This window comes from Prunus persica, chromosome G2, assembly GCF_000346465.2.
Source record: "Prunus persica cultivar Lovell chromosome G2, Prunus_persica_NCBIv2, whole genome shotgun sequence".
NCBI classification, from domain to species: Eukaryota; Viridiplantae; Streptophyta; class Magnoliopsida; order Rosales; family Rosaceae; genus Prunus; species Prunus persica.
The window spans coordinates 7745313-7815967 of NC_034010.1; the positions used below are offsets into that span (position 1 = coordinate 7745313).

Here is a 70655-nt window from a genome sequence, read left to right on the forward strand (position 1 = left end):
CGATGACATTTCCTCTATACAATATGAGCCAACCATTCAAGAGATAGAGTTTTATGAATCCATTGAGTCAGTATTTGTTTCTAGTTTTATGTGATTTAATGATGTATACTATAGAGTAAATTACTCAGACGATCCTCAAACTTATACCCGATTTACATTTTGGTCCCTTAATTAAATTATTCATTCAAATGGTCCATCAACTCTATATTAATTGCTCCATTGGTCCTACCGTTATATTATGTTAATGTTGCCGTCAAATGTAAGGTAAAACCGTCCATAACCGTCTTATGTTCTCCAAATAGGTGATAAAGTGGTGATACATAGGTGATAAAGTAGTGATACATAGGTGATAAAGTGGTGATAAAAGGGTGATACATAAGTCAAAAGTCTTATTTACCCCCACAAATGTAGCATGTGCTGCTCACATGACTAAATTTAACAGAAAATGTAACGGTAGGACCAAAGCGCCGATTAATAAAAAGTTGGTGGACCATTTGAATGAATAATTTAGTTTATGGACCAAAATGTAAATCGGGTACAAATTTGATGACCATTTGAGTAATTTACCCTACTATATATATATTTTGCATTCTTGCCTAATGTTTCAATGTGTTTATGTTTCTATTTGTAGATCTTACGAGTTTACCCGCACCTACCAACTCAAGTCCTGCTACTTTCCAATGATCACTTAATATGTGAAGCTTCCATTGGTTGTGCCATGTTTTAATTTTTGCCTTATGTTTAGAATTTCTAATTTGGTTTGTAATTTAATTATCAATTTTTACATTGGTATGTAATTCTTAATATTGTATATTTTGGTTGTATGTTTGGATGGGATGGCACATGGCAACATTCATGTTTTGTGTGTAGAAGTTAAAATGCATATGCATATATCATGTATATGTTGTTTGCTTTGTTGGATTGTATTGAATGTGAAAGATATGCTTTAATTAAAGTTTAGGCTCGATTGAAATGTGAAACTAGATTGAATTAGTTTGTATGGCATGTTGAAATTATTAAAGTTTAGGCCCAATTGTTATACAAATGTGAAACAAGGCCTTATATTGGAAAGAAAAATAATAATAATAATAAATAAATAAAAAAAATAAAAAATACCGATCCAAACTGGAAAACCGTAAAATCGCACCTAGAATAGGCAGCTTGACTTGGTGCGATTTTCCTCATATTTTTCTCAAAAACCAGACCAGACTGAATTGGTTGAACAATACCGATTTCGGTTCCAATGTGAGGTCCAAATCGGATCGCGCCCACCCCTACATACTACCAAGGTGTCATGGGGGTTTGAACTTGAGACCATGGTGCTAGACCCCTTTGGCTAGGTTAACATTTTAATTTAAGTACTAGTTGAAACATCAACAATATATAATAATGTGTTAATTATATAAAAGTACACAAACTTTAGGAGTCGTTTTAAATAGTACCTAACCTTAAAATTTTTGCACGTAGATACCTAAACTCTCGAAAAACCTACAAATAAATCACACCATTAGTTAGATTGTTAGTCAAATTGTTAAATGCCCCCTCCAACAATTCTTATTGCGATGATCATTTTTGGCCGATCGAGGTGGTTTTTGGGTAATTATCACCAAAATTTCAAAACACAACTATTTTAAATGGCCAAACAAGCAAAATAATAGTTTATATTAAAATGCAAATATCTATGCAGAACAAAAATTCTATATAAAAATAAATATTACCAAAAACATTTTAACATGCTCATGAAAGGCCAAAACACCATGCCAAAGTGTAACACATGTGAAACCTGAAGGATGCAAGGCAAGAAGGGGCAAGATAAAGGAGCAATCACACGTCACTCGAGGAGGGAAAAGTGAAGTACCTATTATGTGTGGCCACTTGAGTTCCTAGCAAGAGACCTTTGAGCAATATATCATAAGTTTGAGCCTAGGAACAAAAATGTGAGGGCCTAGGCCCAAAGCAGACACTATCTTGCTAGTGAAGCAATGTCGATCATGAGGGCCTGGGAAAGAAAAGGCTACAATGTGGGTTATGGTTGAGGGACTTGAGTGAATGGTTCAATCTAACCATTCAACTTCAACATTTTCGACTTACACATGGTTGAGTTGAACCCCTCACTTATACCCCCTCATTGTAGCATGTCCCTACCTAGGAATGAAACCAAAGACAAAAGGCTCATATATCATAAGGCGAAGCAAATTACATGTTCCAAAGTTTGTGGAGCAAAATAAGACATGATCCAAAGGTTAGGAAACATTAATAAAATTTACCATTAAAATTTATGTAATATATTTTTTAACGTAAATGATGAAAAGAAAAATTCACATGTCCTACTAATATGAAGAAGATATATAATATATTTCTTCAAGAAAAAATAGTTATTAGTGAAAAAATAGCCCAATTGACAACCATCGGAGAAATTGTAGAGTAATATGGTATCACCACATCAGCTAATGATACTTCCACTTAAAATATGCTATGTGTCATTTTAGGAAGAAAATAATTATTCTTTTTTATAGCTGAACTTTATTTATATCTATTGAAATAAAATTAGAAAAATAAAAAACTTAACAAAAAGGAAAAGAAAATGTCCCAGCAACCCAACCCAACGCCTCCCCCATGCCATAGCCAACACCACCTCTGTCTTCTTCTTTCTCTGGCTGCCATCAACAATCATTAGTCACAACAACTAAGCCAAATCCCCATAGCCCAATACATTGTTGCAACCAAGAAACTTCATCATCATTATCAATGAATTAAATAATAATCTAATCTTAATATCTTATGGGGCTTATTAGATCCACAACCAAGAGCCAGCATAATACCCAACACAATCAACCTTTTCAATATCTATATCTGATGTGGACACCCACCTCCCATTACAACCTTCTTAACATCGGATGGCAATCTGTAATTTAGAAGTCAACATTCATCAACGAGAAAATATAGCTGGGTCTTGGAGTAGCCACTGAACGGTTAAGAAGCATCTGGCTATGATTTAGCAGTTGAAGGGCAACACACACACACACACACACACACAGATAGAAGGCGACCAGGGCAAGCGATGCGGAGGTAGGTGACTGTTGGGGTCATCGATTGCTCATCTCATTTTATTTTCTTAATTTTGTTTTAAAGGGTGAAAATTAGGTTCCAATTCCAGCTATAAAATAAAGTGTGAGTTGTTTAAAAATATGCCACATGGCATATTTTAAATGAAAGTATCACTAGCTGACATGGTGATATAATTTCTCCAAGCATTGGCTTCACTCTTCTTCTTCCAATCCACTATCTCTTTGTTGTCTTGAAGCATACATTCAAAATGTATAAATGTCGAAATGGTGCATCTCAACTGTATAAACTACTCCAGTGGTAGTCTCCTCCCTCAGTACTGCCCCTGTGGATCTCCCGTAACCGACTGCTAAACAGTTTCCTGTGTCGGACCCAGAATAGGATAGTTCTCCAGCTTAGGAGGAGCATCTTGTCCATGAAGTCGGGACAACTGGTAAGTCCCCCTATGAGTACCACCATGCTTAGGGCCCATGATTCTGTTACAAGAAACATGAATTCATCAATACAGGAGTGCACACAAAGTGCGAAGTCTACAGGAATTTAACCTAATACTCTGATACCAAGTTGACAGGACCCGACCCAAATTCCACTTCGGAATCTTCGTTGAACCCTATGCGTATCCAACACCTGTCAGGTGTCAGGTACACTTGACCAAATTGCCCTTTAAACTAAAACTAAAAAAAATTCATTTAAGGTTTGACTTCTGCCAAAAAATCGGCAGAGTCTCCCCTGTAATTTACTCGTTTCTCAAAATTTACACCTGTACAAAATGCAACTCATATATCCACAATCGTTCAATATGCACAATGTTAGAAAACACACAATTCAACATCCAATCTGTGTGACCTCAGGCGTTATAGAAATCCTAGGGCAATATCAGAGTCTACTAATTAGTTTAATTTACAAAAATAGTACAGTTATAGTAGAATATTCTACATAATGGAAGTAGAGGGGTGGTGGGTGATGAATGCCCCGTGGTGGTGCTCCAGTACTCGATTACTGCCTGGAAGCTCAAAACATTAAAAATGTGAGTGGACAAAAGAAATGTTTGCAAAATATAATATCAACATACTAACCCCATTGTTAAAACAATTTGAAAATTCATTTAATACATGTTCTATATTCGTACAAAAATCAAGCATGCATATTTATATTTATATAAATGTTCATACATTCTAACAATTCATCAAAACTGTTTGAAAGCATTGAAAAATAATAATTAATTTCCACGTAGCACTACAAGGAAAAACCCTTCTGGCGACCACCAAATTGTTTCGTCGCTAAGGTCGTTGCCTTAGCCTCATGGCTGAAAGTACCAGGCGACCAAAGCTAATTTTCGTCGCCAAATTCTTTAAGCGACCAAATAGTTTCGTCGCCTAATAGACTTCAGTTGGTCGCCTATGAAGGTAGCTTCCTGTGAAAAGACCAAAAATTGGCTCGTACTTAAAAGGCATTGGGCGACCAAATTTTGGTTGGTTGCAGAGAATTTGGTCGCGAAAAAGGTTTTTCCTTGTAGTATAGGTGTACCCTTCATAAATCCGTCAATTCCATGATTTTTCTATTTATTTCCCACATTATACTGTCAATTCCAAGTGTCACATAAGCGACACCTCCTCGCAAAACTTGGATACACAAAGTTAACCCGAGCCGCATTCCTCGCAGAACTCAGGAGAGACTTAGTCAACCTGGGTCGCATTCCTCGCTCCTCAAGGTCCGGGTATCCCTAAGACTCGTGGGGCAACTGTCAAACGTGCGCTACTCAACCGAAAGCAACTAGAATGTTTGTGGACATCATTATCCAAAGGCAACAGTTTATTCGAATGCAACATTTTGGGTACCTATGGTAGTTTAAAAACCTTTCCTGAAAAATTATAATATCATTTCTCACTAAATCCTTAAATCCTATTACCATTTCCTTTTCTGCTTTCCAATCCATTCACATTTAATCATAAACAAAATTTTATAAAAGCATTTGAATTGAAACTGTATGGTTGGAAAGAAAAAACCATAAATAATTCATTTATAATCAATTAATAAAACTTTTATTGCATAAAATTTATTTATAAAATAGACGTCCACTCACTGTGCGTTCGAGCTTGCTTGACCCTTCGAGGTCCTTCCTGCAGGTTTGGTGTAGCCCGAGTACCTATTTAAGCGATTAAAAATATTTAATTAATAAAACAGCTCAACCACAAATATTTAATCAAAACTCTGAACCCGAAAGTTCTAATGGATTCAACAAAATTTACTAAACAAGACCTGCAAGTTTGGTCAAGATCTAGCAGTCGTCGCTCACGATCGCATGATCAGACGATCACCGTTTATATAATCTTTGAATTATTGAATCGAAGCATCCGGGACTCCAGTTCTCGGTCCGTGAGTTCCTACACGATCCTAGATGTTCCTAGATCAACATATTTGGAAATAGAGTTGATCCAATGGTCCGAACATATCGAACTTGGATATTGCCTAATATGTAAAAATATGTTTGATCGTCAAACGATAACCAAATTCGAATCCAAGCATACTGTCGTGCTCGTAACGACATGGGGATCATTTTAGGACCAAATGGAAAACCCAAACTTGGTCCCCGTGACGCCACACACTCCAACAACGCTTGGGTGGCTTGAGAAAATTCCGACGACAGGAAAATTCTCAAAATGCCAAACAATACATATACCTACATGATCAGGTCAATTAGTGAAGCAACTTTTGTTCTTGGGCCACGGCCAAAAAGTGGTCGGAACTTGCCATAAATTTGAGTCAAAAACCGGTCAAAACTTTAGATCGTAAATCGAACTTCAAAACTTCAAAATCGATCCTAACCAACCAAACCATCAGCTAAGTCACATTGAAAGGATGAGGAACCATACTTGGATCGATAAATTTGGTGGCCAGAATCGCCGAAAATGACGACAGAAAGTTTTGAGAAAGTCGGAACTTTATCAAGCTATCGCCAGCGAAATAGTGGCTGGGCTCGTCGGAGAAGGGGAGGAACATGTAGAGGAAGTCAAGCGAGTTCTAACGGAAGTGGTCCTCGTGGTCGAAGGTGGCTTAAACAGAGGAGAGAGGTGAGGTTGCGGGAGGGAGAGAGAGAGAGAGAGAGAGAGAGAGAGAGAGAAGAAAATCTGTTTGTTTTTTAAAAATCTAACTTTGAAATATTTACGGTTGTGTCACTGCAATTCCATTGGTCGTAACTTCTTTGTTATAACTCCGATTTGAGCCCACTACGTGTCTACGAACTGGTATCGACACGCTCTATGCAACTATACTACTCAAATCCCCAAATTCTTTCCAGAACAAAAAGTCAACTTTAAACCTATTAAAATACTCTCTAGGTAAAATTGTCTTTTACTTGAATAATTTAATGCTTAAATATTAATTTAGGAACAGGATATCACAACCAAAATTATATATAAAAATAACATTGTAATACACTCATGAAAGCTTGGGCCTGAGACTGGAATCGAAGGCAGAAGGCCCATGTATCATAACTTGAAGCAAATTACATGTTTCAAAAGTTTATGGACCAAAATTTGGCCCAAAAAAGAGAGTTGATGGAGCAATATAAGACATGATCCCAAGGTCAAGAAACATTAATAAAATTTACCATTTAAATTTTGTAGGTTACTTTTTAACGTAAATGATCAAAAGACAAATTTGCGTGTCCCACGAATCTAAAGAAGATATATGATATGTTTATTAACAACAACAAAAAAACGGTTGCTCAAATTTGGGGCTCTTTTAAAATATATATATATATATATATATTGAAAACTAGCGTGTAATGCTTCAGTTTAGTTTGGTGGAGGCTCATGGGCATACCTTCGGACCTTTATAATCGTGAAAAGGAGATAGATTGACCCGGGTGGTTATGGGGTAATTATCACCTTAATTTCAAAAATAATAAAAATAAATTTTATTTTTTTAACAAAAATTCATTTTAGCTCACCAACCCTCTCCCTTGTAGTTTAGATTATCGCTTGTATTAAACTTTTTTTTTGTATATATATAAAAAGGATTCATTTTACTTCCGGTTTGTGCATTGTTTAAAACAAAACGCTGGGCTCAAGTTGTATATAAAAAGTAGAGGTGGGCACGATCCGAACTAGATTAGTTTTACACCAAAGTCGAACAAGTTACAATAGAACAATTTGGTTTAGTTCTGGACAAAAACTACGAAGAAAATAAAACCAAACTAATTTTTGACGGTTTGGTATGGCCAGCTTAGGCCTAAGCCCAATCCTTTTTACTTTTAGTTTTTTTTTTCAACTTTGTAGTCCAGTTGCAAACAAACCATCCTAAAATTCAACATGACATAAAATTTTAAAGTTCAATAATTAATATAGATACAATTCAAAGATCAATAACTTTAAAACACTATAAAAACTTCAAATTAAGCATCTCTAGATAGTTTTTTTTAGGACCTTTCTTATTGAGAGAGGCAATAATATGTTAAACTCACACATACTACACGGATGCAAGGAATTGAACCTAGGGGGCCTGAGGGAGTAATTGCTCCAAACCACTACATTAGTGGGTCCTCTACCTTAGATAGTTATTATACAATGAAAGAACTACACATTTAAAAAAAAAAAAAAATTAATCTACAAAGTAGATAGTTTGATTCAATTAAGCCGATTTCAAAAAGCTCAAACCCACAACCAAACCATGACAGTTTGATTCGGTTTTTAACGGTTTGACTTTTTTTCACTCGTAAAAATCCTCCTACTACCTTGAAGTAGTAGTGTCAATATTCTAAAAAAGGGACCAAACTGTCACTCACTCCAAACTAGATGGACGCAAATGTAATTAACCCTATCCTTAATCTTTACACATAATGCCCAGAGACAACGCCAATAGATTTAGGGCGAAGCAGCTGTGTTGGCGTCGTGAGCTCCAGTAGGACACAGTAGAGTGAGTCTGGTTTTGAAGGGTCCAGAGAAAAATGGCAATAACACTGAACAATGGGTTCAAAATGCCAGCAGTCGGTCTTGGTGTTTGGCGCATGGAAGGAAAAGAAATCAGAGACCTCATTATCAATGCCATCAACATTGGTTACCGCCATTTTGATTGCGCTGGTATTTCATTTTCTCCTCAATCGTCAATCTTGATGATTTCTCTGATATGTTTCTTTGCTTATTTCATGTACAAGTTTACTCTTTGCTGTTCATATGGGCGGAGGAAGGGGAGTGGGGGTTTAATTTATTTTGTCATCTGAGTTTGTCGAAAATGGCTTAATTGGAGCATTTGAAGAGGGTTTTATAAATTATAGCATAAATTTATTTAGTTGCAAGCACACAGCACAACAATGTGACAATTTGAACCCAAAATATCGTCTCTTCTCCAGGGTGATTGCCAGTTACCAATTTGTGTCTGAAATGTATCACACCTCTTCTACTGGCATTTTGACACCACTGAATGCCATGAGTACGAAATAGCTTATTATCTGGTTTTTGGTTTGGTTTGGTTTGGTTTTTTTTTCCTGTTTACAACAACATTTGAATCTAGGTTCTACTCATTTGCCCGACCTCAGGGCCCTTGAGCTTGAGGTTGGTTAAAAAGGAAATTGTTTTGCATTCTAACCTTGTTTTGCATTCAACCGATCTATAGTATCCTCAAGTCCACTAGATTCCAAAGTTGACTTTGCACTTAAAAATGTGATGCATGTAGTTACTAGCTTAATCGCCCTCATCCCTCTATATTTTTCTTTTTCCTGTCTGGCCCTCTATGGTGGTAACTTAGTTGTAGGTAGTAGCACAAATTACCCATTGGGCTGTAACATACGTGAACAAGTTATTGTTGCTTTCAGCTGATTACAAAAATGAAGCAGAAGTAGGGGAGGCACTTGCAGGAGCATTTTCGACTGGGCTTGTTAAGCGAGAGGATCTCTTCATCACCACCAAGGCCAGTTTAATTTTCAATCAAGAGTTTTCTTTTTCTGCTCAAGTAGTGCATATTATGCATTCTAGACTATGACAAATTTTTTTCTCTCTCCCCATTTCTTCATCCTTTTTGCAGCTTTGGAATTCAGATCATGGACATGTCGTAGAGGCCTGTAAAGACAGTCTGAAGAAGCTTCGGTTGGATTATCTGGATCTATACCTTGTTCACTTTCCTGTTGCCACCAAGCATACTGGTGATTAATTCCTGCTTTTCTCATTATTCATACAATACTCTATATTCTGTTATGTAATCTAAACTCTACTACTTTATGTCCCTATAATGTTGGCTGTATAATTTTAAAATCTGTTTGACAATAGGAGTGTGTGATTAAAAACTATAGAGTACAAAAGAAAATGGTTAACTTGCTATCGATGTCTATCCTACAACATCGATGGTGCTGTCGCATGTCTAGGAAGGGGGCAAGGTCACCATGCAAGCTAATTGTTACAGGACACATCTCTCTGTAAAGTTTAATATTCTCCTTCTGTAAACATCAACATTTGCCATATCTTGATATCGCTATGAATAAAGCCAAGTGAGGTTTATACACCATGTAGAGTCATATATATTCCTAATTCGATACTTAATTACAAAGTAAACCCAAAAGTTACAGTTCATAAACAGCATTACACTAACACATAAAAAACAAAAAAATAGACGATATGCCTTCATATATTTTCATACTCTTGTTTGAACATTAACACATGCCATATCTTCATATATGAGTAAAACAGTTAAAGGAGTTACACCTTTGGGTTGAGTCATACTCTCATGTTTAATGTAGGAACGAAAGAGTTAAGTTCATAAGTATCTATTATCAACCTCTACAAAAGCCACAATTTACAATGTGTTAGAACAGTCATCAGCCATCTAATAGATCCGCATCTAGATAGTGTCACGGAGGAGAGTTCTCACCTATGCCTCCTTGTCAAGGATACTGAGAAAAATAATATTAACTGTGGCATAATCATGACTGTTTACATGTGTGGCTTTATGCTATTCTATCCTCATTAACTAGCAAAAACAGTCAATCCCGTGTATGATTAAGAAGAAATTTTATACCATACGGTAAAAATAAAAAAAAATAAAAAATAAAAAAAGGGAAAGCGACTTCATGGGGTTAAAGAACATTTGCTGAATGATCTAATCAAACTTATTACAGGCCAAATGAGCTCAATAAGAAATAGAAAGCAATTATATTCCAAACTCATGAAACCAAATCAAACTTAAGGTTCATTTGACACCTAAACAAAGATCCCAAAATTGAAGACTGACGGAGGAAAACAATACATTTGCAGAACACTTTCTCACAGGTTGAACAAGCTAGATGAGAACATTAAAATAAATAAAAAAGTTTCAAATGCATCAATGACGTTCCAATAAGTGGGTTGAGAGCGACTGTGAGTCGGGAGATTGGGGCTTGGAGAGATAAAAAGGGGGCTCTGCAACATACTGGACATCCAATTCCAGTGTACCAGACACAACCTTAGTTCTTTTATCATGTATGCTGGTTAGCTAATTACTCACAATTACTGTTATTGAGTACGAATGGTACCTTTAGATAATTAAAAATGATGAAAAATATAATCATCCTTCTATGAATTTGTTTATGAACTGTTTTCTTGTAGTCTTCAAATATATTGACCCTTATGTGGAATATATGTCAATTTATTTGCATGTATGCAGGAGTTGGTGCAACTGCAAGTGCTTTGGATGAGGATGGGGTGCTAGAAATAGACACAACCATATCTTTGGAAACTACCTGGCATGCTATGGAAGAATTGGTTTCTATGGGTTTAGTTCGTAGCATTGGGATTAGGTGATTATAATAATTTAGCACATTTCAGTGACAACTTGAATCAATAGTAATGATATTATGACTTTGTATTACCTTTTCCTACTGTTCCATGTGCAATATTATGGTTCTATACATACTATTGTGTAAGTTAGTTCATTTTGTGAATATTTGGGAGACCAAATTGGAAAAATATAAGTGAATGCGCTGAAGAAAATTGAAACCTTGCAGTAATGTGTGCATGCATGTGTATGTGAAAATGGTAATAAATTTCTACAAAAACAGCTTCAGTTGGAGGAGTTATTTTAGTCTTGTTCAGTAAATTTTGTGTCGTTTGCTTGTGGCTCTTTGTGCACATTTTGGAATACCGTTAGGTTTGATTTTGTGAGCTATCACATTATTGTATTATTTTTCTGCTACGATCATATTAGTCAGGAAGTATGAGTAACAAGTTTGTGTGCTTCTGAACATGTATAGAATGATATGGGTAAGCTCCTTTAAGTACCCGGTCATGTCACTTTGTTATTGCTCCATCACCCTGTTTGAAACTTGGAAGTTAGAACTGTTATTGTTGCTACTTGGAATTTTGATCTTTTTGATAAACATATAAATTGAACTTTCTATATGTCCTTCATCTAGCTTAGTCTAATATATGCCACCAGCCCTAGTAAAACATTCATATTCTATGTTTTGGCATTTTAATTTCATTCATTTGTGAATTCTCTATGAATTGGGATCTGATGGAACAATTACCTGCAGTAACTATGACATCTTTCTAACAAGAGATTGCTTAGCCTATTCCAAAGTGAAGCCTGCTGTGAATCAGATTGAAACTCACCCATACTTCCAACGTGATTCTCTTGTCAAATTCTGTCAGAAGCATGGCATCTGTGTCACAGCCCACACTCCTCTTGGAGGTGCTGCGGCCAACAGCGAATTGTTTGGTTCAGTTTCATGTCTGGATGATCCAGTTCTTAAGGTAAGCTAGTTCCCTTTCTGTCACTTGAATCGCTAGATTTATTTTCAAATTATTGGGAATATAAATCTCATCATTTTGTGTGCTAATTTTTGTAAAAAATCTGGCTTCTCAATCACATTCCTCTGTCAGAGTCTGGCTGAGAAATACAAAAAGACTGTAGCCCAGGTTGTCCTTTGCTGGGGCATCCAACGCAACACAGTTGTCATCCCAAAGACATCAAAACTTGAGAGATTGAACGAGAATTTCCAAGTTTTTGACTTTGAGCTTACGAAAGAGGAAATGGACCTGATTAAAAAGGTAGACAGGAAACACCGGACAAATCAGCCTGCCAAGTTTTGGGGCATTGATCTGTATGCATAGATTTGCCCGTAATTCTACCCATGAGAGCAAGGCCTTGTGTTGGCAAAGAATAATGGAGTGCAGGAGTCATGTGTCTTTGACTTGTAAACCTCAAACTGATCCGCCAAGTCATTCTTGAAAGCTCGATAGATGTGTTTGATAAAACGATCATGCACAAACTACATTCATTCTCTCAATGAACCTACTCTTTTTAATGTGATTGTCTTCCCTTGCATGCCCTCTGTTTGCTTTTGGATTTTTGAGTCCAAATTTTAAGCTCAACGTTTGTCTTGAACTAACTGAAGGAAGGTCTTTAAAAAAATTGAAATGGTATCTGGATGAGGATCTGCCTCATGAATGCAAGAAGAAGAGCGATGATTTATTGTTGAGTTTTTATCTTAATTTTTTTCAAGATCAGCAGATGTTTTCCAATTGATAAAATATTTTCAACAATAGCTAAAAGTTAATATGCTTAGCCAGAAAGTAGAAGCACTACTGAAATAATACAAGTCATGAATTTGTTTTGGAAGAAATAGATGTGCAGTTGGAGTTAGATTTGAAAATTGAATTGCATAAGTAGTTGTGCAGGAAACTTTCAGTCTCTGTTAGGCTACTTTTGTGCAGCAAATGAACACTAGAATACATGATCGTTAGCATCTGCAAAGCTATTTTTGTGAGTATATAATAGGCAATGTCACTCCAATCCAAGCTATGCTAATCAAATGAAGTTATAACTACAAATAGATCATCACCTGACAATAGAGTAGGTGTAAACTCAATCTACAAGATAGTTTTACTACTCTCTCTCTCTCTCTCTCTCTCTCTCTCTCTCTAAAAGATATATTGAGAGAGGGGAATCAAACCTAAGACCTCAGGTGCAAGAGTAAATGATTTTAACCACTTGAGCTACAAACCCCTTGCCTTTATTTTGTTTATTATTTGGGAACATTTATCCAATCCCTTTCCACTTGAGCTAAAGCCAAAGGATCACTTTTCCATTGTTATGGGAGATTCTAAACTTGCCTTTTAACTGTTTCATACTAAATGAATTTTTTTAGAGTGCTCATGTGACTTGCATGTGGCAGGTTTAATGTTAGAGGGGCGCTGCATACAACAGTAGTACACAAGACTTTTTCCCAAAAAATAAGAAAAACACCCCACAACAATAGAAATGTCACTAGACAAATATTTCCGCAGTAAATAATTTTTATCACAACGTTATATTGCTTACAAAGAGTGATTGCGAACAAGGAATAAAGAACAGGGCACAAAATAAAATGATATATCAGTATATAAAAATCACACTGCCTGATTGGCAGTGGAGAACAGTTACAGATGCTGTGAGTTTCTGGTAAGGCAAGAACTCTTTAATTTGTGAATAAGGTCTAACAAAACTGGATACTTGACAGGTTTGAGTTTATGTTTCAACTTCCCCCAATACATTTTTCGAAATCGAGGTTTCCCTCCTCTCTTTACTATCATTCAGTTTGCTGCTCACTTCCGTTGGCATCAGTTCTGTTTCAAGATCCTTTGACTCTTTGCTGCTGACTTCCATTGGCCCTAGTTTTGCTTCAAAATCCTTTGAGTGTTTGCTGATCACTTCATTTGGCCCTATTTTTGCTTCAACATCCTGTCGGGGCTTGCTGCTAACTTCCTTTGGCCCTAGTTTAGCATCAAGATCCATAGGGATTTCGCTATTCACTTCCTTTGACCCTAGTTTTGCTTCAAGATCTTCTGCAGGTTTGCCGCTCACTTCATTTGGCCCAAATTTTGCTTCAAGATCCTCTGAGAGTTTGCTGCTCGTTTTGTCTGGCCCTACTTTTGTTTCAAGCCCTTCTAGGGGTTTGCTGCCTACTTCTTTTGGCCCTAGTTTTGTTTCAACATCCTCTGGGGATTTGCTGCTCACTTCCTTTGGCCCAAGTTTTGCTTCAAGATCCTCTGAGAGTTTGCTGCTCGTTTTGTCTGGCACTACTTTTGTTTCAAGACCCTCTATGGGTTTGCTGCCTACTTCCTTTGGCCCTGGTTTTGTTTCAACATCCTCTGGGGATTTGCTGCTCACTTCCTTTGGCCTAAGTTTTGCTTCAAGATCCTCTGGGGACTTGCTGCTGACTTCCTTTGGGCCAAGTTTTGCTTGAAGATCCTCTGAGTGTTTGCTGCTTGCTTCCCTTGGCCCTAGATTTATTTCAAGATCCTCTGTGGATTTGTTGCTGCTTACTTCTTTTGGCACTAGTATTGTTTCAACATCCTCGAGTGGTTTGCTATTCACTTCCTTTGGTCCAAGTTTTGCTTCAAGATCTTCAGGGGTTTTGCTGCTCACTTCCTTTGGCCTTAGTTCTACTTCATGATCTTCTGGGGATTTTCCACTCACTTCCTTAGGCTCAAGTTTTCCTCCAAGATCCTCCTGGGGTTTGCTGCTTACTTCTTTTCTCCCTAGTTTTTCTTCAACATCCTCTGGGGTTTTGTTGCTCACTTCCTTAGGCCCTAATTTTTCTTCAAGATCCTCGGGAGGTTTGCTGCTCAAATCTATTGACTCTAGTTCTGCTTCAAGATCCTCTGGGTGCTTGCTGCTCACTTCCATTGGTCCTAGTTTTGCTCCAAGATCCTCTGGGTGCTTGCTGCTGCTCACTTCCATTGGCCCCATTTTTGCTTCAACATCCTCTTGGGTTTTGTTGCTCACTTCCTTAGGCCCTAATTTTGTTTCAAAATCCTCTGGCTGCTTGCTGCTCACTTCCATTGGCCCAAGTTTGGCTTCAATTTCCTTGACTGAATAAGTTAATGATCTCACATCTCGAGCATCTGCTAATTGACTGGATGATGATGCCTGTCATGTAACATGAAATGTGCTTGTCTTAGTTAGCAGAGGGACAAAGTATTTGGTATCATTCTAGACAAATACACAGCATCATAAATACATTGCTAATAAGAACTATAAAAAAAATTGCAGAGAAGCACTCAATTCCAGCATGCATATTCCCAAAAGGTAATCACACTCCTGTCCAAAAGCAATCAAGGAAAATAGTTTTCCTGTTACATTTCTCAATATCCTGAAGCATTAAAAGCTTTTATAAAATCTACATATGGGTGTACACTACCACAAATTGTACCGCATGTAAAATATCTTTTGGAAACACCCATATGTAAGAATTGTTTTCACAAAAACAAATTGAAAAGCTTTTGTTCAACTACATTTCTACATGGTTAAAAGAGAATTGCAATTACTGGATTGAAGAGTATAACTGAGTCTTAAAATGGCTAATCATAGCAGAGCACTCCCTCGAGCTGTTCTAATGAAGAAAGATGGAAGTATACAGATCCATAAAGATATTGGCAATCGGAATATTTAGTACTTAGCATGCCACTGTACAAGCAGATTTATTTTTCTTATTCAATGCTTTTAAGTATTTTATATATAAGTTTGCCTATAAGAAATTGCAGATTATTGTGGTAATTTGACCTTAAAATTATTAACATAAATGCAAGGAAAATACCATGAAACTCACTTTTTTTAGTCGCTCCAGCTGTTTTTCCAGATCCTCCGCCGATGCTTCCTTGTGAATACTTTGAAGAACAAAAAGCAAGTGAGAATGGAGATCATCTGAATTATGTTGCTCAACTTTACAGTGTGGAATAGGAGATTGACAACCCACTGCATAGAAAGGACAACTAACGAGCTTCATTGGACAGACAGTAATACAATGTCTGTCCATGTCGCGTCTCATGATGGTATTGGAGCAGTTTTGTTCACATGGAATAATCTTGACGGGGCAAATTGAGTCATGTTTCTCCTTGTGACTTGCACAAAATACGGTACTACACCCTTGATTTGTGCAAGTCATAGACCTAAAATTGCAGTTTGAAATATGCTCTGCAAGCTCCACTGGAGAGTTAAATTTCATATTGCAGTGGTGTTCATTCTTAAAGTCCACATTCTTAAGCAACGACTGAGCTATTGTTTCTCTTCTATCAAGCAACCAAAACCCATTTATTTCCATCTCTTGCACGAAATCATCTATCTTATCTTCTCTTTTTTCACTTAGCAACCATCCTGAAACCCGACTAAACAAATTTCTCTTGGAACTTGCAAAGTCATCAACAAAATCAGAAATTATATCATAAGGATGATCAGATACTTGTGCATCTGCGCCATCTTCTAAGATAACTGATTCTGCAACAAAATTTTCACTTCTCTGAGTGATATACTCCACCATCTCCTTTCTCACATCAGCAGCCACTGAAGCAGGGGTCCAGAAGATATCACCAGATGTATTGTCAACACAAGCTGTAGCTAATCCAGGGATGAAAACTTGAGCTATCTTGTGAACTAATTCTGTATCATAAAGATCACAATGGAATGCAGGACCTCCATCTTTCCCATCTTCTATCCTTTCTGGTTCAAGTTCCACATTACTTGCAGGTAGATCATCAATGGTTGACAATTCCTGCAAACAATTTCAGCCTTCAATACACCACTTACTCACCCAGTAAGTTTCTATTTTCCAAGAGAAATTTAATGAAGAATTTTGTAGTCCACATGTTCATCCTCGAATCTAAAAAGAAACAAACAAGTATGTATTTTATTGTTGCATCTGTTTGTGACTTTCAAAGACTAATACATTTTTTGGTCAGAAAAGACTAGCAAGGTATATTACCTAATGGGTTGATGCCTGCTGAGTTTCCCAGATGTTATCATAACTTGTATTCTAAACATAACATTCGTAAAAGGGTTCGTCACGGGAATTAACAATACCTAGTATTCTGACTATCACATGTTCATTCTAAAGTCCTTCTGAAATCAAGATCTACATGGTTCATCTACAAGGCTTATTTACTCCTCACAGTACATGCATGAGATCATAATTCCCAGGTAAACATAATGGGAAAAATGAAAAAGCTACCACAACATCTTAAATTCCTCCTTTACTACTCTACCTCTTCATTGTCATTTATCAATATAGCAAAACTGATTTAAGCCCATGAATTCAAAACAATTTGCTTTTTTTAAAGACTCTTTTTCTAAAGAAACTCAGGATATTTCTTACCTGCATCATTTTTGTAATGTAGGGGGTAGGAGATGTCTTCAGAAAGCTTCTTCACTTGTCCATAACTAGAATTCTGCAATCAGCAATACCCGGAAGAATGAAAACTCAAGAGAATTTAAGAGAAAGATAAAAACAATGTATCAAAATCCAAAAACGAAAATTACCCTTATAAGAAATACGTCTAAATTTGGCCCAATTTGCCATATCTTTTTTCAACCCTTCTTGTTTTGTAACCTGTTGTAACCGTTCTGAGAGAAAGGTGGAAAAACCAAGGCGCCGATGCACCTGAGGACCTGAGAGCAACTATTCATTTACAACCGTAGGATTATGCTTGGCCAGATCTAACGGCTTAAAATATGTGATAGATCCCCCGTTTTCAACTTCTTGACCCGTTTTGAGTGGACAATCTGTTTGTTTTCTTTTGCTCTACACGTTCACTTCATTTCTGACATTTCCCCCTCAGCTTCTCTTCCCTCTTCCAACTGGTTTAATCTACCGGGACTGTGTCTTACTCGTCTTCCCTTCTCTCTCTCTCTCTCTCTCTCTCTCTCTCTCTCTCTCTCAGAAAGCTTCTTCTAAAGGTCACTTCACTTGTATATGCAGCGCAGATCCATAATTCTGCAATACCCAACACCAATACCAATGTCCAGAAGAATGAAATATCAACAGGATTTAAGACAATGAATCAAAATTCAAAAACGAAAATTACCCTTTTAAGAAATAAGTCTAAATTTGGCCCAATTTGCCATATTCTTCTTGCAACCCCTTTTTTGACCACGTCGTTAGTGGGACTGGGACCCGAGTAGTCTCTCTGTATTGACCTTTATGTTGTGTAAAGCAAGCATTGGTTTTCGTGTTTGACGTGAAACGAAAGAGACAAAATTTTCTGAGTTTTGGTTCTCGGACAATGCTACTGTGTGATAATTTTTTGGGTCAAGTGTGATAAATTTTTTTTTGGGTTTACATTTGAATTTTTGAGTTCCTTTTTTTTTTTTTTCTTTACCAAAAAAAAAGTTAAAAATATAGGTTAAATTATAGCAATGGTCTATAAATTATACCAACTTGCATTTTCATCCTCGAATTCTACTTATAGTTGTTGTTATTCTCAAATTATGTTACATGTTGCATTAATGGTCTTTTCTGTTAATTTCATCAAAATTTTTGTAAGTTCATGAGTAAACTAAGAAATTATTTTTAGTTGAGGCAGTAGATTTTGAGGTTGACTCAAGCTACATTGAATCATATCTTTCCACTCATTTCTAGTCACCTTCATTATCGTATAATTTTCATTTATTTCTTGTTTTTGAACTTTTCTTCAGGGTTTTTCTCGAGTCTCAAGGGAAAATTAATAGGTGTCAGACATGCTCAGAGCTCCTCTCGGATTTCAAGGAAAAATTTAAGGGTTGGTCTTGACATTCAAGTAGTGGTATAATAAGCCCTTTACGAAAGACGCTAAAACAAATACAATACCTCCTACCTCTTGGTAGCAATTGACTACTTTATTAAATGGATAAAAGCTGAAGCGTTCACACACATATGAGAAGACAAAGTAATAAGTTTTAGGGATAAAGATATTTGGCTAATTATTTTCATTGTGACTTCCATAGAAAAAAATTTCCATCCCTAGTTTTCCAGGCTTAAGAATAAAGATATTATTGGAGTTTTGTGCATGATCAAATATGGGTTTTGGAGAAAGAAAATAATGGCATATTTATTTACATAGGAGGGTACTAGCACTATTTTGATTCATGATTTCTTGTGTCTACTAATATATGGTATTGAAATTATTTTTAGTTTTGACTTTGCTTGAGCTTATTTACATACGAAATTAAAAAGTATACGGATGTCAATTTAATATCTGAAAATACAGAAAATAAATTGATTTAAGAAGAAGTGGTTGATTCCATACTCATTTTTTATTGGCTATTCCTTACTTGCTCGATTCATAACTTTCCTCATTCCAACTAAATAAACACACCACAATGGTGTAAATGGTAATGTACAAATAGGTTTTCCTAGAAAATGAAAAAAAATAAAATAGAAGTAAACATACCAAAGTATTGATTTGTCCAAAATAAAAAAGACATTTTCTCCAACACCCAACATGGCTCGTGTAAAGCCTTTTCTGAGTTGTGGTGAAGCTTCCTCCTTCAGTTTAATTGAGTGACTTGACTTACAATTAGCAACATCAAATTACATCATACTAATCAATCCTACAGCACAAATTCTTCATATGATCATCAAATGGCCAGAAACTGCCTGCAAGCGGCTGAGCTAACGACCAGCGGCCGCCCAGTCCTCCTCCCGACGGAGATCGAATGCTCACTCCTCTCCGCCGTAGACCTCGAATGCGAAGACCTCCCCAACTTCCCTCACCTCAAATCGGGTCTCCTCATTCTCACCACCCACCGCCTCTTATGGCTTCCTGAGTCCACCGCCGCCTCTTCAGCCTCCGCCATCCCTCTCGCCGCCATCACCCACATCTTCTCCGCCAAAAAGTCAATCAAGTCCATGTTCGCCTCACCCCGGCTCCGATTCCAACTCTCGGTCTCGCCCGACGGCCGGGTTTCGGATTCGGGTTCGGGTTCAAGGTCCGTGGTGGTGACGGTCGTAATCAGGGGGAAGGGCGATTTGGACGCCTTTTTGAACAAGTTGTGGGACAGCTGGCGGGGAAGGGCCTGGGAGATTGTGCATGAACAGGCCGGCTCGGATGTTGCTTCGGGTTCCGGGTCGAGCTCTGGGATGTATACGAGGGAAGGGGCGGTGAGGATGGTTGGAGTGTCAGGGATTCTAAGGAAGGAGCAGGAGATGTGGGAGAGTACTGATAAGAGCTTGCAGGACGCTTTCCAGGACTTGAATGCTCTCATGGTAATGCTGCCTGTTTGGTTACTAAGATAATTGTTGAATTCCATGAATTTAAGTTTTGTATCAACTGGGAAAGTAGAATCTGGCTGTTCACTGAATGGGGGAAAATTCTGAAATCAAAGTATAGGGTAAATGTGCCTTTTGTGTATGTCTGCATCTCAAGTATTTGATTTTTGGTAAAGTAATTTGCAATGCTGTGCTGGGTTGATGAGAATATGTGTTGTGTTGAAAGACTTTTATTGAGAATTTTTGGTCTTAGGCTTTTCGTTTTTGGGTTTGTGATCATATGTGTTTTGCTTAGTTCCCGAAAAAATTGTTGAATGCACAGCTGAAGGCTGTAATATGCGGCTTAGCTAGTGAACACTGGATTTTTATTTTTTATTTTTCTAAATTTTAAAAGTAATTGCATTTGAGTCCTAAAAGTAGGCTTGTATTCTTATTTTTTATTATATTTTCGACTTGTGGGTGCATTCAGTGTAGATACTTTTGAACCAGTGTTATGTTTTCTGTTTGTGAATGGCTTTAAGTTGTAGAGCAATATTAAATTTACAGAGTAAGGCTAAAGAGATGGTGATGCTAGCAGAGAAAATGAGGCAGAAACTTTTATCTGGCTCGACTTCTCAGCCCAGTGCGGAAAATGATGAAGAATTGGGTTCCAAACAAGAGATGCAAGATTGGTTGCTGAGTGTTGGTATTATATCGCCTGTTACCAAGGAGTCTGCTGGTGCTATGTATCACCAACAATTGTCCCGTCAGGTTGTCTTCTTTCTATATTCTTTGTGAATGAAACCACTTTGTTTAGTTTCTCTCTTTAGCATTTGATGATCAAGTGAACTGTAAAGTCAGATTGTGTCACTGGAATATCAGTCTGTGCCATTGAAGAGAAAGTTAGCGCCATCCTTAGACCCCGAGCTATTCCTAGTTAAAAAGCAACAAAATGTAAACAATATTTCTAGTTTCTTGACCAATCTCGTTTCAAAATAAATTTTTAAAAAAATTCTTGACCAAGCAATTTGAAGTTATGCTAGGAAATTTCTATTGTGCAATTCTGATTTATCTTGTTAAACTATATTGTCTTAACTTGTCTGATATATACGTTTATTCATATTGGATGTTCACATTATTGATTTATGAAAAATACCTCATGTTGTTTATTACTTTTTTATATCTTTCGTCTTAGAGGAGAAAACTCATTTTCTGTTGTTTTTGGTAAATAGTTAGCAGATTTTGTCAGACTTCCACTTGAGAGATCTGGGGGAATGATGAATCTTATAGACATATACTGTCTCTTCAATCGTGCTCGAGGCACAGGTTTTGTGTGATGATATCAGAGCTCTTGTTTTAATTTAATTTTGTATGCATGACTTTGTTAAGTTCTGAGTTCTTGTCAGGATGTTTAAAGGGTCAAACATGGATTGTTATCTCTCTTTATGCAGAATTGATCTCGCCAGAAGATTTGCTGCAAGCATGTTCTCTCTGGGAGAAGTTTGACGTGTATGTAGGAATTTCTTAAATTTGTTTATTTGAAAGCGTGGATGCACCTTTGTATGATAATGCAAAATATAAATGCTAGTCTTCATTACTTGTAATAAGTGAAAAATAAATACCCGTCTATATCAGTAGTATTGTAACATGAGCTTGTTATTACCATAATATAATCTTGTTCTGTTTGTAGCCCTGTAATGCTTCGAAAGTTTGATAGTGGAGTCATGGTCATCCAGAATAAGTCTCATAGTGATGAAGAGGTGATCTTATTATCTCTCTATAAGCTGTTTCATGTTGATAAGATTCTACAGTTGTGTGCATTGAAACATATTTCATTCCTGGTGGAAATGATTTCGATTCCCAAGTCTTCAGAATGATTCCTGGACAGGAATGAGATTCCTTATTTTATGCAGGCCTATATTATATGGCTCCCGTGTTTCTCTTGATTACTATGTTGTAAACACTGGAATAGGAGGAAGGAGAATGATTTTCATTCTTGGCCATTCAAGCTATGTGATGAATACAAATATTTTTGTTTTGCATTTGTGGTAATGATGAAAACAAATCTTGGCCAAGGAAGAGGCTAAAATTTACACTTTGTTTGCATCTTTGATTATGACATCATGGTCGTTCTACATCAGAAGCCATTTCAAGTTGCTTGACACAACTTACTGTGTTTGTCAAATTAGGTTTTTGGTAGAATCAAGACCCTTGTAACAAAGCCCGATGCTCTTCGAACTGGGATAAGTGCCAGTGATGCTGCAATCACATTAGGTATTGCACCAGGCATGGCCAAGGAGCATCTTCTTACTGCTGAAAGCAAGGGTACGCTGTTGCACAACTTTGTTTGACAATATTCTAATAATGTTTTCTACATAGAAGTATATGTTTCCTATCAAAAGGAATTTCTAATATTTTTTAAATTTTGATTAATATTGGATATTGTTGGCAGGTTTGCTATGCAGAGATATAAGCCCAGATGGCTTTCGCTTTTATGTTAACCTGTTTCCTGAAATCGATCCAAATGACATGTTCTCGTAAGTGAAATCTGTGTTGATCTTGCAAGGCTGTTTTTTCTCCTTACTTTATGTTTGCCAAATTTGAAATCTATTAACGAAGCTGCTTGTCAAATGTACTTCAATTTAATTTCATTTACAATCTAAACATCTTCAAAAAGATTTTCATTAGATCAACCTCTCCAATAATTCTTATTCTGTGGTGGAATTGGTTTCTTTTGCTATAGTTTCTCATTAATTGATTCTTATTGTCTTGTAATAAATAGTCTGTGTCTTACCCTGTGGGTCAGTGTTTCGTTTACTCAAATCATTATTTAGATTTAGTAACTGGTAATAATTTTTACATTCTCACCTTTTCCAGCAGTGGTTCATTTGGAAATGTGAAACTATCACTCCTTTGTTGGGTTGTTGTAAATTTCCAGGACAATGTGTTTATACTCATGTACCCACAGGTATAGGGTAGGAGCTACGAGATTGAACACTGACTGATGACTGTGACTGCATAATGATGCTTGGATGTAGATATCTTATGTTTTTTGGTGCCTTTGGTGTATGGTCAATAAACCTTGGAATAAAGTTGTGTTTACATTGTTTAGTTGAGTATGGTGACAATTAAGCTAGTGATGGCTGTAGGACATATAGTCAAGATTTCCGGTTTTCAGAAATGTTGATACTTGTAGTAGAATTGGCCAGCTGGAACTATTGGTTCTTAACTGACTTTGAATTGTGCGCATAGCCTAGACATTGGGTTCAAGACATAACATCACAAAAGGAGGATGAAATTGAACCTTATGAAATTAGAATAGTGCACACAATGCATGCGTCTGTGCATGAATATAATGGTCACTGTTCAATTTATGAGTGTACATAGTCCAATCAATTCACAAAATTGAAATGGCTGTCTGAAAGTCTATACAAAAGGAATGCATCCCTATTCCTTTTCTCTTTGTGCAGGACCCTCTGTAATTTTCTTAGGTCTATCCATTTTCTCACAATTCAAATCACTTTGTTGAGTTTCCTTCTCATGTAATTCCTTTTCTCTGAAAATTCCTAAATGTTTATCCATTTTCCCACCTAATTTGTTATAGGCGACCTAAAAACAGTCACTCTGGCATCACATCTTATGCTTTTCTGTTAACAGATATTAATGAAGATGATAAGGTGGTGATAGGATCACTCCCATTTTCATTATATATAACAGATGCAAAACTTTTTGTATTTATTTCTAATAAGTATTTTGTTTTCTCGACAGAGTGAAAGATTATGGAATCTATAGCACTTGGTTAAGGGCGGCCTGTGCTTCTGGATGAGAGAGATGATTTATGCAGTAACCCCTTTCTACCTTTTTCATGCGGCAGAAAGCAGAAGCAAGATGGACATTAATAGGTGAATGCTGCTGAAATCAGAAGGAACTAAGATTGACACAAAATTGATGAATGCCAAGTATTTTCAGGCGAGTTTGTACCAGTTTATTGCTTAACTCCCCTGCGACTCTTCGAATTTTCTATGTTGTGGTTGCACAGACGTAAAGTTCCAGAACCATGCATCAAAGACATACTTACCTCCGTTGTGACAAAGGATTATTTGCAAAGTGCTTCTTCAGAGCCAGGGAAACTTTGTACTTGAACATAAAAGCAGGGAAGATCTGTACTTTTAAATTTTCTTTACATCGCCCCCTTTTTCCCTCTTCCCAATGGCTTAATGGACATGGAAATAATCATGCCGTTTGTAACAAAACATTTAATTGATGATGCCATTATTTAGGTCATGTTTTCTACGATGATGAATGAAACAAAGAAGATGCAAAGCCAAGGAGATAGAAGATTATTTAATACTAAATTATTGTGAACTCTCAAATGGGAAGTCTAATCTGTTCATACTTGCTAGCAATCATTTTTTTTTTTTTTTTAATTTCCTTTTTTCCACCCCTGGAAACAGAGTTTTGCTTGCAATATTTATTTTTCGATTTTTTATTAGGTTTGTTAGGAATTATTTTATAAGTGTAGTTTAATGGATCAATGACCCTGAACTGGTTTCTCCTATGAGGGGATTAATGATATCTCAAGTTAGATATACTAACTTCATATTTAATTTTACCTCGTCTAGTTCAGGTGTGCTCACTTTTTGTTTCCGTTGTGCCCAGCAGTTATCCCTGAACGTGGAGTAAAGAGTGATATTTTCTTCTGAATGTGGAAGTTGGATCATCTCTTCGGTTTTTCACTTTTTTTATTTTTGTCCTTTTTACGACAATACCCATCTCAACTTTAAATATTAATTTTCCAGCAGCAATTGATTTTTCTTGTTTGAGGGGCCTGTCCAATTTTTTTTGGGTTAAACTTGTGACCCCAACTGCTCTTGGCTTGGCTTTATAATAGTAGAGATGTTCCATTGCCAAAAGATAATTATGCACTCTTGCATTTTTTGTGTGTTACATTGGAGTTCAAACAGGTTCGAACTGGGGTGCCATGGTGGGAGGCTTCCTATTAGCACATATTTGGTGGTGGCTTCCCATTAGCACATATTTTCTTTTCCATTATATTGGAAAGAATTGTTAACCTAAATAATTACAACGTATTCGGTAACATGTGCAGTAATTCAAGAAAAACAAAGATGTCTTTCGGTACAATATGTAGTTGGAGGCTGTGTACAGTTAGTGTTGATAATGCGTTGGATATGTAATTTTGTCTATAAAAAAAATCGGATTTTGTAAAGATTTATTATTCCATCATTGCATAATTCACTGAGGAATGAAACAATTCATGGTTGTTCCACTTGAAGAGGGGAACATGTGAACAATGTTTAGATGTCGAAGTGGAACATCAATAAAAAGGGAAGATGTACCGTACCCACTAAGATATGGAAAGATGAGAAGCTACGATGTTTTTCTATTGTTAGGTTGGGATATATAGGCATGTGTGCTATTACCATGTCCGATAAATTTGTGAATGTTGAGGCTTTTTCTAGTACTCACTACAGTTGGATGAACAAAACTTACCTCCTTAAATAAAATAAATATTTATGAAAACGTGAGGGAAAATCAAAATTCTTTTTTATTTAGCTTTTCATTGGGATTGAGATATGGGGATTGAGATAGGGATCACCATTTGGCTTGAGGCCCATGGGTTGAAGTGGGTCGGCCCGACCTGGTCCATTGTTTAAGCTCGATTGGCTCAATCTACTTTAAAATTAGGTTGGGTTTGGGTCAAGATTGGGCAAGCCCAGTTAAGCATGTCTAGGACCGATTCTTGCTCATAAATATAATAAATAATAAATATAACAATAAAGTTAACCCACTATCACATTTTCCACTAATGAAAGCAACTTCAAGGCACACTATTGGGCATGATACGAGATGACACAAGATGAAGGACTTCCTGGTGTCAATCCCGGAAAGGATAATTGGGACGGTACGGGACGAAACAATATGGATGTTTCTCAGGACACGTTTGAGCCATACCAGAACCAAACAAGACCTGCCATTTTTCCCATATGATACATTGCCTTTTAGAAATCAAGCCTCATACAATCAAGATCTACGAAATTAATTACAAATCAAGAATCAAGCCCCATACAGTCAATTCAAGACATGCCAAATGAATTACAAATCAAGAATCAAGACTCAAACTCAAAGTAACTCAACAAACCTCAATGGTTGCAAATTAAATTACAACAGAAAAGAAACCAAAAAAAAAAAAAAACAGAACATAATGGAAATCTCACAACCAAAGTTTACCACACAAAGAAAAATTTTACATTAACAAAACAGGTTATAGAGAACAACAAAAGAGCAGGCTACTTGGCATGCCCATTTCCCTTTGGATCTGAAGCTACTGTGTTTATACTAGTGGCAGCTTCAGTACTTGCATATTCTATAGAAAATAAATCCACACAATCATTAAAAATGCTTAGAAAAAAGCCTAATCAAATTAAAAACAAATGCAACATTATAAAGTAATAACATACCTAATTCAACACTTATAAAACTCATATTCTTCAAGAGTAGCTTCATCTTCTAAAGTGGTGGAAATGTCATCTCCCTTCAAACAATTTTGCATACATATCAATGTCTCCACTGATCTAGGAGTTAATGAACTCCTAAATGAATCAATTACTCTTCCCCGAGTGCTAAAACAGAATATCCCTTGCAGTTGCTGCCAACAAAGTGTACTTAGGACCATTGAGCTTCCACCACAACAAGATGTCAAAAAAGGACTCTTTGGTTGTTAATTCCAAAGGATTTTACAAGTAGGTATTCAATTCATGTGCCAGTATATCCTCCTCAATCTCTTCCACCACTTTTATCTAATCATCCATTATATCATCAACATCTTGTGAATCTTAATTCAGATTATGTGGAGCAGAATTTACATTCTCACTTCTCATGTGAATTCTACTATCCAATCTAGGTGCATACTCTTCACACATAGACATCAACACCTCCTTTATCTCCTTGGTTTTGTTTTCCACTTCTGCCTCATCAAACTTCTCTTTCCTAAACAGATGTGTCACATGCCTAAGCTTGAATCTGGGGTCCAAAATAATAGCAACAACTAGTAGCACATATCTTCAAATTTGACAAAGTACTTGTTGTATTTTTCTCTTATTTTGGATGCCGTATCAACCAACACTCTCTCTGTTTTTGAATTAGTGGCCATCTAGGTGACACAAACAACTTATCAATCTCTTTTTCTATTGCTAAAATGGAATGGAAAGCTTTATTGGTAGTGGGGTGCAAAGATGCACTCACCTTTAGTGCGACCTCATAAAAAGAACTTCACATAAATAGTAGCATTGTCCCAATCATCTTCACTTGGTTGTCCAACCCTAATATGGTTACTATTACTCACAACTACACCATCCTCATCAACTTCATGTTCTCGTTCCTTGAACTAAGCCAAGAAAGGGTTGTCATCATCCTCTCCCATTCTTACAAAAGCTTTTTTTATATTTGAAGGCTGCATCCAATATTATAAATGTTCAATTCTGCCTTGTGGGGACATCCATGCAAACCATGCCTTTGATGGACAGTCCCTTTGAGTCCACACAAGTTTTTAAAAACTCCAACCTTTGAGGAGAAGACCTAACATACCTAACAACATTGGCCAAAATAGACTTAGAAAGCCTCTTCAAACCACTACCTACTATTAGGCTTGTGATGTGAACACAACATCGCACATGTAGGTAATTCCCTTGCAAAACATGTTTTGCTTTATCCCTTTTATTTAACTTTGACCTAACCTAATTTATAGCCGCTTTATTGGTAGATGCATTATCCACCATTATAGCCATCACTTTTTCTATCCCCTACTGAAGTAAATTTTTTTTAATGAGCTTCCCTATGGTTGCTCTTTGGTGATTGGAAATCACACAAAAGTTCAAAATTCACTTGTGCATTTTCCACTCACAATTAATGAAATGGGCATTCAACACCAGTGGCGGATCCACATAGGGGCAAGGGGGTCAATTGACCCCCGCAAGCCCGGAATCCTCCACAAGAGCTGAAGAACTTGGCCCTTGCAAATGCCCAGAATGTGTTTGATGAAATGCCCCAAAGAGGGAGTTGCCATAGCCAAGAGCTGCGCAGCGCACACGCAAGGCCAACACTACCTCTTTTTTTTTAAGTTCCTGACGTCAAAACGACGTCGTTCCACTTAAGTAGTTTTTCTTTTTTCGTTCCTGACGTAAAAACGACGTCGTTCCATTTAAGTGAGTGTTTTTTAAATTTTTAGAACCTAGCCAAAACGACGTCGTTTTGGCTAAGGTGAAAAAAAAAAAAAAAAACCCACAGCAGCACAGCAGATCGATAAAACAGATTGGGGAATGAGTTTTTCACTCATTCCTCTCATTCAAACCCTAAATCCCCAACCCCAACCTCTAATTCTACTCAACTTTCACTCAATCTGAAGGCCTCTCCACGTGAATCATCCTTCGGCACCGGCGTTCTCCTCATCAAGTGGCAGTAGCAAACCCCAAATTCAATTAGCTTGAAATTTGCTCTCAAAATTGAAAGTATGTCATCCTATTTCATAATCTTTTTATGCTTTGATGAGATTGATTAATATGTTGATTAGTTTGAATGAATCAGAGTGTTTAATTAATTATATGTTAGTTTGTATGTTTTAATATGATGGATTTTATCTCTCAAATTGAAATTATGTTATCCTAATTTCTAATCTTTTATTATGCTTTAATTGATTAATAAAGATTAATGTACATTTTTGTTGTTGTGTATTGTATTTGTTAGAAGTTTTTTATTATTTTGGTTAGTTAGAAAAAAATCTTGGCAATTTAGATTGTTAATTAGTTTGTATGTTTTTTTGCATATAAAGTTATGGAACGATACTTTAAGAGAAAGTTCTCGTCAACCACTTCTAGTTCGGATAATGTGGGTAGTTTAGACTCAACAGATGTGGGTATTTCAAGGGATGAGGATATTTCAAGAGATGTGGGTATTTCAAAAAAAAGTGAGTTGCAAGATCTTATGAATAATCTTCCTGCAGACCTTGGACTTCGACCTCAAATGTTAGATTATTATCTTAACATTCGAGACAAAGTTCAAAGAGCATATCTACAAAAGGGTCCTTGTCAACCTAAGAATCACACATTTCCACAAATCGATCTTTCCGGGTATGATCGACGTTTTAATGTCAAGTGGTTTGATGAGTTTGACTGGTTGGAGTACAGTATAAGTAAAGATGTTGCATTTTGCTTTTATTGTTATCTCTTCAAATCCAATTTCAAAATTGGTCATGGGTGTAGTGATGCCTTCACAGAGATGGGTTTCAGAAATTGGAAGAAGAAAGAAAGACTTAGGAATCATATTGGAGGTGTTGGAAGTGTTCATAATCAATCTAGACAATATTGTATAGATCTTATGAATCAGAAGCAACACATCCAAACAGTTTTGGGCAAGCAATCAGACCAAGCTCGTATTGATTATCGTATTTGCTTGACAGCTTCTCTTGATTGCGTGAGATTTTTGTTGAAGCAAGGTCTTCCTTTTCGTGGTCATGATGAGAGTGACACTTCAAACAACAGGGGGAATTATTTGGAGCTCTTACAATTTCTTGTTGATCATGATGAGAAAGTTAAGGCCGTTGTGTTAGAAAATGCTCTAGGGAATCTCAAGCTAATAGCTCCAACAATTCAAAAAGATTTGGTGAATGCTTGTGCCACTAAAACTATTAAGAAAATCATTAAGGATATGGATGGTGCATTCTTTTCTTTATTAGTTGATAAATCGCATGATGTGTCAATTAAAGAACATATGGCAGTAGTGTTTCGTTATGTGGACAAAAGTGGGATGTAATTGAAAGGTTTGTGGGCATTCAACATGTTAGCGACACTACATCAAACTCACTAAAGGAGGCTATTAACACTTTGTTTTCAAAAGAAGAAATGAACATTTCTATGCTAAGAGGACAAGGATATGATGGAGCTAGTAATATGAAGGGTGAGTTCAATGGTCTCAAAACACAGATTTTGAGAGAAAATCATTATGCCTATCATATTCATTGTTTTGCACATCAACTTTAATTAGCTCTTGTGGCCGTGACAAAGAGAAATGCTGATATTGCCACTTTCTTCACATCTTGCAATAGCTTGGTTAATATTGTTGGAGCATTGTGTAAGCATCGTAACATGCTTAGAGATCAACTGCAAATGGATATTATGGAAGCTCTTGAAAAAGATACTCTTCCAACAGGGCGAGGCCTAAATCAAGAAAATTGTCTCAAGCGTCCTGGTGATAGACGTTGGAACTCACATTATGGTACATTACTTAGTATCATTTCTATGTTCAAATCTGTGGTGAAAGTGCTAAAATTGATTATTGAGGATGGCTCCACTGATAATATAGGTGAAGCAAATAGGTCATTAAGAGATATATAATCTTTTGAGTTTGTATTTTGCCTATTTTTCATGAGATCTATATTGGGAGTCACAAATGATTTGTCACAAGCATTACAAAGGCAAGACCAAGATATTGGGAATGCAATGACTTTAGTCAAAGATTGCAAGGACCAACTACAACTTATGAGAGAGAATGCATTTGAAGCCTTGCTTGATCAAGTATCTTCCTTTTGTGGCAAACATGATATTGAGGTTCCAAACATGGATGATGCATATGTAGCTCAATGGAGATCACATCAGAGAGCTCCTAGAATAACACATCTCCATCATTATCGTGTGGATATCTTTATTCAAATCATTGAGTGGCAACTTGAGGAATTAAATCATCGTTTCAATGAGGTAAATACTGAGTTACTTCTTTGTTTGGCATGTTTGAGCCCAGATGATTCATTTATAGCTTTTGACAAACAAAAGCTACTTGATTTTGCTGAATTTTATCCTCAAGATTTTACTCCCCGAGACCTCTTGGCACTTGAAGATCAACTTGGGATTTATATTCATCATATGCGTACGAGGAGTAATTTTTCTTAATTGAAGGGGATTGGTAGCCTTGCAAGAAAAATGGTGGAGAAAGGCTTGCATAGAACATTTAATTATGTTTATTTGCTTCTCACATTAGCTTTAATTTACCGGTTGCAACAGCTTTTGTGGAGAGAGCATTTTCTGCTATGAATATTGTGAAAGGTCCACTTTGCAATCGAATGGGAGATTAATGGTTGAGTGATAGCTTACTTGTTTACATTGAGAAATATGTGTTTATTTGTATTGATAATGACTCTATAATGCAACGTTTTCAGAGTATGGAAACTCGTCGTGGACAATTGTAATGTGGTTTTTTCTATTAATTAAGAATTTTAATATTATTGTTTCATTTTTTTGGGTCTATTTTGTATAGAATTTTTTTGCCTTTTAGACGTTGACTCCTGCAAGGAAAATTCCTGGATCCGCCACTGGTTAGCACCATATAGTTACAGTTTTGGACACTTGTTCAAGTGTCAGTAGTGAGGCTAACCTTAGTTTCCCTCAAATCTTTCTTCAACTTCAACTTATGCTCATCATACATTTTCATAAATTGTCTCACTATTGTTATACTGCTAGGAACATTAAACAAAGGGCAACTAACACTACCAAATTTCCTAGAGGCTATAGAGAAATGTCTTGTTTCTATAAGCTTGAGAGTGATGAGAGAGAGGTTGTAGAGTAAGAGGAAGTGAAAAGGTTGAGAGGGACTTTTTAGAACACGCATTTTAGATTTTGAGAAAGGGTGTGGCTTCTTGTTTTTATAAGCTTGAGAGAGACAGTAGAGAAAGAGGAAGTGAAAAGACTGTAGAGAACGAGTAACAAACAAACAAAAATTTGCCAAAAAGGGGTTTTGGGTCCCGCATAAAATATTTATTAAAAAAATATTTCAAAACGTTCAAGGCATGTTGTAGTAGTTAATCAAACTCACAACACGTCTATGTATGTTGTAGAATAAATCTTTAACAACATGCAATACTTGCACGTTGCAAATAATTTTTTTATTCACCATTTTAACAACGCGCAATTATATCATATTGTAACAAAGAATGATTCACAAGACGCATTAAACGCATGTTGTTAAACATGATGATTCACACATTAAATGCACATTAACCTCATGTTGTTATATGTAATTTTTCTTGTAGTGGGAGATGATAATGGTTCGAAATCAATGGCTTTAGTTTTGGGCTATGTTTTCCAATTCCTACCACAATGGTTGCACCAAACTTTGGTGTTTTCTTGTCCTACAATATCACTTACAATATTTCCATATTCTCATCATTCATAAGAAGAAGAAGGATGTTTTCAAGCAACCATTGGTCAATTAGTGACATAATAATATATGTAACATACATTAAAGTAGAGGTTGCTTGCTCCATCACATTTTGAGCCACACAGTTACACTAATGAAAACTTTTCATGAGTTTATATTTACATTATGGAAGTTCAATCCTATAATATTTGAGTTTATGACATGTGTATTGGGTACAATCAATGATCTACATATCATTTGGATTAGTTTAAATTCAAATAATATATGAAAAGCTCTATTTTGTGACTTATTATTTGAGTATAAAACACAAATAAATCATCATTTGATTTGATTCAATAAGACCGTTAGCTAATGCACTATGCGTGTCTTAGGATATTCATCTCATGTTCGTACATGAAAATATTGCATTTAACTCAACCATAGCTTAATGGTAAGAACATTTACTTATGGATGAGTGACCTCAAATTCAAACTCCAAAGACACTTCCCCTAACCCCTTCTAAACTTTGGCATTTTTTTATATATAAAAAAACTCATAGATATTGATAGTAAGGAAAAGGAAATAGTTGGTGGTCTCAAAATCTCATGTATGTTCCAACAAATAGGGATCATAATTTGGCCTATGGCCCATGGGCTGAAGTGGGTTGCTTGAGGCTCGATGGCATTGTATTTTGGGGCTTGAATCAATTATGTGCTAGGAGTAGAAAGAAAATAAAAACAACTAGATAAAGAAAACAGCAACAAAAATTATTTTTTTATTTTTTTATTTATTGAAAAGAAGTAAAGAGTTTAGAAAAATTGGGTTGCCTCCCAATAAGCGCTTTATTTGAAGTCTGTAGCTAAACTTTACAGAAGTTTGGTGGTCAAATCACTAGTTCCTTCAGAGTCAAAGACTCATTTATAATGTCAAAGGGTGTCTCCATGTAGGGTTTCAGTCTGTGATCATTTACCTTGAATGCGTTTCCCTTAGCTTTATTAGTTATTTCAACTGCCCCATGAGAAAAAACTTGAGTCACTGGGTAGGGTCCAGTCCAGTGAGATTTTAATTTCCCTGGAAACAACTCAAGCCTTGAACTGAATAACATAACCTTTTGCCTTGGCTGAAATTCCTTCCGTAAAATGTGACTGTGATGAAATGCCTTAGTTCTTTCCTTATAGATCCGAGAACTGTCATAAAAACTGCCTTGAACCATACTGTCTACCACATCAATGCACATACATTCTTACTGTTCAGCAGGACGTTTCGCTGCCTCAAACAAATTAAACACCACAGATTGGTCCTGAACCCGTAAAGTCAATGTTCCAGCTTCCACATCAATTAAAGTCCTAACTGTTGCCATAAACAGCCTCCCCAAAACAATAGGTGTTTGAAAGTCTTCATCCATGTTTAAAACCACAAAATCTGCCGGTACATAAAGATTATCAACCTTAATAATTAGATCTTCAATAACACCTCTTGGATAAGTGATTGAACGATCAGCCAGTTGAAGTATAATTGATGTAGGCTTTAAATCTCCTTGTCCTAATCCCTGGAAAATAGAAAAAGGCATCAAATTAATACTTGCACCCAAATCAATTAAAGCACTTTTAAAATAGTGCAAGAAATATTAAAACTCCTTGGATCATTTTTCTTAGGTGGCAGCTTGTGTAGCAAAACTGTGCTGCACTGTTTTGTCAAAAAGACTTTGTCCAAATCTGCAAGGTTCTTTTTGCTGCTGCAAACTTCTTTAAAAAATTTGGCATATGATGGATTTTTCTTGATCGCATCCAGCAATGGAATGTTGATTTGAACTTTGGATAATGTCTGCATAAAGTCCTTGAGTTGCTGATCCCTTGCTTTAGGAATTACACGGTTAGGATAGGGCAGTGGAGGGTCATAAACACGCTGTAAAACCTGTTTTGGGATAGTTTCGGGATTTGCCAGATTATGTTTTTCTGCAGTTTTGGCAGGTTATGCTGCTGCAAAATTGTCTACATTATTCTCCATTGCTTGCTGCTCCTTTTCAATGCTATATTCACGATTGTCATAGCTTTTTCACATCGTAAAGTCCGAACAACGTTGCAATCTTCACGTCCTTTTGGATTAGGCAATGTTTGACTAGGAAATTTACCTTTTTCTTTGTCTGAAATATGTGCAGCTAGCTATCCAAATTGTTGCTCCAAACTTTTAATTGATACTTCTACATTTTGAAATCTTTGATTGTTGCCCTCGATGAATGATTGAGTTGTTGCTGCCAATTTAGCAAGCTGATAATCCAAAGTTGGTTTGGATGGAGCAAATGGTCTTCGTGCATGCTGGAATGGTTTTGCATTATTTTGATTGTCACCCTATTTGAAATTAGGGTGATCCCTCCATCTTGGATTGTACTGAGTGGCATATGCATCATTCCTAGGCCTTTGATAGCTGTTCATCATATTAACATGTTTCTCAACAAGCTCTGGGTAGGATTCTTTATGCGGGTAGCCTATTATGTCGTGTGTAGCCATGCTGCAAATACTACAAACTGTTGTTGCAGGTGGCTGCTGCTATGTAGAACTTGCTATTTGTTGTAAAATAATGTCAAATTTCGCATTAATTTTCTTCTCCATTTTTTTCATTTGTGTAGACATGTTGGGAGAACCTACTGATAACTCAAAAATGCCCCTTTTATGTGAATGTTCTGCTGTCCATTGCTGAGATTCTGTAGCCATCATATCAAATAGTTCAAATGCCTCCCATGCATATTTATTTGACAACGATCCTCCAGCTAATGCATTAACATGGCTCTTAGATGTCGGATTAAGTCTGTCAAAGAAAATATTCATCTGTGTATCTGAATCAATATTAACATGTGGACACTTTATGTACATCTCTATATATCTATCCCATGCTTCATGAAACTCTTCATTAGGCTTCTGTGTGAATGTCAAAATCTCCCTCTTGTAATTCAATGTCTTGGATGTTGGATAATATTTGTTCAGAAAATTTGTGTGTTATTGCTGTCAAGTAGTAATGCTATTAGCTGGTAGAGTGAATAACCAAGTTTCTGCCTTGTGACAAAATAAAAAATTCACACAGACGTCTTAGTACACAAGGGAGGCATTCGTTGGTGTAGTGTAGTCCCTAAGACGTCGTAGTAGTCGTTGTGGTGGTGGTGGTGGGTTATCTCCATCATGGTAACTAGATCACCCATAGCTAGGCTTGGTAAATAACGTTGCATTTGATGCTTCATACCATACACTGAAGCTCTAGATCAATGGGAATTAGCTCCAATTTGAGAGAACGCCTCCTATGAGTACAATTTTTAGAAATTAGGTTTTTGTACTTGCAACAAAGGCAAATAGTTATTTAAATAAGAAAAGAATAATACAATTAGGGTAGGAAATCAACAAAGCCCAAATGAAATTGGAAAGGAAATGAAAAATTGAAGCCTGGGTTAGATTGGGAAGATGATTCCCAATCGAAGAAGTAGAAGGAGAACACGAATGAGTCTCCTTTCTTTTTACTGAGATTCCCATAACTCAAATTGAATAGGAGATTTGGATTGGGCATGATGATTCCTAATTGGTATAGGGAGAACGTGAATGAACAGTTGGTGAAACCATTTCTCCAATTTGAGCTTGAGTGAAGTTGTCGTTGTCCAATTGGAACCAATGAGTGGATGCGTGAAAGATTCTGTTTGGAGCAACTATGATGTTACCAATTCGAAAAAGAAGTTCTCCAAGTAGTGGGTTTGGAATTCTCCAATCGGAAGAAGGATTTCTCCTTTTGCTTTTTCGACTTGCTATTTTCTGATTTGCTATTGCGTGTTTCTTTATAGTTCTATTTTTCTTTTTCTTTTCGAATCTTGTATTACCTTAAACCAAAAAAACTTGGTATGCCCTTGCAAGTGCACAAGAATGATTACAAATCCAAACGTTAAACTAATTTAGGAAGCTGCTTTTGTTGTGTTTTGAAAATAATGAGCTGTAGAGTAAAATAGTTCTTTGTTTTGTAAACATTATTTTCAAATTGTTGTTAGTATAAAAACAATGTCAAAACAGTTTGGTAAATTTTAATATAAAAATGTTGTAATTGTAGATAATGACTAAAACATACATGGTATTGATAGTGTTATGTGCTAACTATGTTATGGTGGTAGTGGTGATGATGATGGTAATGAGCTGGTGGTGGTGGAGATGGTTTTGGTGGTATAAGTGGAGGTGAAGTTAGTGGTTATGGTGGAGGTGTTGTTGGTGGGGTGGTGTTGCAGGTGAAGGTGCTGGTGGTGGAGAAGCTAGTGGAGGAGGAGGTGGTGGCGGTGGTGATGGAGGAGGTGATGGTTGGGGTGCTAGACGATGACATTTTTAAAATTAATGATGGTATTATGGGAATTAAAAAATTCATCAAAGGTTATTCTCAGCTTCTTGTGAAAGCATCTTTCAAATGTAACTTAGAGGTTGTTTCTACCGTTACTATCAGGAGGTCATTGCTTTTAAAACAATCAACCTATTTTATTTTTACCAAACACATTAAACTGCTTAACTTTAAAGTGAAGTCGATTTTTGGCAACAACAACAACAACAACAACAACAAAAATCCTAAACATGGCTTAAATCCTGTGCTGCAAACCACTATTACGTCAACTACACCACCATGACCACTCTGACATCCTGAAATCATCTCATCTTCTTCTTTCCAGTCCACATATGAGGTTGGTGTTTTTTTTTTTTTTTTTCATTTTCTGAATTTCAATTTTTGTTGTTCATTTAATATTTCTAACATTTATTCTTCTTCTAGATGTTATTGATTGTTGCTTAATTTTTAATGCTCTTCAATATTGGTTGGAAGGGAAAATTGAGTGCTGAGTTTTTGTATTTTCTTTGCAAACTTGTCCGTTCATTTGTGTCTTTATTGCAATTTTTGTGATGGCTCGAAGTTCAAATAATTTTATTCCTGTTAATTCCTAAAATCCAGTCATGGTGCCAACACAAACCACTTGCCCTCATTAATATGGGATCATTTTACCAAACTTCCAAAATTTAAACCTAGTGAACTTAAGGTTGTTTGCAATTATTGCTAACATGATTATGCATGTGATACCAATGTGGCACCTCTACCCAGGGTCAGTCAGCCTTGAGATTTTGAAGGCCTAGGGCAATACCGAAAATAGATCCTATGTATTTATTCATCCACACAATAAAAATCATTTAATTTTTATTGCATGTGTATGTATAAAGTATTAAAAAAAATAAGGAAACTTTTATAAATAAATAATTTGAAAAATTTAGATATCAAACATATATAATTTATTTTCTGTATATAAAAAAGGATTGCAAAAAAATTCAAAACCTGAAGTACTAAAGAAGAGCCATTCACTTTGACAAAAATAGAAAGCAACATTTACAATAGTAGAATTTGAACCCGAGTTTGATTAGAATTAAAACACTGTCTAAACCACTGGTGTTGAAGTCAACTTCATGAATTATGCTGCATTTATTTGTATAAGTATTAAAAACAAATCTAACCTCATATAAAAATAAAATTGGGGCCCTCCCTTGAGCTAGGGCCCAGGGCGGTTGCACTTCCCGCCCTAGCTCAAGGCCGTCACTGCCTCTACCTTAAAAAGCCACTTAGAGAATCAATTTAAAAGTACGCTAAAGTGTAAAAAACAAAAAAGTTCTTGCTTTAGAAAGGTCACTAGAAGGTTGGACTATTGGCAATAATCTCATGGTTGTAAGCTTTAGCAAAGAAGCTTGAAGAAAAACATTGGTTGTGATGATATTCTTTGATGAACTTCCTTTTAAAATTGTGGAGGGTTTAGAAAATTTTGTAGCTTGGCATGTCCTAAGTTTGTTCTTCCTTCACGTAGAACCATTGTTAGAGATGTGTATCCACTTTATGTGGAAGAAAAGAAAATGTTGAAAAGTGTGTTTGCTTCTAATAAACTAAGAGTGTGTCTTACTAAGAACACATGTACATATCCTCGAAACACAAGTTACATGGTAATTATTGCACACTTCTTTGGAAAATATTGGACATACCATAAAAGAATTCTAAATTTTTATGTTATTGTTAATCACAAATGGTAAAGTATAGGGAAACTTATTGAACCTTGTTTGCTTGACTGGGGCATTGAGAAAGTTTGTACTATAATTGTTTATAATGCTAGTGCGGATGATCTTGATGTGTAATATGTCATGAAAAGGTAAATAAATGGAATCAATGTGTCTTTGATGGTGAGTTTATGAACTTGAGGTGTTGTGCACACAATGAATTTTATTGTGATCGAGGGGTTGAAGGATATGCATGCATACATTATAAGCATTCCGAATGTTGTGAGGTATGTTCGGTCCAACCCCTCAAGATTTGATAATTTTAAAGCTACTATAGTGAGGGAGAAACTTGATTCAAAAGCTCTTGTTTTTTAGATGTTCCAACTAGGTGGAACTCTACTTATATGATGCTTGGTGCAACTATTATATTCCAAAAGGTTTTCGAGAGGTTAGAGGAGGATGATGGGCAATATGTCAGTTACTTCTTGGATGTTATAGTGAAGAGAGAGAGAGAGAGAGAGAGAGAGAGAGAGAGAGAGAGAGAGAGAGAGAGAGAGAGAGAGAGAGAGAGAGAGAGAGAAGGGTTGGTTGGGAAAATGCTAAGGTTTTCCTTAGATGTTTAAAATCTTTTTATGATATTACTTACATGTTTAATGGTTCATTGTGTGTGACTTCCAACATAACTTTTTATGAAATATGTGGCTTGCAATTTGAGTTGAAAACTTTGAGTACGAGTGATGATCCTCTTTTGGGTAGCATGACTAAAAGCATGAAGACAAAATATGATAAATATTGAAGTTCAATGGAGTTTATTAACAATATTTTGATTAATGTTGTTGTTCTTGATTCTAGATATAAGTTGGAGTATGTTTCTTTCTACTTCAGTGATGTGTATGGTGTTGGTGTAAATAATGAGAAAGTGAGTGAGATCAAAAGTCTCTTGTTTTGTTTGTATGTCTTTTATTGTACATTGCTGCTAGGTGGTGGCCAGCCTTCTAAGGGTGTTGCCATTTCTAGTGTGATTGTTGTTCCAAATGGTAATAATGATCATTATCAATCTGCACGTCTTGCTCGGGTTGCACAAATGAGAGAACATAAAGAGATAGTTGATAGGTATTTACTAGATTCTACTGAGAATATTGAAAGTGAAGAAAAGTTTAACATGCTTAATTGGTGGAGGGTAAATTCCACTAGATATCATGTTTTTTCACTTTTTGATAGAGAAGTGTTTGATGTTCAGATTTCTACTGTGGCCTCCGAGTCACTTATTTGTGCACATAGTTGACTGCAATCTTTTCTTATATCATTGGAGAGTGAACTATACTTTTAAAGTGATGGAATTTTATTAGCCAGTTGAGTCAGGTATGTCATCTATATTATTAATTGGTTAGACTATATTTTTGGCAATAATCTTATTATTCAGTTAATTACACTTTTTCATCTCATGTAGAGGTGGGATCAATTTCAACAATAGCATCAGACATAACTCTCTTAATTGAATACTTTTAACCTTTGTAAGTTTTTCATATATTTCTATGTTTGTTTAGTGAATGAAGTGGTCTTGAGGTTTTATTATTACCTTGTTTATTTGTTTTTATTTACTTATTTACTAATTAAGTTTTCTTTTTTACTTTGCTTTTTGGATAGTGTGCAGTGCAATGAGAGGATAATGTGAATCTCTCACTACGGGATCCATTTGGGCAGATGCTCTGAAAAAATCCTCAAATGTGAGAATGTTTTGAAAAAATATGTTGGGCTCCCACTTTTTGTTAACTCTTTTCAGGCCCATTGTTCCCCATTGGGTCTCTTAAAATGTGAAAGGGAAGGCTCCAACATTTTGAGACCAAAAATGTAAAAACTAGAATGAAGAGGCCCAACATTTGAAAATTTAAAAAGAACGGAACAAAAGGAAGCCCCGACTTCTTCGTTTTGACACAAAAGCTGACGAAGAAGGCAGGTGCCACTTCTAAACCCTTCTTAAACCCTAGCTCCTCCTCTCTTGCCTCTAAGAAAGAAAAAAAAAAATTCACTGGTCTCGTTCAATCATTCAGTACTCTGACTTCATTCTTGGACTCCCTATGCTGGCATAATGCTACCTCACTATAATTCGTTTCCTCACAATTCCAACCAAGTTCACGTCAATGGTAGCTCTGCTCCATCTCACCAGGTATCTCTCCTACACTGCCAGGCACTCGTAGATGCCAATAATTGCTTTTACAAACTTAAAGCTGCTTCGTTTTGTTTTCCTGGGTTTTAGTTTGGTTTGTTTAAGCGGCAGCGGATTATGCAATCTAATCCAGGGCTTAAAAATTCATCTTCTAATATGTTGCACTCTTCTGCAGATACAACCTCAATTGGGTATCAAGAATAATCAAGTTCCAATCCCGTTCAGTAATGCTAATGCACATTTAAGCAATGGGCATGGAGGGGCCATGCCCAATATGCCACCTTCCATGATTGCTCAACCCAATTTCATGGGTGTACCTAACAACCTTCATCCTATGCAAAGTAACCATCTGGGTATGCCTCAATTCGGTTCTGTTGGTCCTACATCTCAACCAGGTCAGCCCCATGTTGGATTTTTCGGTTCACAAAATAATGCACACAGTATGAACTCCGTTGCTTCCTTTCCGCTTCATGGGCAATTCTGCAATTTGGTGCAGAATGTGAATCAAGCGGTTTCATCGCAGCCGCCTGGGCAATTACTTGGGCATAACCTGTTAAATTTACCACAACAGATCAACCAAAATATGGGTTTGCCATATGGACAATTCTGTTTGCCAAATCCATTGCAAAATATGAATCAATTTGTGCAAATGCAAATGCATAATCCATCCCAACTTGGTCCTAATTATGCTTTTGCCGGATTGAATCAAGCACCTCAGGCTACAGTTTCTCAAAATTCCCCCTTTTTTGCAACTCATCAGTTCGGTAATGTGCATTCTAATCAGGCAGGCCAGCAAGTTAACCAGAATCAGCAAAACTTGGTTCTGCCTGCAATGCAAGGGACACAGGTAAATTTATTTTGCCGTGTGTATATGAAAATATATTCTTTGTGGCAAAATGTTACTTGGATATCTCTCACATATCTCCCAATATTTATTTACATTTTTTATTTCTTATTTTTAAGCTTAGAAAAAGAAAAAAAAAAATTCAGGCTACAGTTTCTCAAAATTCCCCTTTTTTTTTCGACTCATCAGTTTGGTGCGTATTCTAATCAGGCAGGCCAGCAAGTTAACCAGAATCAGCAAAACTCGGTTCTGCCTGCAAAGCAAGGGACACAGGTAGCTTTGTTTTTGCCCTGTGTGTATTTGAACTTATATTCTTTCTTGAAAAAATATTACATGAATATCTCTCACATATCTACGTTTTTATTTCATCTTTTTAAGCTTAGAAAAAAAAAACTTAGTTTTATTAGGCTTAAGGACGTGATAGATTCTGGGACTTCCTTTATCTGTGCATTTGTATATGCACTGGGCGGTTAATTTGCATAAACTGAGTCACTTTGTTGTTGGTTAAGATTGTAAGGACAAAGTTCTTACATTATGTTGATATAGTAAGGCCGTACTTTTCTGAAATCCGTTATTTGGTTATGCCTTCATTTCCTGCCTTCAATTTCTGTTCTCTCTTTTACAGATCTTATGCCAGCATTTTTCCGAAGTACATTGTCTCGAAAAGAGATAATTTCTAATTGATATACTATTCTGAATTAGCTGCATCGGTTGTGGTGAATACACATGTTATCAGTTTTTTCAGGGAAATCATACGAACACTGGTGGTGTTTACAGTTCAAATACCAATTGGAAACATTCACCAAGCAAAAGCTTTACAAAGCATCCAAAAAGAGGGGTGCAGCTGCAAGGGGGGTAGGTTTTTCTCGTGTCACTTCATTTTTTTTTTCCTGAAGATTTTGACCAGTGACTTGTGATTCATTATAGATATGGTTTGTGCAGATTTCAGAATTCTCAGTTCCATCATATGAAAAATGCAAAGGGAAAGTTTGCTTTTCCTAACGGGAACAAAGGAAAAGGTGTGGTTTTATATATGTCTACCAAGTTTATTAAGTCTTTTATGTTATAGATAGGAAAATGCTGTGATTTTGTGACGGAGGTACTGCAAATTTGGCTTGTTTTAATAGAATCCAACTATATATCTACTACTGCTTGTTGCCTGTGTGCATTTTCTTCAATATGCTTGATCTGGGATGCAGTAGTCCTTATCAATTTCTTCAATTACATAGAGTTTTATTTTATTTTTTGTGTATTCTCCCTAACCACCTGAAGCTTGTGGAATATCAGTATCTCAGTATGATGGAATTTCACAGATAAAACTTGGATTCAAAATGGGTATGACTATATTTAACTGCTCTTCCACATGCTATGTGTGGAATCCCATGAAGGTGGGCTTGAGGTAGCCTAAAACACACAAATTGTTCTCTTGGGTTGCTTTGCGGTGTTACTAAAAGTTCATGGAAAACACCTTACTTTAGACCATAGCATTACAGAAGCTTGCTATACGAGATTCAATGGATATTTGCCACAGAAGAAAAAAAATTCTCACTGGATTAATAAAACATTAAAAATATTTACAAAAAAATAGAGAAGAGGTTCATGTGTGCTCATTAACTTGCGTTGTTTGATGAAGCCCCGTATCATCTAGTACCCTTTCATATAATTTTTATAGTCCCTATTTTTCTCCTTTCCGGTCTGTTCTTTCAGTGTCTTTGTTAGGCATGCGTGAGTGTGGGTTTGGGAGCTACTGTACACTATGAATCTAAGATTTCCTGTTACTTTTAGCAAGTAAGGAATACTTAGAGCTTTGTAAGAATGATGTTAAATGAATATCTTTCTCTCTCTGTTTCTTCACAAAAAAAAACAGGGTTGATAAATGAGAGCAAAGGAAAGTTTACAAACCAAGGCGGGGAAGGGAAAAGGTAATCTCTGCTTGATCTCTCATATCTTATATTGTTACATGTGAACTAATGAGTATGCTCTAATTGAAATATCACAACTCAGGCTGCCAAATCTTTAGGGTTAATCAGTGAACTTTCCTCTCAGGTGGAATCAGTGATCAAAGTTAAATTATTCAGGGCCTGTTTGGTAACACTTTCATATTTGGGTTTTTGTTTTTTGTTTTTGATTGAAGATAGAGGGGAGATGGATGGGTGGAAGGAGGGAGGGAGAAGGAAGAAATAAGGGAGAAATTCAAGGAGAATGTGTGACATAAAAACTTGATAGTGAAAGCTATTTGGAATATCTTTTATTTTTTTGAGTTTTGTTTTCATTTCAGGTAACCTTACAAGCACATTGTCTCCCTCATTCATTGCTTCCTCTTCGATCTCGCTTCCCTCTCCCTCTTTCCTCCAGTGCATTTCCTCCCTATCTTTTGCTAAAAACAAAAAAACTGAAAACAAAAAACAAAGGTATCCAAACGGGTCCTTAGTTGATTATGGCAGTGTCCAAAATATAATAGCTTCTTTGAGTAGTTGAGTAGTCAATGTAGGACTGTCATTTGGCGAGCTGAGGGGCACATGTGAGCTTCACCAAGATATGATGTGCTTTGGCTGAGCTCATCCCAACCTGATCTTCAGTCCTAGGCATTGAGATCGAAATTAGCCCATCATGTAGACTTGTATTTGGGCTGAGACACTGACAGCATGGAATAGTTTGAAGATTTGGTTTTAATCAACAGTTTCAAACTTATTTAAAACATGAGTTATAGGTTGGGACTGTTAGGATTGGGCTGCTCTATGCTTTATTCCATTTTTCAGGCCTAAAAGCTTTTTCCATAATCAGCTCTGTCCAGGTTCAAAGACAGTCAACCTAAAAAGTTCGAGATGAACAAGTTAGGGTTTGAAATAGCTCAGCCAAATTAACAGTCCTAATTACTATATCAACAGTATTAACTGGGTCCTTGTTCTTCCTCTGCTGCAGTAACATTAGCATTGAAAATTGACCAATGTTTTCAATAACAACCATATTTTGACTTTAATTCCAAAGCCTTTGAAAATATCAATTTTAATATAATCTGAAAATTGGTGACATTATAAAGTTTCTATAAGATGAGTTGATCTGTTTCAAGGATAGAGATAACAGGAGACTTCCTCGGTGTAAGTTAAGATGACTGATATTTCTGTCTTCTGTGAATTCCAAAACTTTTAAAGTTTTCTACACTGATTGCCTGGTTCCAAGGAGCACTGATAGGAGTTGAAAATTTAAATGTTTTTGTGCTTTACATAGCAATATATGGAAAAATTTACAGACATGAATTAGCTTTACATTCACAGCATCCATAATTTTTACTTCTTGCCTCCTTGTGTATGATCACTCTTATATGTTACTACAGTTTCTTAATGTAATCTCATCACTCTTTTTTCTCGAATGGACATGAATTCTTTCTGTCTCAAATGAGAAGATCTCTTTCTTTGCCCTATACTGAACAAGAGATTCAGCGGTGGCGTGAAGAACGCAGAAGGCACTACCCATCAAAATCCAACATAGAGAAGGTTTGCCTGACTGAGACGTGCCTGCTTTTACTTTCCGAATCTAATGTAGATGTCCTGATATTAAAATATCACTTGCAGAAGCTAAGTGAAAAGCTGATAAACTCAGAGGTCATTGAGAGAGAGGCCAAAATGCGACGAGAGGTATGCTTATTAACTCTCTCTCTCTCTCTTCTGATTGTTTGTACACTATAATCATTGAACAAGACTGAGCAATACTTTTGCTCAAGTTATTGACACCTGGACCAACTGAGCTAGTTTTGGATTACTTTTTGCCTCTTATAATAACTTGTCACTTGTGCATGTTTCTAACGCATTGTCAGATAAATTTAATTGATACGCGAATAGATCACGGGTATTTCATTAAACCTGAAATTTGGCTTATATCCAGATTATGTCATGAAAGCTCTTCGAGACTGCCTTTCTTGGTTATATCTCTTCCCTAATATGTGCACACTTTTGCCTAGACTTTGGCTAACGTCCAGATTGCAGGTTACTGTAGATAGTCTAGGGGGGAGGGGCATTGTGATCATTACAATAAAAATGGAGAAAGCCCTTTTATGTTAAAGGTGTCATGAGAACTCCTGCCCCAAGTTAATCCATTCAATACACAAGTGCAGGAAATTTAATGTGTGTTGTTTTTTTCTTTACTCTTTTCTTACATGCTCAAAAAACCTCTGGTGTTTCAATTTAATTTCTGACTGGTCTGTATCTAAGCTTGTCGCTTGAGTTAAATACACTATCAACATTCAGTAAATGTTAAGGAACTTTGTTGCAGCAACTGAAGGAGATTCTTACAAAGCAGGCTGAGTTGGGAGTTGAAGTTGCCGAAATACCATCATACTACCTTGAAGATTCAAATCAAGGGCATAGAAGAGAAGACAATAAGTCTTTCACTAAGAAGGGGAGATTACCAAACAATTTTGGTAAGAGAGAAAAGTATGATAAAAAGGATCGGTTTGCCAAGAGGCAAAAATCTCATCACAAGGATTCATCTAATGACCCTTCTTTCAGCAAAAGGGAGCCAACCTTACTGCAGAAACTTCTTAGTGCAGATATAAAGAGAGATAGAAGCCGTCTGCTGCAGGTGTTTAGGTTCATGGTGACAAACTCTTTCTTCAAAGATTGTCCTGAAAAACCTTTGAAATTTCCTACGGTGGCAGTTAAAGAAAGTGGGTGCAATGAAGACATGGCTGAAGAACTGTCTTCACTTGCAGCGAAAGATGCTTCTAAAGGCAGTGACAATTCCATGGTTGAAATAGTTCATAACAATGATTATGAATATCATAATGATGTTTGTAATTATGATGATGGTGGTGGTGAAGATGATGAAGAAGGGGGAATTGAGAGAGCTGAGGAAGAAGAGGGAGAGATCATAAACTAGATATGCTACCTTGGTTAGTTTTTACACAAGCGACATTGGGGGAAGGAAGAATCGTACATTGGACTTCAGTGATGGATGCTCCTAACCACTTTAGCTACAAGTCCTTTCTTGAGTTTATTTTTATCTCCCTTAAATTGTACAAAAATGTATCATATGATTTTCTTGTTAAATTCCTGTTATCACACACAACACTAAAGCGTGTGCTTTAATTAGTTATTTATTAACAAGTGAAACGGCGTGTAAGAGATATTTCTACTCATATTTCTTGTTTCTTGTTTAACAGAAATCAAACTTCTCTTATCTTGTTAAGGGAAGATTAGATTAAAGGGGCTTTTTGCAACAGGTTACAAAAACAAACTGCTTCCTGCAATGAAACCGAACCGATTGTGGTGGATTCAGGGATGGAGCCAATATTTCAAAATGGATTGGGTTGAATTTACTTCAGGGATGGAGCGAGGATTTCAAAATAGGTTGGGTTGGATTTACTTTACAAAAAAAAAAAACAAAAAAAAAATTCTTATAGTAAAAAAAAAACAAAATCACCACAGAAAAATATATTAGTAAAATAGTTTAGAATATGATGATACGATATTTGAGCATGAATATTCAACTTTAGGACAAACAACACCATTAAAAATAATGCAAATAAGATATAGGAGAAGACCGTCAGTTACAATGGAGCAATAATAGGATAATAGCAACATTAGATATTATTAACCTAGATTTAACCATTAAGACAACATATATACCTTGTAAAATAAGCAAGAATTTGAAAATATGATTATAGATATTAGTTACCAAATAAAGTTGAGATTATAAACAAAATTCAAGATAGTAAATATTTTAGCAAATTTGATTCTAAATCTGATCATGATTTTGGAAGATTAAATGAGCAAAAGAATCAATTGAGTGACAGCGTTCACTTGTCCAAAAGGATATTTTCAATGGCTAGTCATGCCTTTAGGTTTAAAAATGCACCATCATTCTTTCAAAGGAAGATGGATACATTTTTAAAGAAGTATAATAGTTTTTGTAATATATATGTAGATGATATACTTGTACATGCATACAATAGGAATGAACATAGAAAACACCTAGAAATAATTTTACAATAATTGATTAAGCAAGAATAAGATAGAACCACATAAACAAGATATAGAATTCTTAGACATGTATGTTAATCAGGAACAATACAATTACAAGAAATCAATTAGAAGATACAAAGAAATTACAAGCAATTTTGAAGACTTCGGGATTTGAACTCCATCACCCCTCAAAACAACTTTTGATTTATGAATAGGCTTATTTACTGTAATACCCCCTAAAATTTTTGTCAAATCTCACTTTACTCCCCCCCTCCCCCTCCCAAAAAAAAGTTAAAGTGACCCACTTAACCCCCTTGAGTCCTTGACCGTGGTTTTCTATTCCACTTTACCCCTCACCGTTAACGACATCCACAAGACCGTCAAAAATACTGACGTGGTAGGGTCATTATGGTAAAATCACACACATTAGTCAATTGTTGAGCATAGTCAACATCTTATGTGGAAAAGTGGACCCCACATGCTTCTCAAATATAAATTAATAAAAATTATTTACTTTTAAAGTTAAAAAAATTAATTATTTTAAAAATTTGCAAATTTAAAAACCAACTACTATCCCTCCAGCAGCCCCAACCCTTCCCGCCCAAATCCTCCACTACTCCCCTTGCCCCTCTCTGTCTCTCCCTCTCCCTATGATTACAAAACAATGTTGTTAGATCCTCACATAAAATAAATCAAATCTTCATCCGTGCGGTTATGAATATCATAGAGAGAAACAAACAGGAAAAAGAGGAAAACCCAAATTTGCAAATTGTGAACATAAATTAAGGACAGAGATGCAAAGTCAAAGAAGTATCCTTTGGGTTTGGTGGATCTCATTGGCCACATTTCCATTGCTATTTTCTTTTCTAGTTTACATGTTCCTTTATGAAAGATCCCAATGATCAGTTTTTAGTGCAATGGGAATTTGTTTGCCTGATGAAAGGTCCCAATGTTTCGGGAAATAGTCTCTGTTTCAAATCATCACCTAGCTGCTTGTTTCTCTTTCCCTTTTTATCATTCGTGTTTTCTTTGTTCAAGCCCGGAATATTACCCACTTTATCTCTTGGATCCAACATTTTCTATCAGCTCTCAAAGATCTAAGGCCAACCCAAATGAGAAAATAACAAACCCAACGCAGCCAGCCACAACCCCGCACTCCTCTCTGCCCTTGTGTGTCCCTCCACCCGACTTGCTATGCCCCTCTGTGTGTGTCTTTCTTCTCTCTCTCTCTCTCTTTGTGTCACCAAACCCAAAGACCTAATACCTCAGCCACAAACCACCAACTAATGAAATTACTCTCCACTCGAGCCGCCCTTCTTTTGTTTCTCCCTTCCCCGATGCACACTCCTCCTCTCCTTCTGATGTCTTCTCATGTTCATCTGATTTCAACTCTCAAACAACCCTAGAATGCAAAATCAAACTTCATGGGTGATCTCGAAATTTGTTTTTACCATTCGGCTCAACATTGAAACCTAAAAAGAAAATACATTTTTAAGGTTGGATTAGCTGTTGGATGGTTTTTATTATCGAGGAAGAGGAGGAAGATTAGAGGAGAGAGTAGAGCACGCTGGGCTGGGAGGGATGGTGGTGGCGATGTGGAGAAGATGGAGCTAGCTAAATTTTTTTAAATTAATTTAGGATATTTATTTTAAATATTTTAATAGACTTTTCAATTTGTCACTTGAATTTTTCAAAATCTATAATTTATCATCTGACTTTAACAACATCCAAATTTTCATCCATGATTAAGGGTATTTTAGTCTTTTCATTTTCAAGGGTTGTTTAAAAATGAAAAAAATCATTATACAAAATTGTATATATTTTAAAATAAACCATTAAAAATCAAGATTCTTTCCTACCAAACATTAAAAAATTGAAAATTGCATTTTTTTTCCCCATCCCCTTTGTCGTCTCTCTCTATTCTCCCTTCTTCCCCAACCACACCTCCCCTCTCCTCTATTTTTTTTTTCTCCCCTAAGACCTGAGCACCCCATCCCCACCTGCAACCCACCCCGACCCTCTCCTTTTATTTGACTCCCCTCTCCTCTGTTTCCATGCCTGTAATGTTGAGAACTGGCGGTGTTTCTTTTGTTCAGAGTCATAGTAGTCTATTCTATGTGATGTTAATGTTTTATTGTTTAATGTTGGAATAATTTCGATGTACTGTTTTAGAGTGTTTACACACACCCATTGCATACATTCATGTACTTGGGTAACTCTTGTTCATAATTAAATATGAGGAAGAGGGTTGGGGTGGGTTGCAAGATAGTTTTATCTGGAGTCAAATAGAGGGAGAGGGTGAGGGTGGGTTGCAGGTGGGGATGAGGTGCTCAGGTCTTGGGGGAGATAAAAAACAGATGAGAGGGGAGTTGTGGTTGGGGAGGAAGGGAGAATAGAGAGAAAGACGACAGGGAGACAGAAAAAAATGCAATTTTTAATTTTTAACGTTTGGTAGGAAAGAATCTTGATTTTTAATGGTTTATTTTAAAACATATACAATTTTGTATAATATTTTTCCATTTTTAAACCACCCTTAAAAATGAAAAGACTAAAATACCTTTAATCATGGATGAAAAATTGGATGATGTTAAAGTCAGATGACAAATTATAGATTTTAAAAAATTCAGGTGACATTATCTCTTAAATTTTTTTTTAAGGTGACAAATTGAAACTAAGGTATAAGTTCAGATGACATTTCTACAAATATTCCTATTTTATTATGCTGTGAGCTTTACTTTGCCATATCATCAACTTAGAAAATAAGCCACATATATGAAATTACTTAAACACCCTTACCACGTCATCAATTTTGACGGTCTTTGGATGTGGTCAACGGTAAGGCGTAAAGTGGAACACAAAACTACGGTCAAGGTGGTTAAGTGGGTCACTTTAACTTTGAGGGGGTAAAGTGAGATTTGATCCAAGTTTTAGAGAGTATTACAGTAAATAAGCCTTATGAATATAACAACAACACCCAAAAAAAAATAATAATAATAAAGGAAAATCGGCACCATAAAATCATTGGCAAAAGTCAATTTTTGTACTTGTAGTTTGATGAAATTTTCACTCTCGTCCGTTTAGCTCAGTTATGGCAATTTGACCCATGTAGTTTGATTTTATTGGAATTTAAGGATACTTCCAAATTTTCGTCCAACTTGTTGACGGAATAAATACTTGTCTATTATGTGGAGGGGTATTTTGGACTGAATTTTAGATGAAATTGGATGAAATTTGGTTGTATCCTTGATTTGCGATAGAATCAAAATACATGGACCAAAAGTAACTTTTTCCCTAAATCATTTGAGGCATTACACAATTAGGGGCTACTCAATTGCTTTTGGTGTTTTGGGCTTGGTTCATTATTTGACCCATTCTGTTGTCTCTAAATTAGGGTTATGCACAGTCCGGATTAGATTGGTTTTACCTCAAAACTAGGCTGAACTAATTACAATATAACATTTTGGTTTGGTTCAGTTTTGACAAAAGTCATAAAGGAAACTGAACCAAATCAAACCAATTTAAGACGCTTTGGTTCGATTGGTTTGGACCTAAACCCAATTCTCTTTCCTTTTGCATTTTTTTCAATATTGTTAGCCCAATTACAGCCAATAAATTCACAACTTGCTCCATACTTTAATCATTTTCTAGAGGACGAAACCATCCTTAGCTCAAGATGCCATAAAACTTAAAATTTCAATAACTAATATAGCTTAATTCAAATATCCATATATAGTTATTACCTAATTACAATATAACACATATAAAATATAATATAAATAAATAAATATACATATAAACGATCCTACTTGGTTTAGGCCGGTTTACAAAAATTCAAAATCAAACTAAACTGAATCAAATATAGTCCTATTGGATTTTAAAATTGTTTAACTTTTTTTTTAGTCAAAATCAAACCAAACTAGTAATTACAATTTGATTCGGCCAATTTCATCGATTTAGCCAGATTCATTCCCCACCCTTACTCTTAATGGCCCAAATAATCGGGGGCTAATGTTTATACCAAAAAGGAATAAAATAAGCGCAAGTGTATGGATGGTCCAATGTCATTTAACAACTTTAAATGAAGAAATCAATCATTTGCTAATCCCAATTAATTTTGGGAAATCATTTGTCTAAGAGTGATCCAGCAGTGCGCCAGGGTTGGGGCAAAAAGGGCCCAAGAAGAAAATGGCGTTCAAGCGGACTTTTTTTGCCTAGGCTGGGTGTGGGCTCCACAAGCCTGGGTTGGCCCTCAGGCAAAACCAACCTTTACTCTAGTCTGGGTTTGTTGACGTCAGCGACAAACAAAAATTAAAAAAAATACTAAAAATTTTAGAATTTTTTTAAAATAAATATTTACTCATATTTTTCACTTCTCACACCAAAACTCTATACAAATTCCTCTCCTCATATATCACGTGAATAGTGGCTGCCCTTGCAAAAAGCAATATGTGTTTCCAGCAGTTGCCATTCGCCATGGCAAATACTATTCTTTTTTTTTTACAACTTTTTTTTACTTAAACAATTAATTTGGATAATATTTTCGGGTTCCTACGTGTCAATACTATTCATATTGGATAAGATTTTCGGTTTCAAATTTCAGATAAATTTCAAAATTCAAATTTCAGATACATTTCAAAATTCAAATTTCAGATAAATTTTAAATTTCAAATTTCAGATAATATTTTCATCCTCTAAAATTGCGCCACGTGTCAGCTCTATCTGCCTAAATTTTTCTATAAAAGCAGAGGCTCAGCTCATACCTCCCACACCTGATCTTCTCTACATTTCCATTTCTCATATTTTAGATTTCATTCTCCATTCTCAATGGCAGACATAGAAGAGGTTTTGGAGAGGCAAGAGCGAGAAACTAGAGAAAGAATGCGTAGACGAGCTGCAAGCAAAAGGGCTCAGAGAAAACTAGATGAGCAACTTGGCATGACAGTGGCTTTGCTTGACCAAGAAAACCAGAACTGTCGTGGTTCATGAGAAGGCCGTGGCCTAAATGTGGACAGACATAAACATTCTCGGGGTAAGAATCTTCTAGAAGATTATTTTATCCTAACTTCTCTATACTCTGATGTTCATTTTCGTGTGAGATATAGAATGCAATCTCATTTGTTCAATAAAGTCATGCATGATATTTGCAATTATGATGAATACTTTGTTTTAAAAAAAATGCTGCTGGAAATTTGGGACTTCTTCCCAAGCAAAAGTTCACACTGTGATATGAATGTTGGCGTATGGGTCATCTGTTGATTAAGTGGATGAGATTGCCCGGATGAGGAAGTCCACTGTTTTAGATAGCCTGGTTGTAACACCCCGACTTCAAATTTAATTCATATTTTAAATTATTTAAGTGAATTTACAAATTTACCCTTAGGGTAGGGGTAAATTGATCATTTTCTTGCTCGGAAAGTGTTTGGGGCAGTGACTGGTATTTTTGGGTAGGTGGTACTGAGACGAATTCGTAGACACGCAGTAGGCTTAATTCGGAGTTGTAACGAGGAAGTTACGATCAAAACATCGATAATGGCAAAATCGTAAATATTTTGAAATTTGGGTTTAAAATATCTAATCTCTCTCTCTCTCTCTCTCTCCCGCGAGCAGCCCCTCCCCTTAGAATTTTTCTGCACAGCCGTGGCTTCTAAGAGCCACCACAGCCGCTATCGGTCGCCATCTTCGTCGAGACCGGTCTTGTTCGAACCGCCACCTCCTCCTCTTCTCATCCCACCCAGTCTCCGCCTCCGTCAGCCACTCCAGCCGCCGGAATCTGCAGAAAACGCGTCGGTTTTTTTTAAAATTCAAATCGTTCGTTCTCCCTCATTTCTTCTCCAAATTTGACGAGTAAGGTATAGATTTTCGACTATTTTCTATTCTCTAGCTGATGGTTGGGTAGGATTTCCTTAATGTTGAGCCTAGGATAGTTGATCTTCGATTTGAAATTCTTCCGATTTTGGGAATTTGTTTTCGGCCACTTCCAGTCACTTTTTGAGGTAGGCCCAAGAACAAAAGTGACTCCAAATAAGGTGTTGTACCTAGGGTAGGAATATTGAGCAGAGATGTTGAGTTTTTCCTACGAAGCTTTATCGCTTTGGACACCCACGCGCTACCAGCGCGTGTGGCGGCCCATGGACAGTGTAGCAGAGGGGCATTATTGTCCCAATGCGATCTCCTGGTTGTCACGAGTGCGTAGGATTTTGCGGATCTCAATTCGGACATCGTTTGACTATCGAACGGATTTTCGCATATTGTGCGTTATCCGGGTTCGATAGGTTTTGACCGTTGGATTGTTTCCCAATCAATATATGTTGTTCTAGGTATTCCTAGGATCGTATAGAAATTCGTGGATTGTGAATCGGAGCCCCGGGTGTTCTGATTCAATAACTTAAAGTTTATGTTTTATAATAACCGACCGATCGTGCGATCGTAAGCGATCTAACCGTCCGTTTCGGACCAAACTTGAGAGACAGGTATCTTAGACTTTGTGAAACCTTCAGGAACTTTCGGATTGTAAAACAGAGGTCGTGGGTCCCGTGGACCTGGTTGACCCGAATTGGAAAGTTTGACCGCTGATTGACCGAGTGTCTCCCGAAGCTGTTCCATCGTCCAAAGCGGGTAGTTGGACCTTAGAACGTCTCATTCCTAGTACACTTACTAGAACCCTGGGAAATTAGGATATTTAATTTAAAGTACTCGTTCGAAACGCTTCGTATTAATCTCGTATACGTATTTTGAAATAGGTAATCCGACCACGTATACGTAGCAGGCGGGACCCTCTCAGTGTCAAGCAATGTGGGACTACTTGTGAGTGGACTTTGTTTTCAAATCTTATGCATGGTTTTATTGATGAAAGATTTATGCATAATGTTTTTAATGATTTATTGAATATATTATATTCATGTGTTGAATTTAATGTTTGTATAGCGCTTTGGCAATATATTGTGGGTTTGACATAGTTGGGTATTGAAAGTATATTTTATATGGATTTTGGGAAATATTATGCGTGATGTTTTAAATGGTATTTTGGATATATTATTTATTCAATTGTTGAAAGTGATATTTTTATGAGGCATTGAAAATATATTTTGGGTTTTGACATATTTGAGTATCTTGAGTATGAACATATGAATTTTGAGGATTTCTATATATATTTGGCTATGTGTGGGGTACTTGGGTTGTTGAGATGAGATTGTGGAAAGTGGTGAGTATAGAATGTCAGTTTTGAGTGCTATAAGCACTACCCTATGTACCTCCCCTGATTTGGAACTTGGATACGGAGACTTGAGATACTTGGAATTGTCGGAACCCGGGGCATCCTTGATGGGATGTTGCTGTAGACCCTTGATTGGGTAATCTGCGCGCGTAGGACTGATCACATACGTACGAGTTTTGAGGTTATTAACGGTACGTGCTGACTGAGAGTTGGTCCCCCAGTTGGACCGTTCGTTCCCTAGTCACATGGTGGATTGAGGACTCTTCATAAGGACTCTGCCAGGGTGACTAGTCAAACAATCCCCCGGTTGGATTGTTTCCCCGATACAACTAGGTGATGGTCATATTTACATTATATATATATCTCTCTTATATTATATATTTATATATATAATTCATTCATTCTTGTTTTTCGGTGAGGATACTTCCTTGCCGGTCATGTCAATGGGTACGCTTTCGAGAGTTTAGTTGTGGGATTTATAAGTTTTAGATGTGAGTTTGTAAAGTGTTCTTTATGGATTTCGAACTTGGCATCTGGTGTTGATTTGTTTTGATATATATTTATATATATATATACTTGAGTATGATGGTTTTGAGATGCATGAGATTTCTTGCATGGTTTTCTAAACGGTGGGGTTATATTACGTTGGTTTACACTGAATTGAATTTATTTTTGTCAACTCACAATTTTTTGTTTTGCGCCCCCCAGCCAGTAGTTGACTGAGCTCCGCAGCAGAGCCGGATCGTGCGCTTCCGAGCCTTGAGCCTTCGTAGGACTCTTTCTTCATGTTATTCCCTTTGAACTCTGTTTTGTTGAAATTGAAGTTCTTAGACATACTCTGTTATCGCCCTATTAGGGTTTAATTTGTGAGGCCGGAGGCCATTTTGTAGTAAATTGTTTATTTGCTTTAAAGCATGCTTTTGGTTGGGATTAATTTGTATTTTTATGCAAGTTAAAATTTTGTTGGGTTCGTTCAATTCACAGGAGAGACTCTACCAAAATTTTAGTAAAGAGTCTCGGTTTCTAGTAAGTGGGCCCGGCATCGAGGTGATGTCGGAACAAACACGGGATTCACCCCGGTTTCGGGAAATTTCCGGGGCGGGTCCTGTCACTGATGCAATTTTGTGATGCAGTGGAAACTCTATACACCAGGGACTACCTGCGCAGACCTACACCAAGGGACCTACAAATGGCTTTTACAAAAAGCTGAGGCTCGAGGTTTCCCAGGAATGATTGAAAGCATCGATTGCATGCACTGACAGTGGAAAAATTGTCCAACTGCTTGGCAAAGGGATTATGGAAAATCGGAAAGGCCAGAAAAGTATCATCCTCGAAGCCGTCACTGGATTCGATACATGGGTTTGGCACGCCTTCTTCGAAGTTGCCAGATCTCAAAATGACTTGAACGTCCTGGGTCAATCCCTGGTGTTCAACGATATTTTGAGAGGTGAAGCCCCGAATATTACCTACCAAATCAACAATACTGTCTACCAGAATGAGTATTATCTAGCTGACGGCATCTACCCAAGGCGGACCACATTTGTGAAATCAATTCTGCATCCCCTATCCCAGAAACAAAAATTATTTGCTGCCTATCTAGAGGGTTATAGAAAAGATGTGGAGATGTGCTTTGGTATCCTCCAAGCCCGATGGGCTATTATTAGGGGCGCATCGCGTCTCTTTGATGAGGAGGTGCTGAGGAGCATAATGATGACATGAATCATCCTCCATAACATGATTTTGGGGGATGAGTATGATTACGATGCTGAAGATGTGTACGAACCGGATCCCATGAACACAACCTTACAAGAATTTATGAAAAACCCATGGGGCCAAATGGAGAACCAGTGCAGCATGAACTGTTGTTAGGGACGGTCGTTTCATGCTTCGTATGATTGATCGATACATGGAGATGCAATCGTCTTATATTCATGAACGACGTCAAGTTGACTTGATAGAGCATTTATGGGCGGTGAAAGGCAATAAGGGTGAATGAAGTGAAGTGAAGATGTTTTTTTTTAAAAAAAAAAAATTTATTATGTTTATGTTGTATTTTTAGTTATGCTTTGTTTTTTTAATGCTTTGGTTCTGGCTTGTTTATTTTTTATGCTTTTGTTGTGATTTGCTTTTTATGTATGGAATGTTTTGAATAAAAGGAATTTTTTTGAATATTTTCTTTATTCACTAAAAGAAAATCAATACAACTAATAAAATAAAATACATCAATTACCACTAATTTTTGAAACGAAAAATTAAAATACAATGAAATGAAAGGCAAGCAAACTAACTTAATGGTTTTGATAATTTAACCAATCCGTATTGCTAGGTCCATCGTCACGAAAAAGTCTTCGTTAACATCCCTTCGTTCTAGCTTCCAAAATTGTTTTGTTTCAGGGGATATATGGCTTGTATCCATGGGCATGGTTTTCCGATCTTTTTTTTCAATGTTTTCTTGGCGTGCATACTCCCTTTCTTTGCGTATATACTCCCTTTCTTTTGCATATTCTTGTTGAATTGCCATATCGTGCTCTTGTTGTTTCATGTCCATTTCAATTCTCATGACTTAGTGCTTTGAAATTTCCTTCAAAAATTTAGATGCATTATTGGTTGAATTACTCCCTCTCTTCACCTTCGCCGCCTTCCTCCCAATAGGCCTTGGCTCCTTTTGGATAGGTGAGTCTTGACTCATCGGAGAATCCATAGGTGAATCTGATATCGTTGAATCATGGAGTGACGTCTCATTCAATACCACCTGAGGATCCATTGAAATAATTTGAAATCTCTTACAATTCTTCACCACCTCCCAACATTCGGAATGGTTGAAAGTTTTTTTGCCTTGTCCAGTAGCACCAAACCACATTTATGCTTGCATAATCTATATAAAAAAAAAAGGGAAATGCAATAAACTTTAAAAAATATTGGCAATGCAACAAGTATAAAAAAAATAATGAAAATGCAAGAAACTTTAATTAAAAAATATTGGCAATGCAATATGTATAAAAAAAAAATGGAAATGCAAGAAACTTTAAAAAAATATTGGCAATGCAACAAGTATAAAAAAAATTAATGAAAATGCAATAAATTTTAACAATTTGTTAGAAACGCAAGAAATATTAACAAAATATAAATATTGCAAGAAACATTTAAATAAATATTGGAAATACAATAAATATTAATAAAATATATAAATTGCAAGAAACATTTAAATACAAATGAATATGACATAGAAATTAATAAAAGGAAAATTACAAATAATTTACGTCATTGCTAAGGTTTTCCCCGCTTCTATGGTTGTCCATTGTTTTTGCCAAGACATCTCTCCATTTCACCAACTCTTTATTAAGTATTTTCCACATACTAGATAATGCCATTTCCATATGGGTCGAACCAATTGCCCTTTCACAAAATTCTTGATGAATTTTTTTTTTCCACATTTGAGAGAATTTCATCTCATTGCCCATTATGGGACAATGACAAAGTTGGACCCAACACTCACACAAGAAAACATCTTCCATTGTGCTCCATACCCCTTCAATTTCAATAGAAGAAGCCATAATATGATAGAGAAAATAAAACTTGAAAGTGAAAAAAATATTGAGTAGAAAGTGAATAATAGTAGAAGGAGAAAAAAATGTATGAGGATTTGGTGTTAAAAGTGAAGAGTATTGATTGATATTTATAGAAAAAAATTTAGTATTTTTTGTAAAAATTTTTTTGATTTTTTTGATTTTTTTATTCTAGAAAATTTGGCTACCGTTGGATTGGAGGAAAAATTCAAATCGAAGAGCCCATGATGCGCCACGTGGCAGAGAGCTGTTGGCGGCACTGTAGCGGCGCATTCTAAATTTTTTTTAATGTTGGCGCGTGCAACGCATTAGCTCGGTAACGTCAGCAACCAAACTCGGGCTGGCACTTGGGCCAGCCAGGGTTGCTGGGTCCCACCTCGCATCTGGGCAAGATTTTGCTGCTAGAAAGTGGTTTTTAACCCAAACCCCCCCCCCCCCCCCCAGCCCTCCCCTTCCCCCATCTGCTGGAACTGCTCTAAGAGCAAGTCCAGTGCTGCTGGTTTGCTCGGGCAGCAGGGGGCCTAGGCCCATCTTTTGGCTCCAACGCACAAAGGCTACACTAGGCAATTGCTAGGGGCCACAAGCTTGGGCAGGCCCAAAGGCAAATCTTGCATGGGTTTGCTGACATCATTGACGACGTCAGCAACTAAAAAAATTTAAAAAAATGCAAAAAATTTCAGAATTTTTTTATATATAAATACCTAATCCTATTTTTCACTTTTCATGCCAAAATTAATGGTTTAAGTACATAAGATATAAAATAAATTAAAATAAATAGTAATTGCCCTTGTCCTTGCCATTTGGGGTGGAACCAAAAAAAACAAAGCTATCACTATTCATATAAATAATGGCAGCCCTTGCCTTGCCTTTGCTTTGCCTTAGCCTTTTAGAGTGAACTTGCTCTAAGGCCATGTCCAGCGGTAGGGGCTGGCCCAGGCAAAAGGCAGAAATGAGCCCGAGTCCACCTCCAGCGCGACGAACCCAGCCCGGGCAAGCTGCGGGTCCCACGAGCCCGGGCAGGCCCAAGGGCAAAATTCAACTGGGCTCGAGCCCGAGTTGATGCTGACGTCAGCAACGTAAATTCAAATTTTTTTACCGTTGGCGCGTGTAATACACGCGCCAACGGTAAAAAAATTTGACTGAAGTGCGCTGACGTCATCGTGACGTCAGCACCAACGGTTACATGCCACGTGTCGGCTCCGGGTGGCTCCGATTGAATTTTTTTCAGAAATCCTACGGTATTAAAAAAAATCCTAAAAAATCAGAAAAAATTCGAAAAAATTCTGAATTTTTTTTTTAAAAAAATACAAAAAATGTATGTATTTTTTCCCTATAAATACCTAACCATTTTATCTATTTTCAACACCAAATCTTCATACAATTTCTTCTCCATACAATATTTTCTACTCTCCACTCACATAATTCATTTTCCACACCAAATCTCCATACAAACTCATCTCCTTCCAATATTTTTTACTCTCTACTCATATTTTCCACTTTCCACATCAATTCCATATAAACTCTTCTCCTTCCAATATTTTTTACCTCCCACTCACATTTTTGTACTACTTTCCATTTGTAGAAAATAAACAAATGGCATCTTCTGTTGAAATCGGAGGCTCGTGGTCAACCCAGGAAGATATTGCGTTGTGCGAGTCTTGGGTGAACGTTAGTCATGACCCTATCACGGGCAATGAGATGAAGTTCCATCATATGTGGAGCAAAATTCATGGAGAATTTTGTCAAAGATCGGGTTCCATTCGGACCGAAATGGCTTTGTCTAGTAGATGGAAAATTCTAAACAAAGAGTTAGGGAAATGGAGAAATGCATTGACAAAAGCAAAGGAGAACATTCGGAGCGGTGCGAATCTTTCCGATGAGGTAAAATATTTTTAATTGCCATTTTAATCAATTTAATGTAACTTTTTTTTTATTGCATATTCTATTTATTTTTTGTTGCACAATGTTTATTTTATTTTTGCATTTCCTAATTGGCTTTATTTATTTACATAATCAATTTTATTCTTGCATTTCACAATAGTTTATAATTTCTTGCATTGTATTTTTTTTAATGCACTTCCAATTATTTATTTTGAATAGATCATACAAGCACAAATGTGGTTCGGTGCCACGGGGCAAGGGAAAAAAAGTTTTGTGCATTTCCAATGTTGGGAAATTGTCAAAGATTGTTCCAGATTCAAAATTATTCCTACCGCACCCCCGGTTGTGTTGCATGAGACGCCGCTCCACGAATCGCCATCAACCGATTCGCCATTAAACTCCCCAATGGAAACGGAGTCACCACTTCCACGTCCGCCGAGACCTATTGGGAAAATCTTATCTGAAAATTTTGTAGTTTCTTATCCGAAAATTTAATTACAAAAGATTATCAAAATTAATGATTTAACGTATAAAAAAATAGGAAATAAAGTACAATGAATAGTAATTGCCCTAGACTTTGCCCTTGTGGGTGGAACCACAAATGGCAAGGCTGACACTATTCACGTGAATAGTGTCAGTCCTTGCTTGCCCTTACCTTAGACTTTGCCCTAAGAGGTGGAGTTGCTCTAACAAATGAGTGAAACTGCTCTAATAGATAGATCAACTACAATAGAAGCAAGCTTTAATATTATTAAAATCTTTTCTATGGTATAAAGGTAAGCTGAAGCCCAAGAAAACTACACCAGTACTTTGGGTCTGGGGATAACCAAAACATCCAATCTAATAACTCCTAGTGCGACAAACGCCTGTCGTTTCGAACAAAACTTGTTTTACACGACAATCCTTCAAAATTTACGATGAGTCGTTTCACCAGAGATACACAATTTGAGAGTCCTGGACGGACAAAAAAAATCCTTGACCTTGACCGCTCTGTTACTAAATATAGTACTGTTTTTCTCTTTGGAGAAAGTGAGAGAAAGCAAGAAAATATCTAGAAAACAAGAAAATGGTGGTGAAGCGGAGCCAAACGCATTTGAGCAAGGATTCAAAGGTGGAAGTTTGCAGCAACGAAGTGGGTTACAGAGGTGCATGGTTCCCAGCCATAATCCTTGACCCTCAACCCTCAGATCTCTCACGGGAGAAGAAAAGGAAGAGCCTTGGCAACTCAAGCAACGCTCTGGTGCAGTACGAGAATCTGGTCTCTGACGATGACCCAAACAAGCCACTCACTGAGCTCGTTGACGTGCGCTACATCCGGCCAGTGCCGCCTTCTGACAATCCTGACGAGCCCTTGGAGCCAGCCGACGTCGTAGACGCCTCTTACCTTGATGCTTGGTGGGTGGGGGTTGTGATGAGGTTTGAGGATGACAAGTATACGGTGGGTTTCAAATGCCCACCTGATGTGCTTGAGTTAAGGCGCTCTGAGCTGCGGCCTCATTGGGATTTGCAGGACGGCATATGGGTTCGTGCCCGGAAGAAGGTATTAGTTCTACATTTTAATAATGCATGTGGGTTTTCATGATTTAAGAACGTACAGTTTGTTTTTTGTACATCGGCCTTGCCTTTGTTGTTCTGCTTTTAGATTCTTTTTTTTTTTCCTTAAAATAATTTCTATTTTTCCTAAAAAGATAATTTTTTTATGTTGTTGCACTTTTTAAGAGCAGTTTATCCGTGTTCTTGTTTTTTTTAGTACCGGTTGTCATGAGTATCATTGGTTCTCTTGACTATTCTATTGATTTTCCTGAATTATCAACCAAAGTTGTTATTTTTATTGCTTGTTGTCCTTGGTCCGAACCAGTACTTGATATCAGGTTTGTTTGTGCTTTCAAATATTTTTTCTGGGACTTCTCTGATATTGTGGTGTTTGTTAGGAACTTGTGATTTTATGGAGTTTTAAGTTTGGATTTATTGAGGTCTTTACTTATATGTTTGCAAGTTCATGCCTTTTCAGTTCATTCATTTATCTCATTTCCAAGATATCTGGATTCCTATTTTTGAGGGGTGATAGAAATTTCTATATGCTGTGCTTCTAATAGAAAGAAAACTGATGTTTTTCACAAATTGTTCAAAGAGGATGACGGGATCAATTTTCAGCCCTGGGACAGCAGTGGAAGTGAATCTCAACAAAGAACATCTATTCTGTGCGTGGTTCCCAGCAATTTATCTTGGGGAACTAGGGGTCAACTCTTTCTTGCTTCAATATAAGAGCTCTAACAACTGCGATGTTAAAGTGGTCGTAGGTGGGAAACAGATTCGGCCTCAGCCTCCAAAGTTGGCGGAAAGAGATTTTAAGTTGGAGGAAAAGGTGGATGCATTCTTTGATATGTGTTGGTGTGCCGGAGAGATTAAAAAAGTTCTTACAGGAAAAAAGTATATGGTCAGTTTGAAATTCACAGAGGAGGTGAAGCAATACAATCAGTCAGATTTGAGGCCTCACATGTACTGGACGGATGGAAGATGGGTTACTTTGATCAATGGAAAACAGTTTACTATGATCAATGAAAACTGGGTTCCTTACTTTAAGGTATGTCTATTTTTGTCTTGTTTTATGATGGGAAAAGGGCAGGGGGTTGTCTCGGCTTGTTACTTTATGGGTATGATGGTAAACATATTTGGATCATAGGTAAGTTTGAGTTTCTATTACTGAGAATCATACATGGTCTCAAATTATTTGTGGGTGGCTAAATTTTTGCCCTTTCTTTTCAGGAAGGTCACTTTAGTAGGGACCATGAAGTACGATCAAAGCTCACATGTGAGAGTTTCAGTAGTTCTGAGTTAGCTACAGCACTTGAAAGTTCAGGTGCTACCAAGGATAATAATGAAGAAAAAACACCTTGTTCGAGGATTTCGTGGAAGAATCAGTCGGAGGACTTGAGTCCTTGCATTGATAATTCACCTTATGGAAAGACCAAAAAGAAACTAAAAATTAATCAGAAACCTAACGATGATGCAACCATTTTAGGTCTGTCCAAGAAGTTAATATATGGACATTCAGAAGATTCCGTATCTTTTGCACAATTATTTCGAAGGAGAACGCCAGTTAAAACATCAAGCAAAGAAGCCCCAGTTAGAGATGGTGCGGTAAGTGAACTCTCAAAATGTGTTGTTGGTATGTATTCTCCTATTGCTGAGTGTTCCTTTCGGGGTAAACAAAATCATAAGTCAAGTCTTCCCTCACAAAACCTCATTAACCTGCCCTCATTATATGAATTTTATAAGTTGATAGCATCTGAAGGGATTTGAATGTAACAAGTGATATATACAAAAAAAAAAAAAAAAAAAAAAAGATTCATTATTTTTTCTTCTGGTTTTGTTTCTTCTGACACCTGATGGTCCTGATTAGAATGCATTTATTCCTATTGCAGAAGACTAAGCAACAGCAGGCTGGAGGACTGGACAATCAAACAATAGTTTTTTATAAACGAAAAGGTAAACCACAAAATTTTGAAGTTGATATCCTTGGCCAAGATTGAGACATGAGGGGAGGGGCAGGCCACTGAAATTGCCTGGTGAAAAAATCAATAGTCAGAGGCATATATCCAAGCTGAGTATCATTACATGATATTGTTTCTATATTAACATGTATAATTATTTGCAGTCAAGGAGGGCAGTGAAATAAAAAAGGCAGATGAAGATGTTGAAGATGAGTATGGACGAGACAACATTGAATCTTTGGGTATACTGTCAGATTTTGAACTAACAGGGGGATCTCTTGTTGACACATCATGTCTGCTGCCCATGGAGGTATATCTAAAGCCCGTATGCTATGCTTCTTCTACATCTCTCTATTTATCAAAACTGCAGTCTACATTAATCTTATATATTAAAAAAAAGTTAGAAATATTGTTGCAAAAAACAAGAGAGCTTAATTTTATCTCGTAGGGTGGTGTATGAGTGAAGGGAGGGACTAAAATGGAAAATGCTCGTAATTCTACAAATATTTAATATTGACCTTACTAGATGATTTGTTTTTATGAAGACAATTATTAATAAAAAACTATAATATTTCATTTTATATTTATCTATAATTAATTCAAAAAATGTATTCGGCTTTACTTAATCTCTGGAATAAGTATGGATTTGGAGGCATCCTATTGATATTTATTTCCCTCTAACACAATTTCATTGATGATGATATTTCTTATTAATTCATGCAGGAGGTTGAGCAGAATGAAGATGGAGTGAGCAGTGAAATAGAAGGGAAGGGAAAACTGCCTGAATATCTTATTGAACACTCAAAGGATCCAGCAACAGGTATGTATAATGTGTCTCAATAGATGTGTATATTTACAAAATCCAATGTATTCCAGCATGTGTGGTTGAGGAACATAATGGCATTGGATCTTTTGCTGCAGATGATACGAATGATATATTTGAATTGCCTGTAATAACAATGTGGGATTTGACATGCATGAGTAGCTAACAACCTGAATTAAGCACAATGGAATAGAAGACTTGTGGCCTGAATAAGTTCTGTTTTTTTGCAGGTGAGAAGCAAAATGGAACTGGAGTTGTTGGTCTAGTTGAATTGACTAAGACACAAGTTGCCAATGATAATGGTACGGTACATCACAGCCTGGAAAAACCTTTAGTTTATGTAAAAAAATTACAGGAACTCGTGTGCAATTTAATTTGTATGCTCCCCATGACTGATATGCTTTTGCTTTAGTATTCTATAATTTTTTGCTGTGAAAAAGATACGGGTCAAGTACAACATTTGGATGAGTGATTAGGAAAAATGAAATTGGAAGAGTCAATAAATACAGGGAGTGAAACATAATTAAGAAACATTGATTTCACAATTCAAGAAATATACTGACTTTTGGTAATACTGAGTGTGCTTTCTGCAACTGAATCACGTGTGAAGCTACATTTAAATCCCTTAATATTGTTGTAATGTCTACAAGACAGTCCACTTTGCCTTTTCTGAAAAGTTCTCCAGTTGGGAAAAAAATTGAAACCATGGATGTATTCAAAATGTTGCTAGACCAATAACAATGCTAGCTTAACATAATAGGGATATGCTTTTCCTTTATTGTTTTTCCCCCTTGGGAAGTACTTGCTTATCCTATTCATTTTTATCTTGTGTTGTCTAAAATTCCATGTCTTTCATAAATTTGCAGGTTCTGAAGAAGCCAAGAGAGAGACAAAAATTGTGGATTCTGCAATGGATTACTTGACAACGGCATCTGCCCATGATCAACCTTTATCACTGTGCATCGATGAAATGCATTCTGTAAAAGCCATAGAGTGCTCAAGTAAGCTATTGTGAAAATTTTCAATGGATTCCTTTGGGTGTCATTAGTTTGACTAATATCAAGATTGTGTTCTCCAGGTAACACTACTAGGACTGCCAACCAACAAAATGAGGTTAGAGGAACACAAGTTGTGCAACAATACAGTCCACATTCGCCTTTTGTGAGAAGTTCTCCATTTTGGGAAAGTATTGAATCCATGGAAGTATTCAAAAGATTTCCGCAAAAGCCACATTTTCATCCTCTGGTGAAGTCTAAAGCAGTTTGTCGTGAAGGATCCGCCCTTGGAAATATGATAACCTTTGCCTCTTTGGTGGAGACGACTTCCAAGCTGCAAGTTGGCGATCCTAGAGACATATTTGATAGCAATTTGGAGGCACTTGTTGACTTGGAAATGTTGGGATTTGATGTAACGGCAGTACGGCATCGTCTGAAGGAGTTGGTTGAAATGAAAGTTAAGTTGGGGCAGCTTCATAACCAATTAAAAGAAGTTGACATTCAGATCAGAGAGTGTACTCTGGACAGAACCAGAAACAATGAAACCATCAGTCGGATTGATAAGAAGATTAAGGACTTGAAGGAAAAAGGGGCAACGCTGATGTCAATCAATGCGGCCAAAGGTTCTGAAATTAGCAAGCTGCAATCAGAGGCAAATGCTATCACTGAAGGCATTCAGAGCATCCATTGTGATTTTGAGAAATTAGCTGCTGCAGCATGGTGATTGTTGTGATTCTGATGGATGACACCCTTTAGATTACCACCCCTTTTGCTAACCTTCGACACTGTTATATAATATACATATATATACCCTTTTGAATGTAATGATATAATATTTACACCCTTTAGATTAACTTTTCTGTAGCTTTTTTTTTTATTATAACAGCCATTAGCCCTAGAATGCTGGTAACAAACAATTCTCAGTATGTACTACTATATCCTCGAGTCATTCTATAGTGAGCGTCTTATTTATGGTTCTTAGGTTCTATTTTTTAACCATTAGATCAAATAGGTTAGTTGGTGAATCAAATTGGTAAGGCTCTCCCTATAGAATTATTGTTATATCCTCAATCTTGAAATTCTATAGTGAAAGTGTGGTATATGAATTTATCAGCCAGTATTATTCAAAAAAAATTTGTTTGGTATGAAGGTGGGCCTAAGCCCAACAAACATCCAATCCAATCCATCAACTCTCAGTGGGTCGACTAAAAGCCTGTCGTTTCCAACAAAACTTGATCTACGCGACAAATTGTTCAACTTGACCTTGACTAAATAATACTACTCTTTTTATCGACCTTGACTAGATATTACTATTTTTATTGCAAATGGTTATGAGGTCTGTGAAAGGTCTGTGAAATTATCACCTTTCCTGCTTTGGCGTTCATCAATTTGTTACTTAAAGAGGTTTTTTTTCATCTGTTTTTCTTTGGAGAACTAAAAAGTGAGAGAACACAAGTAAGAAAATGGTTGTAAAGCGGAGCCAAGCGCATTTGAGCAAGGATTCAAAGGTAGAAGTTTGCAGCAACGAAGACGGGTACAAAGGTGCATGGTTCCCAGCCATAATCCTTGACCCACAACCCTCAGATCGCTCACCAAAGAAGAAAAGGAGGAGCCTTGGCAACTCAAGCAAGGCTCTGGTTCAGTACGAGAGTCTGGTCTCTGACGATGACCCAAACAAGCCACTCACTGAGCTTGTTGACGTGCGCTCCATCCGGCCAGTGCCGCCTCCTGACAATCCTGACGAGCCCTTGGAGCCAGCCGACGTCGTAGACGCCTCTTACCGTGATGCTTGGTGGGTCGGGGTTGTGATGAGGTTTGAGGATGACAAGTATACGGTGGGTTTCAAAAACCCACCTGATCTGCTTGAGTTAAGGCGCTCTGAGCTGCGGCCTCATTGGGATTTGCAGGAAGGCATATGGGTTGGTGCCCAGAAGGAGGTACTAGTTCTACATTTTAATAATGCATATGGGTTTGTCTTTTTAATATAGGATTTGGACTTGGTTTATGCTTGCATGAGCTTTCTTTTGTTTAGCAATGAATTGTTTTTGGAGCTTTCTAACATGGATTTTCATGATTTAAGAACATGCAGGTTGTTTTTTGTACATTGGCCTTGCCTTCGTTGTTCTGCTTTTAGATTCTTATTTTTTTTCCTAAAAAGATAATCTTTTTATGTTGTTGCACTTTTTAAGAGCAGTTTATCCGTGTTCATGTTTTCTTTAATACCGGTTGTCATGAGTATCATTGGTTCTCTTGACTATTCCATTGATTTTCTTGAATTATCAACCAAAGTTGTTATTTTTATTGCTTGTTGTCCTTGGTCCGAACCAGTACTTGATATCAGGTTTGTTTGTGCTTTCTAATTTTTTTCTGGGCCTTCTCTGATATTGTGGTGTTTGTTAGGAATTTGTAATTTTATGGAGTTTTAAGTTTGGATTTATTGAGGTCTTTACTTATATGTTTGCAAGTTCATGCGTTTTCAGCTCATTCCTTTATCTCATTTGCAATATATCTGGATTCCTATTTTTGAGGGATGATAGAAATTTCTATATGCTGTGCTTCTAATAGAAAGAAAACTGATATTTTTCACTAATTGTTCAAAGAGGATGGCGGGATCAATTTTCAGCCCTGGGACAGCAGTGGAAGTGAATCTCAACAGAGAACATCTATTCTGTGCTTGGTTCCCAGCAATTTATCTTGGTGAACTAGGGGTCAACTCTTTCTTGCTTCAATATAAGAGCTCAAACAACTATGATGTTAAAGTGGTCGTAGGTGTCAAACAGATTCGGCCTCAGCCTCCAAAGTTGGCGGAAAGAGATTTTAGGTTGCTGGAAAAGGTGGATGCATTCTGTGATATGGGTTGGTGGGTTGGAGTGATTAAAAAAGTTCTTACAGGAAATAAGTATATGGTCGGTTTTAAATTCACAGAGGAGGTGAAGCAATACAGTCAGTCAGAATTGAGGCCTCGCATGTACTGGACGGATGGAAGATGGGTTACTATGATCAATAGAAAACGGGTTACTATGATCAATGGAAACTGGGTTCCTTACTTTAAGGTATGTATATTTTTGTCTTGTTTTATGATGGGAAAAGGACAGGGGGTGTCATGGCTTGTTAATTATGGGTATGATGGTCAACTTGTTTGGACCATAGGTAAGTTTGAGTTTCTATGCTGAGAAGCATACATTTGAATGTAAGAAGTGATGTACAAAAATGCATTATTTTTTCCTCTGGTTTTGTTTCTTCTGACACCTGATGGTCCTAATCAGAATGCATTTTATTCCCATTGCAGAAGACTAAGCAACAGCAGGTTGGAGGACTGGACAATCGAACAATAGTTTCTGATAAACGAAAAGGTAAACCACAAAATTCTGAAGTTGGTATCCTTTGTCTAAGAGTGAGACATGAGGGGAGGAGCAGGCCACTGGAATTGCCTGGTGAAAATATCAATAGCCAGAGGCATATATCCGTACTGATTAACATTACATGATATTATTTCTGTATTAACATATTCATTGGGTAAGGTAATCCACTAAACCAAATGTGTATAAATTGTTGCAGTCAAGAAGGGCAGTGAAATCGAAAATGCTGATGAAGAAGATGTTGAAGATGAGTATGGACTAGACAACATTGAATCTTCTGGTATAAGGTCAGATTCTGAACTAACAGGGGGATCTCATGCTGGAACATCATGTCTGCTCTCCATAGAGGTATATCTGAAGCCTGTATGCTACGCTTCCTTCTATATCTCTCTACGTATCAAAACAGTCTGCATTAAGCTTTGGGGTAGAAGGGCAAGACCATTGTGCTTCCTATCGAACAAATGGAAGACCAATATGATGAGAAGGATTAAAACATTTATGCTCAAGAGAAAGGAATGATTCTCGTGTTAGCTAACTGGATACATGCTAATTTGGCGATTAAAGTAGTCATGGTTGAAATACAGAGTGGCCCCTTTTTTTCCTTTTTCTTTTTTAATTATATACATATTGATATAAGAGTGTTACATAACACAAGAGAGCTTAATTATACCTCAGAGGGTGCTGTAAAAGTGAAAGGAAGGACTAAGATGGCTCATGCCCATAATTCTAGAAATCTTTGTTTTTGTTTTTTTAAAGACAATTGTTAATAGAAAAAACTATGATATTTTATTTTAATTTTATCTATAATTAATTCAAAAAACTATGAGGCATCCTATTGAGATTTATTTCCCTCTAACCTAAGTTTGTTGATCATCATATTTCTTATTGATTCATTCAGGAGGTTGAACGGAATGAAGATGGGGTGAGCAGTGAAATAAAAGGGAATGGAAAACTGCGTGAATATCTTGTTGAACACTCAAAAGATCCAGCAACAGGTGTGTATAATGTGTCAGAGCTACACAATTCTTGATAGATGTGTATATTTACAAAATCAAATGTGTACCAGCATGTGTGGTTGAGGTTGAGGGACATAATGGCGTTGGATCTTTTGCTGCAGATGATACGAATAATATATTTGAATTGCCTGTAATAACAATGTGGGATTTGACTGAAATGAGTAGCTAGCAACCTGAATTAAGCACAATGGAGTAGAAGACTTGTGGCCTGAATAAATTCTATATTTGGCAGGTGAGAAGCACAATGGAACTGGAGTTGTTGCTCAAGTTGAATTGACTAAGACTCAAGCTGTCAATGATAATGGTATGGTACATCAGAACCTGGAAAAACCTTTAGTTTATGTAAAATGAATTACAGGAACTCGTGTGCAATTTAATTTGAATGCTCCCCATGACTGGTGTGCTTTTGCTTTTGTATTCTATAATTTTTTGTTGTGAAAAAGATACGACTCAATTACCACATTTGGATGAGTGATTAGGAAAATGAAATTGGAAGATTCAAGAATAGAGGTAGTTAAACATAATTAAGAAACAATGATTTTGGAATTCAAGAAATACACTGATTTTGGTAATACTGACTGTAGATTCTGCAACTGAATCATGTGTGAGGGAGCTACTTAAGTCCCTTAAGATTTTTCTTTTGTCAAAATGAGTCAACAAGGAAAAGTACCACATATTGGTAGACGAACAAAAAAAAAAAAGAAAAAAAAGGGAAAATAATTGGGGTTTCCTTATCCTTTTCTCACTTTTTAAAATGTTGGTAGTAATTGTTTAATCCTATTTATTGTTATCCCGCATAGTATAAAATTCATAGCTTTCTTAAAATCTCAGGTTCTGAAGATGCAATGGTCGAAGCAGAAACTGAAGCTACTGCAATTGATATTGAGAAAATAATAGAGGGCTTAAGTAAGCAATTGAGAAAGTTGTCAAAAGTATTTCTTTGGCTTTGGTTTCTTTGATTAACATCAAGGTTGTATTGTAGGTAACCCTGCAGGGTTTTCCAGCAAACAAAATGAGGTCAGAGGAAGTCAGGTTGAAACTGGTGTAACAGGTGACACTGATCAACAAGACAGTCCACTTTGCCTTT

At 36.6% G+C, this 70655-nt stretch overlaps 7 protein-coding genes across 11 annotated transcripts in view; 6 read left to right on the forward strand and 1 right to left on the reverse strand.

Annotated features, from left to right (window-relative positions):
- Positions 7885 to 12365, forward strand: LOC18786310 (NADP-dependent D-sorbitol-6-phosphate dehydrogenase). Its single transcript, XM_007220464.2, has 6 exons — positions 7885 to 8147; positions 8879 to 8973; positions 9088 to 9205; positions 10699 to 10831; positions 11567 to 11786; positions 11916 to 12365. The coding sequence occupies exons 1-6, from the start codon at positions 8015 to 8017 to the stop codon at positions 12144 to 12146; spliced, it is 930 nt and encodes a 309-aa protein (XP_007220526.1). The 5' UTR covers positions 7885 to 8014; the 3' UTR covers positions 12147 to 12365.
- LOC18787067 (nascent polypeptide-associated complex subunit alpha, muscle-specific form) lies at positions 13298 to 17933 on the reverse strand. 2 transcript variants are annotated; one of them, XM_020558533.1, is made up of 5 exons: positions 17874 to 17933; positions 17329 to 17782; positions 17165 to 17237; positions 15626 to 16564; positions 13298 to 14946 (listed from the first exon to the last, which is right to left on the reverse strand). In XM_020558533.1, the coding sequence occupies exons 3-5, from the start codon at positions 17171 to 17173 to the stop codon at positions 13543 to 13545; spliced, it is 2352 nt and encodes a 783-aa protein (XP_020414122.1). In that variant the 5' UTR covers positions 17174 to 17237; positions 17329 to 17782; positions 17874 to 17933; the 3' UTR covers positions 13298 to 13542. The 2 variants fall into 2 exon arrangements, with proteins under 2 accessions (XP_020414122.1, XP_020414121.1); XM_020558532.1 differs by lacking the exon at positions 17874 to 17933 and having other exon boundaries at positions 17329 to 17858.
- Positions 19069 to 24369, forward strand: LOC18787167 (vacuolar protein sorting-associated protein 36). The gene is made up of 8 exons (XM_007217949.2): positions 19069 to 20032; positions 20582 to 20785; positions 21247 to 21340; positions 21466 to 21523; positions 21705 to 21774; positions 22204 to 22339; positions 22467 to 22551; positions 23783 to 24369. Exons 1-8 carry the CDS (start codon positions 19409 to 19411, stop codon positions 23838 to 23840), a joined length of 1329 nt encoding a protein of 442 aa, XP_007218011.1. The 5' UTR covers positions 19069 to 19408; the 3' UTR covers positions 23841 to 24369.
- On the forward strand, positions 28862 to 29839 carry LOC109947269 (zinc finger MYM-type protein 1-like). The gene has a single exon (XM_020557198.1). The coding sequence runs from the start codon at positions 28862 to 28864 to the stop codon at positions 29837 to 29839; it is 978 nt and encodes a 325-aa protein (XP_020412787.1).
- Positions 40017 to 46462, forward strand: LOC18786222 (GATA zinc finger domain-containing protein 14). 4 transcript variants are annotated; one of them, XM_020558507.1, is made up of 9 exons: positions 40017 to 40417; positions 40593 to 41264; positions 41451 to 41534; positions 41998 to 42116; positions 42204 to 42280; positions 43129 to 43183; positions 44665 to 44755; positions 44834 to 44896; positions 45531 to 46462. In XM_020558507.1, exons 1-9 carry the CDS (start codon positions 40340 to 40342, stop codon positions 46134 to 46136), a joined length of 1845 nt encoding a protein of 614 aa, XP_020414096.1. In that variant the 5' UTR covers positions 40017 to 40339; the 3' UTR covers positions 46137 to 46462. The 4 variants fall into 4 exon arrangements, with proteins under 4 accessions (XP_020414096.1, XP_020414097.1, XP_020414098.1 ...); XM_020558508.1 differs by having other exon boundaries at positions 42007 to 42116; XM_020558509.1 differs by having other exon boundaries at positions 41472 to 41534.
- On the forward strand, positions 60937 to 66131 carry LOC18785782 (DUF724 domain-containing protein 3). The gene is made up of 9 exons (XM_020556625.1): positions 60937 to 61421; positions 62013 to 62465; positions 62648 to 63022; positions 63307 to 63370; positions 63540 to 63685; positions 64099 to 64195; positions 64429 to 64500; positions 65065 to 65199; positions 65277 to 66131. The coding sequence occupies exons 1-9, from the start codon at positions 60948 to 60950 to the stop codon at positions 65915 to 65917; spliced, it is 2457 nt and encodes an 818-aa protein (XP_020412214.1). The 5' UTR covers positions 60937 to 60947; the 3' UTR covers positions 65918 to 66131.
- LOC18787396 (DUF724 domain-containing protein 7) overlaps positions 66527 to 70655 on the forward strand; it is a 5494-nt gene continuing 1365 nt past the window's right edge. The window contains exons 1-8 of the mRNA XM_020558423.1: positions 66527 to 67130; positions 67794 to 68246; positions 68483 to 68546; positions 68752 to 68900; positions 69451 to 69547; positions 69801 to 69872; positions 70400 to 70474; positions 70551 to 70619. Coding sequence (XP_020414012.1) covers positions 66657 to 67130; positions 67794 to 68246; positions 68483 to 68546; positions 68752 to 68900; positions 69451 to 69547; positions 69801 to 69872; positions 70400 to 70474; positions 70551 to 70619 — 1453 coding nt within the window. The 5' untranslated portion in view covers positions 66527 to 66656. The remainder of the gene's footprint in view (positions 67131 to 67793; positions 68247 to 68482; positions 68547 to 68751; positions 68901 to 69450; positions 69548 to 69800; positions 69873 to 70399; positions 70475 to 70550; positions 70620 to 70655) is intronic.

Bases quoted from the DNA above. Each gene is read 5' to 3' on its own strand.
- LOC18786310 (XM_007220464.2), top strand. From the start codon at position 8,015: ATGGCAATAACACTGAACAATGGGTTCAAAATGCCAGCAGTCGGTCTT. The intron at 8,148-8,878 runs GTATTTCATTTT...TGTTGCTTTCAG, and splicing joins CCGCCATTTTGATTGCGCTG to CTGATTACAAAAATGAAGCA. The intron at 10,832-11,566 runs GTGATTATAATA...AATTACCTGCAG, and splicing joins GTTCGTAGCATTGGGATTAG to TAACTATGACATCTTTCTAA.
- LOC18787067 (XM_020558533.1), bottom strand. The intron at 14,947-15,625 runs GTGAGTTTCATG...GTTACATGACAG, and splicing joins AGCTGGAGCGACTAAAAAAA to GCATCATCATCCAGTCAATT.
- LOC18787167 (XM_007217949.2), top strand. From the start codon at position 19,409: ATGGCCAGAAACTGCCTGCAAGCGGCTGAGCTAACGACCAGCGGCCGC. The intron at 21,341-21,465 runs GTTTTGTGTGAT...CTCTTTATGCAG, and splicing joins CAATCGTGCTCGAGGCACAG to AATTGATCTCGCCAGAAGAT. The intron at 22,340-22,466 runs GTACGCTGTTGC...TATTGTTGGCAG, and splicing joins TCTTACTGCTGAAAGCAAGG to GTTTGCTATGCAGAGATATA.
- LOC109947269 (XM_020557198.1), top strand. From the start codon at position 28,862: ATGGAACGATACTTTAAGAGAAAGTTCTCGTCAACCACTTCTAGTTCG.
- LOC18786222 (XM_020558507.1), top strand. From the start codon at position 40,340: ATGCTACCTCACTATAATTCGTTTCCTCACAATTCCAACCAAGTTCAC. The intron at 40,418-40,592 runs GTATCTCTCCTA...ACTCTTCTGCAG, and splicing joins GCTCTGCTCCATCTCACCAG to ATACAACCTCAATTGGGTAT. The intron at 41,535-41,997 runs GTAGCTTTGTTT...ACATGTTATCAG, and splicing joins CTGCAAAGCAAGGGACACAG to TTTTTTCAGGGAAATCATAC.
- LOC18785782 (XM_020556625.1), top strand. From the start codon at position 60,948: ATGGTGGTGAAGCGGAGCCAAACGCATTTGAGCAAGGATTCAAAGGTG. The intron at 61,422-62,012 runs GTATTAGTTCTA...AATTGTTCAAAG, and splicing joins GGGTTCGTGCCCGGAAGAAG to AGGATGACGGGATCAATTTT. The intron at 63,686-64,098 runs GTATATCTAAAG...TAATTCATGCAG, and splicing joins CATGTCTGCTGCCCATGGAG to GAGGTTGAGCAGAATGAAGA.